The sequence below is a fragment of the Monodon monoceros genome, unplaced genomic scaffold, assembly GCF_005190385.1.
Source record: "Monodon monoceros isolate NGI ecotype Baffin Bay Population unplaced genomic scaffold, NGI_Narwhal_1 Super_Scaffold_18, whole genome shotgun sequence".
Classification (NCBI taxonomy): Eukaryota; Metazoa; Chordata; class Mammalia; order Artiodactyla; family Monodontidae; genus Monodon; species Monodon monoceros.
Genome location: NW_021703774.1, coordinates 127,163,973 through 127,236,061, shown reverse-complemented (window position 1 = coordinate 127,236,061; position 72,089 = coordinate 127,163,973). Strand labels below are relative to the sequence as shown.

The window sequence follows — 72,089 nt, the reverse complement described above, 5'->3', positions numbered from 1 at the left end:
AGTATGAGATGTCTGAGCATTAGAGGTGGACAGGGGTACAAATAAAGAACAGTATAATATATGGCAGAAGCCTATCATTTTACCAGTGCAGAAAATACTAGAAAGGACAACTGCAGAGAAAAGAATTTCTGCAGCACAAACAAATTTCTGATTTTATTTTCAATGTCTCACTTTTAACGTTAGTAAATATTTAATAGCAAAGTAAAACAGAGTGACAACGTTGAGTCTATGTGAAATCCAAGACATTCTTTTTCCAGTGTTTTAGAAGCATGTAGGACACAAAGAAGATAATCCAGCAGTAATGGCAGCTCCTCTCCGAGGTAAGTACTTGTTAGGAACAAAACATAATTCGGTTGCACTCTTCTTTTCTGAAAAGGTTGCTTGTGGAATATCCATCATAAAGTCATTTCTGTTTCTTAAGAGCTATTAGTGCCTGGCCCCTTGGCTTCATTAAGACACTCTTTTTCAATACATTCTTTTATTTTAGACTTCATTCCACTTCTCAGCTACAACAAGGCACGTTGCAATTTCTCAGCTCCCGAGGGAGATGTTAGCCACGCCCCCCCGATGACTGGCATGCAAGGACAAGGTAGCAAAGGAGAGAAAGGCGGATCTGTTGACATGAAGTCAAAAGCATTTCTTAAACCCCAGAGGTTAAAAGGGAGTTTGGCCAAGCCTCTGAGACACAGTACTATATCATTCAGCTGACACTAACATTACCATGATCCCCATTAGGAGGGCATGGGTCTCCCACCCGTTAATCTCACCCAGTGTTCTGGGGGAGCTAAAGAAGCCAGAAGTTTTGAGAGTCCCTGCCACCAGACCCCAATGTTGCCTAAGCAAGCATTAAGAGATTATGGTAATAATAGGTTTGCTTACACCAAATAAAAGATTTCATTAATCAAGCCATATTGAGATAAACCTGTCACTGGACAGAGGCGACCAGAAATCAAATGCTGTGAAAGTCCTGACAGATTGTTAAATAGAAACCCTTTAAAACAGAATTTAATTTACTGTGATATTATAGATATTTATGCATCAATAGGCAAGTGCAGATTGAGTTCAGAGGTCGGCTCTGGTACTTGAAAAATAAAAGCACAGGATGAAACAAAAGGTGACAGTTACCTTTGTCTGAATTAGGGTTCATTAGACTAAATGGAAAGGTTCTAACTGATTCATGTAGGGAACTGAAGCACAGCATGGGATGTGGTGTGCAATATTGGATAACAGGCAAATCCAATTAAGGGATCTTCGTTCTGTTAAAGACTTGTCTACAAAAACAAAAACCAAAAAAAAAACTCCAAGGGCCAGCCAGAGAACAGCCCGGGCGGTTGTCTGTAGTGGCCCTCTTTCACACTGCAGTAGGAGAATATATTTCCTTCATGGCATCATGGTTAGAAATGCTAGATTTGGGAGTCAGATAGTCCGGAGTTCAAATCACAGCTCTGCTGCTTACCAACTGTATGACTTTTGGCAAATGACCTCACGTGTGCCTCAGTACCCTAATCAGTAAAACAGAGGTATTACCAACACTAACTTCATAGAGCTGTTGTAAGGATTGGAAGAAAGTTTGCAAAGCACTTAGCACAGTGGCTAGCAGTGCTCAACAAACCATAGTTATTAATTCTTCCTTTTCCTTCTCTTTTCTTTCTCACCTTCTTCACTTCTTCCAGTCCCTTTCTTTTTGTCTTTTGCCCCTATTCCTTTGCTCTTTTACCCCCGCCTGCTCCACAGCACCAGTTACCAGCACCACCAGGACCTCCAGGCATTGTGCAGCCTCCTGGGATCCAAGGGACTGCTGACCTCTGGTCTGCAGGCAGAGTTCAAAATGAAGTCATGAAAGGTCTGTTCATTCATACTGCTTCATTCATGAAAGACTGTTGGAAGTTCCCTTGGCTCTAGAATGTTTGAAACTTGCTTGTTCAAACTAAAAGAATTAAGTTCCAGATTCTACCAAATTGATCCACAGGTGCAATCTTTCCTTCCAGTCCAATCAGCACTTTGCCACAAATTCCTTACTGACCAGTAGCTAAAATAATTGTGACAAATCACTAAGGAGATTTGTTTAATGAATTTTTTCAGAGTCCCACACCCTAAATGTTTTATTCTTACAGTTTTACATTATGTAGTTCAGTCTCCTAATTCATGTTTCCAACACTTCTATACTTCCTGGGTTTTGTTTTGCATTTTACTGTTTCTTTTTCTTAGTGTCTCTGTTTCATTCTGTTTATCCTGGTTGAAAGAAAAAGGAAGTTCTTTTTTTTTTAAATTAATTAATTATTTTAGTTTTGGCTGTGTTGGGTCTTCGTTTCTGTGCAAGGGCTTTCTCTAGTTGAGGTGAGCAGGGGCCACTCTTCACCGCGGTGCGCGGGCCTCTCACTGTCGCGGCCTCTCTTGTTGCGGAGCACAGGCTCCTGACACGCAGGCTCAGTAGTTGTGGCTCACGGGCCCAGTTGCTCCGCGGCATGTCGGATCTTCCCAGACCAGGGCTCGAACCCGTGTCCCCTGCATTGGCAGGCAGATTCTCAACCACTGCGCCACCAGGGAAGCCCAAAAGGAAGTTCTTTTTATTTATTTTTTTGGAAGTTCTTTTTTAAAAGAGGTTTGAATAATACCTCAGTGAATGAATGTGGTGGAAAGGGTCTCTGTAGAAAAACAGAGACCTTATCAATACATGAAAGTTAATAGGCAGGCAGCATACAGTCTTGTTATTACCCCTTGTGTCTAGAAAACAGCCAAGATGGATTCAAAATGCTACAAAGCAGCTGTGCAACTTTGAGAAAGTCATTTGTCGTCCCACGCTGACTTAGGTTCTCCTCCTCTATACGCTGCATGTTTTCTGTGAATACCTGTATCAGAACTCTTCCCCCACTACTGAAATTACTCGCCCCACCACTAACCTATAAACCATTCATGGGCAGAGATATCTTGTTTATCTATGTATTCTCTGGCTAGCAGTGGTGTTCTTGACAAACATTTGCTGAACTGATCAAAAATATTCATATCTAGGCCTGAGTTAAATGATCCATTGAAACCCTCTCCAAGTTGATTAATTGAAGATGGCATAATTAACCTGTGTGTAAAGATAAAATGACTCAGACCACTTGAAATGATTTAATATTAAAACAATAGCTTTCCAACGTAAATGTCCATTGATAGATGAATGGATAAAGAAGATGTAGAATATATATATATATATATATATATATATACACATATACACAAAATGGAATACTACTCAGCCATAAAAACAATGAAATAATGCCATTGCAGCAACATGGATGAACACAGAGATTATCATACTAAGTGAAGTCAGACAGAGAAAGACAAAAATCATATGATATTACATGTATGTGGAATCTTAAAAATGATACAAATGAGGAACTTCCCTCGTGGTCCAGTGGGTAAGACTACACGCTACCAATGCAGGGGGCCCAGGTTTGAGCTCTGGTTGGGGAACAAGATCCCACATGCATGTCACAACTAAGAAGCCTGCATGCTGCAACTAAGAGTCCACATGCTGCAACTGAGAAGTCCGCATGCCCTAACTAAAGATCCCGTGTGCTGCAACTAAGACCCAGCACACCAAAATAAATAAATAATAAATAAATATATATATTTTTAATGATACAAATGAACTTATTTGCAAAACAGAAATAGGCTCAGACATAGAAAACAAACTTATGGTTACCAAAGGGGAAGGTGGGGGAGGGATAACTTAGGAATTCAGGATTGACAGAAACACACTACTATATATTAAATAGATAAGGGCTTCCCTGGTGGCGCAGTGGTTGAGAGTCCGCCTGCCGATGCAGGGGACACGGGTTCGTGTCCCGGTCCGGGAGGATCCCACATGCCGCGGAGCGGCTAGGCCCGTGAGCCATGGCCGCTGAGCCTGCGCGTCTGGAGCCTGTGCTCCGCAACGGGAGAGGCCACAACAGTGAGAGGCCCGCGTACCGCAAAAAAAAAAAAAAAAGATAAAAAGGACCTACTGTATACCACAGGGAACTTATATTTAATATCTTGTAATAACCTATAATGGAAAAGAATCTGAAGAATATATACATGTGTATAACTGAATCACTTTGCTGTACACCTGAAACATTGTAAATCAACTATACTTCAATTCAAAACAAAACAAAAACAAGGAAACACAATAGTGCTCAGTAAACTTCTCCTTAAATGGAAGTTTCCTCAAACATACCTCTCTCTTTTGAATTTGTTGGTGTCATTTTGGACTTAGTCTTTACTTAGTATTTTAATAGAGCCATATTTTAAAGAGAAGTGAAAAAAGAAAAGTATGTTTCAATTCTTAGCTACCACCACTCCCTCCAATAACTACATCATTTAATTTTTCTGTTCTTCAGTTTCCTGTTTAAAATGAAAATACTGAAGATAGGCCAAGTATTCATATAGTTTTTGTTTCTAAGTCAAATAAAAACATCTCATCTCATAATAAAAATATCTACATCTATTGTTATTATGATTGCCTTTAAATTGAGAATATTCAACTTCTGTCTTGTAAATTATATTAGTTATCTATTGCTGTGTAACAAACTATCCCCCAAATTTAGCAGCTTAAAACAACAAGCATTTATTATCCCACATGGTTTCTGGAATCAGGAATCTGAGTGTGGCTCAGGTGGGTGCTTCTGGTTCAGGGTCTCTTGTTAGGTTGCAGTCAAGCAATCAGCTGGTGCTACAGTCATCTGAAGGGTTGACCAGAGCTGAAACATCCTTCCAAGACGGCTCACTCACATGGGGATTGGCAGAAGACCTCAACCAGTTCCTCACTGGTTTTTGATAGAAAGCCTCGGTTCCATGCCACATGGACCTCTTATAGGGTTGTCCTAGCATCCTCATAACTAGCAGCTGGCTTCCAAGAGGTCCAGGGCAGAAGCCACAATGTCTTCTATGAGGTAGCCTCAAAGGTGATATAACATTATGTCTGCCGTATTCTGATGGTCACACAGACAAACTCTGACGCAACACGGGAGCAGACTATACAAGACCATGACTGCCAGGAGGTAAGGGATCATTGGGGACCATCTTGGAGCCTGGCTACCACAGCAATAAAAATGAATATCCACACCAATGGAGCGGGGAAGAAATGATTCTTAGTTGTTCAGAGGGTGGAAAGCCAGAGTCCAAATGACTTCCTCAGAACTGAGATTAAACTCTACTAAACCACCTCAAATAATAAAGTAAGTAAGTGGATGAACTTGGGGTTCTGACTCCTTATTCAGGTTTAAACTTCTCCATCAAAACAACTCACCAAAAACATATTCATTTCCCCAACTTCACCTACAACTGCAGCACTTGAGGTTGGGGGAAAATCACATTTCTCCTACATAATAAGCAACATCAATAACCAAGACATAAAAATGAACCCCACCCATGGATATAGAAGTTAACAGACACAGACTGGATATTCAGTGGACAGCACTTAATTTTTATACCAGCTCTTTTCCACATCTTAGCTAGTTACACAAGGATCATATGAAACTAGATTCTTTGATTCTCAGCTGAAGAGTACAAAAGTTTGAAACCTGTGGATTTGACAAATCCTCCTCCAACAAACAATAAATCTCCCTCTCCCCCAAAAGATAATTTTCCCTATAGCCTACTTCCTATATCCTACCAGGTAAAAGGAAAACTGGGAATTGAGACCTGAGTTCTCCAGCTCTATTATTAACTTGCTGTGTGATCTCTAGCAAGTCACTTGACATCTCTGCTCTTCAACTTTAAAGAGGCAGAAGTGGATCAAAAAAACTCTTCCAGGGGCTTCCCTGGTGGTGCAGTGGTTGAGAGTCCACCTGCCAATGCAGGGGACACGGGTTCGTGCCCCGGTCTGGGAAGATCCCACATGCCGTGGAGCGGCTAGGCCCGTGAGCCATGGCCGCTGAGCCTGCGCGTCCGGAGCCTGTGCTCCACAACGGGAGAGGCCACAGCAGTGAGAGGCCCGTGTACCGCAAAAAAAAAAAGAAAAGGAAGAAGAAGAAAAAAAAAACCTCTTCCAGGGCTAAAATAAATCCTATAATTCTGATTCATTTGTGCTTTCAGATGAACCCAGCTTGCTTATCCTTATCTACTGTCACTTGTGACTCTAACTGCATTGATTTCTTACTACATTGTGTCAGGAAGCAATAGGACAAAGGCCATATCGGAATTTATATTAGGGCTTTATCCACCCCACCCCTTCACAAAAATACTGCTGGAAAATGCTCTCTGATATTCACTGTGGGAAGCTCAGCAGAAATGAAAATACTCAGCCAGCAAGGTAAAACTATTCTGTGACCAATGGAACCAAATTGGAGGTAAATTTAGGTACGTGGCTATAAAAACCAAGTTTAAAAAAATGGTTTTAACAAAAATTAATGATTGCTTGTAGACAGAGACAGGAAGATGTCTTCCCCCAAAGGATTCACTCTTCACAAAGTTTGGCAGCTTGATGAAAGGCAGAGAAGCATGATTCCATGGCAGTAGAGGAAATGATACCCTCATCAGCTGGCAACCAATTTTCCTCAGAGGAGGGACTGACACAGCTAAGTCAGGCCAAAAGTTATGAATGTCCCTGAATTCCCATGGGAAAAGAGTGCAGTGCAAAGAAAGAAGTCTCATCTATTGATCCTAGACAAGGCTGAAATAGAAAGGGAAGCCCTTTAACAATTTCCAAAGAAAGAATGGGAAAGAAGTAAGAAAATGAGGGAAAGAATAAAAGTAAGAAAAAGAAAGGGTCGAGAAAGAAAAGGACAGGAAAATGCATGAATGAAAGAAAAGAGAGCAAAAAAGGGGAAAACCTGTCCAGGACTAGACACTCACCAAGGGAGCCCTGATTGTCTTGTTCGATAAGGACCCTCTACCACCTACCAAAGTGCCTGGTATAGAACAGGTGCTCAGTAGATGCTGAATAAGTGAAAGAACGAGGATAAAGCAACAAACAAAGAACAGTTTGGAAAAAGGTAGGATATTCATTGGCTTCCAGCTGTGTACTTACTCCAGCCAAAAATCTCACAGCTGAACAATAGATGTGAGCAAATGAGACAAGGTAAATGGATCAGTACAAATCTATTAACCCTCTGGAAAAAAAAGAATGAAAACACACGTCCTACTGCTACACACTTTGTCACTCTTTCAATTTTTCTTCTGTATTTTAATAATCTGTATCAGGTAAGCACCTCTTAAATATTTTAGGATCTCATGTTTTAAAAAAGAAAAAAATAACATTTTTTATTTGTATACCAGTTCAAAAAAGTTTAATGGTTCCAAAAGAAAAGCGTTTTACTTGGACATAGACACCATACAATCCTCTATGTCTTTCTTAGGGCTCTATCAATATTTCAGTATTAAAATAAAATTGTGAAGAAAAAGCAACTGAGTGAAACAAAGAGCATTTAAATGTTTTCTAGGATTTTTATCCTTCTGCAGAGTAAGGTATCTGTTTACAAATTTGGTTCTTTTGGTTAAATACAGACACAAGATCAAATTACATTGCAGTTTGAATCGTCAGTTCATTCCCTTCCACAGATTATTTTAGATCTTGTTCTAACACAACTATCCCTTCAGTACCAGTCAGATTGCCATGGTAATTGCTCAGTGACCACAGTTGTTGCAACTTTGACACAGGAGTGACCACGGTTCTAGGTCAGCTTTCATTTCACTGAGAAATGAAGACACATTAACAAAAGTGGGACCACACACACACACACACACACACACACACACACACAGAATCAGAAACACAATATCTGTTACAGAGAGGAAATAGAAAGAATAGCATCCATTTCAAGATCTCATAAAGACTCAGATTAAAAACATTATTATTTTTTTCTTCCATCATTCCTCTCTTTTAAGAACATGGAAAAGGTCACTTCCACACAGCATTTTAATCAGATATGCCTTTCTTTTCAATGAATTATATTCCTAAGTGGAAATAAACCAGATAGCCTGTTAATAACCTATGCAATGTTTTTCAAAGTGCATATTTTGTGGAAAATAAATAGTTTAGAACAAGACTGAGAGATTATTTTTTCTCCATAAAATGAATTTCAAATTATCTAATTTTATGTCAGCTTAATGTAAATATTTTAATAGAGAAAGTATAAACATGTTTATAATATAAGCCACCTTATGATGAATTGAAATGCATCTGTAAAATGAAAAAAAACACATACCAATTGAATCAGGCAACAAATATCAATAAAGACTGTTCCCTGACCACCCACATGCTAAGTAGAGTAGGATAAAAATGAGGTGAGACACTCAAGGATATATAATACAAAATCATATATATTCAAGCAATAAGTTTTGTATGTTCACATTTTAATGGTGGGAGTATGGTTTATTAAGCTGTGGCTTAGTACAGGCGCTGGGGCTTGCCCATGGCACTCTTAATGTACAAAGTCCCACCATTCTGCCAATTTTTCTTGAGCAATGACACCAGGAAGCTGACAGCTAAGTGGATGTTGTACACAGCTCATCATCTGTCATCTTCACGTGGCCAACAGCCACTGCCAGACACAGCACCTTCTTCATCTGGAACTTGATCGTGGACTTCACTTCATCAACTTTGGCCACCATGTTCTCATTGTGGGTCAGCAAGGAAGGGAACTTGACAGCCTTATTCAGATCTGGGCCCAGATTCATGGGATCTGCTTGATCAGAAATTCTGAAGCCAAAAAGGAATCATACTTCTTGGCCAGGTTCTTGACCAGTTTCTTTTTCTTGTTGAGTTTCTTCAGATCCTCTATGTCCATGTGGTGGATATCCACAGCCTTGGCCTCATCACAATGCTGCTGGTCCCCCAGAACCCATATGGAGAACTTGGGGAGGGGAGTGGACTTAAGCCTGACAGTGCCCGAGAAGTGTTTGTCCTTCTGAGGGTCATAGCTCTTCAGGCTGATCTGAAGCTCTAGCGTCTCCAAAAACATCTGGCGCTTGCGCTGGTTACCGTGCAGGACTTCCCGCACTGCCTCTGTAAGAGGGTGTCTCGGGAGACTTTGCAGTTCATAGTGCCTCGTGCCACAATAACCGGAAAAGAGGGAGGGAGCAAACTTTTAAATGAAGCAACGTTACATCCTAAGAGGAAGCCAAAATATTAATTTTTAAATTCATTTGAGTAATTTTCCTTATGTGGATTTGCATTCTTATCTAGGGCTTCTCAATCAGTATTAATTAAAAATTGTAATAACTAATATTTATTGAGCACTTACATATCAGGCACTAACCTTAGCACTTTATATATATTATCTCATTTATTTCTAAAAATGCTCTTAAGTAAATAAATTACTTTCCCCACATTAATGGTGAGGAAACTGAGACTTCTGGTAATACAATGATCTAAGATATCCAAAATTAACCATCCAGTACAAAGACACAGAAATGCTAGAAAAAATAAAATAAACATTATTTTTAAAGTATGACTGAGAAGGAAGGAGGGGAGGGAGGAAAAACTCCATCCATCCTAGGTGCCCAAAATGAAGAGGTAAGGTAGGGTGGAGCTTTAATTGCCTTGGAGAAAACTTGGTCCCAGTAACCTAAAGGGTTACTGGGACCAATATTCATGCAATTTTTAATTTTAATATTAAAAATATTTAATATTCATGCAGGAAAAAAGAAATGAGGATTTGGGTGTGCATGAGGAGCTAAGAATCCTTAGATAAAGCCAAGACCCTCAAATGGCAGCTCTTTCTGGTAAGAGATGAACTAGAAAGGAAATATGTTTACCAGGACAAGGTGAGAAAGGAGCTTGTCTATCTCTTTTCAGCTTTAAGTTGGAGGAAAAACCCTTCCCCCTAAATTGGAAATTTCAGGCCTGTGCCTCTCATAAACTTGGGGATAAAATGAATATAATATGCATGATTTAGGAAGCCTCAAATTGAGAAGTTAACACAATGACTGAGCTATGATTGGTGATCTCTCTGAAGCAACTGTAGAAGCAAAAGCAAAAAAAGCCTCAGTAAAGGTAATCTCACAACAAAATATGTGAGAAAACAATCCACATTGAGCAAGAGTCCACATCCAAGAACTTGAAATAAAACAACATTATGAAAGAGAATATGGAAAAAGGAATAAAGCCATCAAAAAGAAGGTACTATGAAAAAGAATAAATTGATTAAGGAGGAAAATAAAACTATACAACTTTATTTTTTAAATGTTAGTACTTTCATAAATAAAAAATTAAACTCTTTAAAGTGAAAACTCAAGAAATGGGTTGAATGAAAGATTAAACCAGTTGAATAAAAGAATTAATGAACTGGAAGACAGATCTGAGGAATGAAGCACAAAAAGCTAAAAACTGGGAAAATGTAAAGAGACATGAAATATAAAATAAAAAACTCCAACATATCTCTGATGAGAGTTCCATAAGAAGGGAGAGGGTAGAATAGGAGAAAGGCAATATTCAAGAGATTATGGCTACTGAAATAGTGCAACCACTTTGGAAAACAGTTTGGCAATTCTTCAGAAAGTTAAACATAGTTACCATATGTCTGCACAAAAACTTGTACATGGATATCCATAGCAGTATTATTCACTATAGCCAAAAAGTGGAAACAACTCAAATGCCATCAACTGATGAATGAACAAAATGTGTTATATCCCTACATGGGAATATTATTTTTCCACAAAAAGGAATGAAGTTCTGATACATGTTATAACATGGATGAACATTTAAAACATTATGCAAAGTGAAAGAAGCCAGACACAAAATGCCACATATTATATGATTACAATTATAAGGAATGTCTAGAATAGGCACATAGACAAGTCCACAGGGACAAAAAGTAAATTATCAGATGCCAGGGCTGGAGAGAGAAAGGAATGGAGAGTGATTGCTAATGGACATGGGGTTTCATTTCCAGGCAATAAAAATGTTCTGGAATTAGAAAGTGATGATGGTTGCACAACTTTGTGAACATACTAAAAATCACTGAATTGTATATACATTTTAAAAGGGTGAATTTCATGGTATGTGAATTATATCTCAATTTTTTAATAACTTTAAAAATACAGTAGGGGCTCCCCTGGTGGCACAGTGGTTGAGAGTCCGCCTGCCGATGCAGGGGACACGGGTTCATGCCCCGGTCTGGGAAGATCCCACATACCACGGAGCGGCTGGGCCCGTGAGCCATGGCCACTGAGACTGCGCGTCTGGAGCCTGTTCTCCGCAAAGGGAGAGGCCACAACAGTGAGGGGCCTGCGTACCGCCAAAAAAAAAAAAAAAAAAAAAAATACAGTAGACAATATTTTTTCAGAATTGATGCACTCAAGACACAATGAGTCTCAAACAGGATAAGTGAAATTAAAGACACAATTAGCAGAGTGTAAGAAACCACAGAACACCAAAGATAAACAGAAATATCTTCAGAATAGCCAGAAAGAAACATAAGTTATTCACAAAGGAAAAATAACTAAGTTGAAAACAGACTTCTCAACAGCATAAAGAGAAGCCAGAAGAAATTGAATAATATATTCAAAAGGTCAAGGAAAAGTATCTGTGAATGCAGAATTCTATAATCAGCTAATTTATTATTTTTAAATGAGAACATAGTAGAGATATTATCATTAGACAAAGACTTTGACAATATATTTCAAATAAATCCTCATTTAAAGAATTATTTAATACATATTACAAAAAAGAAGAAAAATCAAACCCAAAACTTTAAGAGAAATTCAAAAAAACAATGAGGGACAAAGAAACTGGTAAATATGTGGGTAACAGTGAAGAGGAATTGATGATACAAAACAAAAATAATACTGCTAATTTACAATGAATGTGGAACAAAAAGTACATGACAATCACATGTGCAATGGAAGAGAATGACTAAAAGTGTTCTATGGTCCCTTTATTATTTGAAAGGGAGTTAGACATATTGATTAATATTGACATTATTAAGCCAAATATGCATGTTTAAAGTTTACATGTGTGTCAAAATGAGGAAAAATCAATCAACCAAAACCAACCCAGAACTAACATAGATGTTAGAATTATTAGATAAGAACATTAAAAGAGTTATTATAACTGCATTTCATATACTCAAAAGGCTAGAGAAAATGTTAAACATGTTAAGTAGAGACATTAAAGGTACTAAAAAAAACAAATCAAACTTCTAGAGATTAAAAACTGCAATATCTGAAATGAAAATTGTATTGGATGAGATTAACATCAGATTAGGCATTGCTGAAGAAATCACCAGTGAACTTGAAGACACAGCAACAGAAATTATCCAACAGTAAACACAGAAAAAATACTTGAAAGAAAGAGAGAGAGTGAGAGAGAGGGAAGGAAGGAAAGAAGGAAGGAAATAATATCAATAAGTTGTGTAACAACTTCAAGTGACCTAGTATATTTGTAACTGGAATTTCTAAAAAAAGGGAGAGATAGAAAAAATATTTGAAGAAATACTGGCTAAAAAATTTCCAGATTTGATGAAAACTATAAACCCACAAATCCAAGAGCTTCAACAAACCCTAAGCATATAAACTACACCGAGGCAGATTATAATAAATTACTCAAAATCAGTGATAAAGAGAAAATCTTAAAAGCAGCTAGAGAAAAAAGTCACATTACTTAGAGGATGAAGATAAAAATAACGGCAGATTTACTCATCAGAGCAAATGTAATCAAGAAGCCGGCAGAAAAACATCTATGAAGTACTGAAAGAAAAAACTATCGAACTACTATTCTATAAACAGGAAAAATATCTTTCAGAAATGAAGGTGAACATTCATAATAGCCAAAAGGTGGAAACAATCCAAATGTCCACCAATGGATGAATAAATAAACAAGATATAGTGTATCCATACAATGGAATATTACTCTGCCATTAAAAGAAATAAGGTACTGATACATGCTGCATTATAGATGAACCCTGAAAATATTATGCTAAGTGAAAAAAGCCAGTTACAAAAGACTACATGCTACATGATCCCATTCATATTAAAGTCTAGAATAAGGAAATCTATAGAGACAGAAAAGTGTTGTGGTTACTTAGGGCTTGGGGAGGGGGGAAACAGAGGGCTGGGGAGTGACAGCTAAGGAATACCAGTTTTGGTGAGTCCCTGGTAGTCTAGTGGTTAGGCTTCTGGGCTTTCACTGCCATGGCCCAGGTTCAGTCCCTGGTCAAGGAACTGAGATTCCACAAGCTGTGCAGTGCAGCCAAAAAAGGAAAAAAAAAAAAGAATATCAGGGCTCTTCAGGTGATGAAAATATTCTAAAATTGACTGTGGTAGTAGTTGCACATAATTGTGAAGATACTAAAAACTGTTGAACCGTACACTTTTTTTTTTTTTAAGATTTAATTTTATTTATTTTTGGCTGCATTGGGTCTTCATTGCTGTGTGCAGGTTTCTCTCTAGTTGCGGTGAGCAGGGGCTATTCTTCATTGTGGCGCATGGGCTTCTCATTGCAGTGGCTTCTCTTGTTGTGGAGCACAGGCTCTAGGTGCATGGGCTTCAGTAGTTGCAGCACGTGGGCTCAGTAGTTGTGGCTCGCAGGCTCTAGAGCACAGGCTCAGTAGTTGTGGCACACAGGCTTAGTTGCTCTGCAGCGTGTGGGATCTTCCCAGACCAAGGATTGAACCCATGTCCCCTGCATTGGCAGGCAGATTCTTAACCACTTTGCTACCAGGGAAGTCCTGAATTTACACTTTAAATGCGTGAATTATGTATGTGAATTATACCTCAAAAAAGCTATTTTTTAAAAATGAAGGTGAAATAAGGACTATTTCAAACATAGAAAATCTGAAAGAATTCATCACAAGCAGACTTGCACCACAAGAAATGTTAAAGAAATGTCCCTTAGAGAAAAGGAAAATCATACTAGATAGGAATATGGACCTACTCAACAGATAAATAAAGAGCATCAGAAATGATAACTATGTGAGTAAATATACTTTTTTTCTTATTTAAATCCCATTAAAATATAAATAAAAATAGTAACAATGTGGTATGGAGTGTATAACATGTAAAAGTGAAATGTATGACATCAGCACAAAGGCTGGGAGGGGAGCAATGGAAATATACTAATATAAGGTGCTTACACTAAATATGAGTGTAACTTGAAATAAACTGTTATAAATTAAAGATGAACACTATACATTCTAAATCAAACACTAAAATAAAGAGGAAATTATAACTAATAAGATAATAACAAAAATTTAATCATAAAAAACACCAATCCAAAAGAAGGCAGCAAAGGGGGAAAAGGAGAACAAAGAAAGATCAAACAAGTAGCAAGCTGGTAGATTTAAACCTAATCATTATAAATAATCACATTAAATGTAAATGGTATAAAAACTCCCAGTTAAAAGGTGTAGGTTAACAAATTGGGTAAAAAAGCAAACCCAACTATATGCTGCCTACAAAAAACCCACTTTGAATATAAAGATATAAACAGGTTAAAAGTACAAGAATAGGAAAAGTTATTCTATCCTAATAGTAGTGAAAAGCTGGGGGGGCTGGGACTTCCCTGGCTGTCCAGTGGCTAAGATTCCACACTTCCACTGCAGGAGGCATGGGTTCAATCTCTGGTTGGGGAACCAAGATCCTGCATGCCATGTGGCATGGCCATTAAAAAAAAAAAGCTGGAGGGCCTATACTAATATCAAAATAGATTTCAGAACAAAACTATTACCAGGGGTAAAGAAAATTATCTCATAAAGATAAAGGGGTCAATTCATTAAGAAGTTAGAAATCCTAAGTTTATGAACCTAATAACTAAGCATCAGAATATGTGAAGAAAAACCTGATTGAACTGCAAGAAGTAAATAAGTCTACAATCTTTATCAGAGATTTCAATATCCTTCTATCAAACTTGATAGAATAACTAGAAAGAAAATCAGCAAACATACAGAAGACTTGAAAAACACTATCAACCTATCTGATCTAATTAACATTTATAGAATGCTCCACCCAACAATAGCAGAATACACATTGTTTTCAAGTGTACATAGAACATTTACTATGATAGAGACCATATTCTCAGCAATAAATGTCTTCATATATTTAAAAATATTCAAGTCATACAAAGTAACCACAATGAGTTAAATTAGAAATCAGTAACGATAGGACATGTAGAAAATCTGCAACCACTGGGAGACTAAACTTCTAAATAACCCATGGGTCAAAGAAGACATCAAAAAAGAAATTAAAAAGTGTTTTCAACTATATAAAATTGAAAATACAGCATATCAAAATCTGTGGGATGCTGCTAAATCATACTCAAAGGAAAATTTATAGCACTAAAACATCTATATTAAAAAAGAAGAAAGATTTCAAACCAATGACTTCAGCTAGGAAAAAAAAAGAGCAAATTAAACCAAAAATAAGCCAAAAAGGAAGTAATAAGGATCTAAACAAATAAAAAACAATACAGAAAATCAATGAAACTAAAAGATGGTTCTTGGAGAAAATCAGTAAAATTGATAAACCTCTAGCCAGACTGATCAGGAAAATTTAAGTGTATAAAAGTGAATGAATTAGAAGGGTGCATACCAACCCAGATAAACCTCACAAATGTAATGCATAATGTACAGGGGAAAAGAGCAACTTGCAAAAGAATACATACAGTATGATTCTGCTTAAGTTCATAAACATGTAAAATGCGTGTGTGTTCGTGGGTGTTGTGTGTGTAATATACACAATAAAAGTATTTTTAAAAGAGCAATGTAAATACAGTTTTAAAAACTCAGGATTGTAATTATCTCTGGCAAAGATCGTAGGAGATGGTTCATTGAATGCTTCAATTGAGTTGTTGACATTTTTTTTTTAAACCTGTGTGTTGGCTATACAGTTGTTCATTTTATTGTCTTTTATGATGTATATGTACATTACATATATTCTTTTGTATATATAAAATATTTCACAATAAAAATTTCAATAAAATGTATAGGTAACCAGTAAAGGAGAACTGAATATATAACTTGCAAAGCAACAGCAAGGAAAGAAAAAGAATACAGAAAACTTAAGCAAAGCAATAGAGAGCAGAAAAAGATTGAGGCAAGGAGAAGGAACAAAGAAAAGCTTAGGTAACTATAAAGCAGGAAATGAGATGATGACAATAAATATCAAAAACTGCAATTAATATAAATCAACTAAATTTGCCAGTAAAAAAACAGAAATTCATATTGAATTAATAAAACAGAACTTTACATGTATATTTATAAGAGAAACACCTAAAACATAAGAAAATATCACAGAAAGGTTTAAAGTAAAGGAGTGGAAAAGTTATTCCACTCCAATTCTTACCAAAAGAAAGCTGATACAGATTATTAATATCAGTTAAGATAGACTTTAAAGCAAATATGCATAGGCACAAAAGAGAATCTCTACATAACAACAAAAAGATAAATTCACCAGGTAGCTCTAACAATTCTGAATTTATACGCACCTAAAAACATGGCCTTAAAATACAGAAAGTAAAAATGCAGAGAAGTACTGCCAACCCTACCATTATGATATTAAATTCTAACTCACTTCTCCCAGCAATGATACAGGTGTGTGTAGCTATAGACATTCTGAACAACACAATTTATATGCTTGAGCTAGTGATACAACTCTGAATTCAATTGTTACAGAAAACACTTTCTTTTCAAGCACATATGGAACATTTAAAAATAAATAAATACCAGATACTGGACTACAAAGCAAATTCTAATAAATACCCAAGAATCTGATGCTACTGAGATGAAGAAACTGAAATTTCACAGAGTTTAAGTAATTTTCTCCAGAACATACACTTAGTTAGGTAGTGCATGGTTGACTCCATGGTCTCTAACCACTATATTATACCATCTCTATTAAATGTTTAACTAAAAATTTTATGCCCCATAATATAGTACATTTATTTTTTCTACATTATCTCTGACACACTTGTCTCTGTATAGGCATTCCTAATAACAGAAGCATTCTATTTTACTAGGAAGCTGTAATTTAAAATATGGGTAATTTTAATGGGTTGTGTAAGCATGCTAGACAGAAAAAACCATATCAACAAACAAGTCAGAGAAGTAGAATTATGGGAAGGTAGATCGGGGCCATATTGATAACAGTTTATTCACTGGTAGAGTATAAAAGGTTATTAGGGAAGTGTCATGTTTTAGAAAATATATATGATTCACATAAGAAATAAAGATCCTTTCAAAATACTACTTGTAAACTACATCATTATATTTAAATTGACTTTCATTTGTTTTTGAGATATTTATCTCAAGAACTAGCATGGCAGTGTAGAGATAAATACATATATATATATGTAAACATTGGTCAAAGTATTTCTTTTTGTTGGCTCTTAGATTTGGCCTCAGAATCTTTCTCAACATAATTCTCCTACCAGCTGTGATCAACTGATGAAACTTTTTGCAGGGCCTGGTACTGTAACAGAGAGCAAGATTAGGAATTAATGTCCAGCACCAGCTCTATCACCTACTTAGCTGTGTGATCATAAACAAGGTACTTGGTACCCCTAAGCCTTGGTTATAAAATGGGACTGATGATATTTGCCTTACAGGATTATATAAAATAATGTAATCAGTACCTAGCCCAAATAGTCATTTAATAAATGTTAGTCTCTCTTTTTTCTATATTGCTATTGAAGCTAGTACACAGTATGGGCCCAGCATATTCATAATATTATCTTCCATAACTATAAATAAACCCCAATTTAAAGAACTCATGGAGGGACTTCCCTGGTGGCACAGTGGTTAAGACTCCACACTCCCAATGCAGGGGCCTGGGTTCGATCCCTGGTCCGGGAACTAGATCCCACATGCATGCCACAACTAAGAGTTCACATGCCACAACTAAGGAGCCTGCCTGCCACAACTAAGACACAATGCAACCAAATAAATAAATTAAATAAATAAATAAAACAAAGAACTCATGGCATGCAGATGTCTTAGGAGCATAGCCTAACAAGCATACATCTTCTTCAAGTCTCCGTTCAAATGTCACTTTAAGGCCTACCATGACAACCCTGTTTAAAGTTGTACCAGTGTCCTACCCCGAGCACTCCTAATTCCTTTACCCTGTTCCTCTTCTCCTTAACACTTATTTCTTTCTAAGGTAATATATCAATGGTGTTATCTTTTATTGTCTTGATAGAAAGTTAAGCTCCACTAGAGCAAGCATCCGTATCTGCTTCACTGATGTACCCTCAGCACATAGAACAGTGCCTGCCCTATGACAAGTGCTCTTTAAAGATTTTTTGAATTATTACTCTCAAAGCATAATACACATTTAGGATGAAGTTTACCATTAACAATAGTGAATATAAATCCATAGTTCAAAAATTCTTTCTTGATAAAAAGTTCTTTGGCCAATTTCTTGTCAGCTCCAATTAGACTACCAATGTATTGCTTTTATTTTGTAATGTGTTGGAGAAGAGCTCTAATTAGATCATAATTATTTTTATCTTGTAATGTGGCTGAGAAAGACCACTACTAGGAGAGGAGAAAAGTCGGTACTACAATTTTATCATTAGTAATATCTTCAAAGTTTCTTTGCAGGAATCTTTTCATGCTTAAATTATATGTACAATTTGTCAGGTTGTTTTTTTTTAAGATGTTGGGGGTAGAAGTTGATTAATTAATGTATTTATTTTGCTGTGTTGGGTCTTCGTTTCTGTGCGAGGGCTTTCTCTAGTTGTGGCAAGCGGGGGCCACTCTTCATTGCAATCCACGGGCCTCTCACTATCACAGCCTCTCTTGTTGCGGAGCACAGGCTCCAGACGCGCAGGCTCAGTAGTTGTGGCTCATGGGCCTAGTTGCTCCACGGCATGCGGGATCTTCCCAGACCAGGGCTCGAACCCGCGTCCCCTGCATTAGCAGGCAGACTCTCAACCACTGCGAAACCAGGGAAGCCCTGTCAGGTTATTTTAATTTAAATACATAATATCATCTATAAATTAACTTAACCCAACAAATGCTAACTGCAATAACGTCACAGTAAACTGGAAGCAAAACAAAGTCCCCAGAAACCCTCTGTATTGTACAATTCCTACTCTCATCTCTCAGAATCCTTCATCTCCCTTGGTTACACCTTCCTCCACTTAGGAGACTACTATTTTAAATAACCAAAGCAAAAGAAAGAATAAATTATATACTGCCCTTAATGTTGAGAAAAATAGCAAATCTGGGTACCTACCCCACTCTACATCACAGAATATTATTAGATTTTTATGACAAAGTAAAGGTTAATTGCATGAATATCCTGTTTAGTCCTGGTGGCAGGCTGGGGGGTGGGTGGTGAGTTGCATTCCTGAGATAGGTGTGCAAACTAAATCGGCCTATATGTAGTTGTTTTAGCATAGCCCCTGTGGAGATGCTTTGTAAGTCAACAATTGTTCTCTTCAAATCCCCTGAAGTCACTACATCCCTTAAGTAACAGGTATCCTCTGCTACCTCTCCTACAACTATCTATCAATCCTGCGAGACCTCAGTGATGTTTATAATGCCCTTCATAACGTCAAAGAGCTCCACCAATCCTTAAAGGCCTCTGGCTGTTCCTTACTCTCTTACCTCCACCCTTCACTTGAAGACAACCTCAAGCTGCCTTAAAAATGCATTTTAATACCCAGTATGATACCCTTCCTTTGAGACTTTGTAACAAAATACTATTCATGTATATCTTTTGTCAGCCAAGACAGATTTGCCCGAACACAGGATAAGCAGCAGAGGGAGACCTCAGCAGAGTACACCCGTTTCAAAACACTCGACTCAGGACAGCAGGATAAAGAGCTCTGAGAACAAGAATCGATGACCAGGGTTCAGATATCCCGAGAGTTCAATAGCCAAGAGTGCATAACAGCTCACAGAATTTGGGGGTGAGGAGTTCTACTTAAATTCCAGTAAGATGCATTATATTCATATGGATAATATTTCAGACACAGAGAAGAGCAGCGTTACGTACAGCTGCTCTCTTTCCAGATGAGTGTTGTCCCTCTGAGAGTTAACATTGGGAGGTTATATGTTTATTTTCAAATGCTCAAAACGTTTTTAGAATCCTGTTTGAAAAGGCCTTTGCAGACTAAAGCACGTTCTTTTGATCGTCCTTAAGGGTAAGAAGCTGTCATTATTTGAAGCTGGCTCTTATTTTAGACAATAGCCTCCAAGAGAAAGTTGTAGAAAAGTGGATAATCAAGCCAATACTAATTAGGGGTCAAAAGTTAGATGTGAATGTAAAATGATGGGACTGATTTTCTTCTGACGGTTAACTATAACATTAACTTTGTAACAATACTTCATAATTATTTTGGAGTACTTTACAGAAGAGAACTTGGAAATGATACATGGTATCACAAAGAAAACGTAGAGGGGGAAGAAAAAAAAACAAAGCATTTAAATTATAATATTCATTATTTACAATAATCAAAAAACATTACCAATAGCTCTTAATTATCAGCTATTGTACCCGTTTTAAGGATTTATTTGGCCCAAAATAATAAGCAAGATTTAAAATATGTATATACACAGACTCATACATACACATATATATAGGATAAGGAAAGTTTTGTTATAACGTAGAGAAATATGTTTAAAAGTGTGAAAACATTTATATAATTGGTATCGTTAATGTTGTATCTTAAAGCTGGCCTTGAGTACTTACGTAAAATTATGCACCATACAAAGCTAACCCTTTTCTTGATATGCCATCTCCAAGAAAGCCTATTTTCTCATTCTCATAACATCAGTCCACTTTCAACCCGGTTTAATATTAAAACTTTGGTATAAAAGACAAAAGAGAGGTATTTTCAATATACATTTTTTTAAACCTTTCTAAATATTTTACATACTAGAACATAACCTCTAGAAACCCTGATTTGGGATTAGGGTTTACTTATAAATTAACATGTAAAAGTTAAGGTTTCATTCAAAATATTTTCTTTGAAAAATATATTATAAATCATTAAATAATATATAAGTCAAATATATAGTTGACGGTATTGCTCTGATTTTGAAAGGTTAAAATGTATTGAGAGTTTTTTTTAATTCTCTAGGAAATAGCTTTATTAATTAACTAAAAGTCTTAGTTTCCTTTTGTCTTCTTAGTATTTAAAATCAGAATTGCTTCAAATTAAGATCAGAAAGAATAATCTCCTTCAAGTAGTAATCATAATTATTTAAATATATTAAGCTGGAGAGAATTGGGAGGTTGATAGATATAATAAATGTTTCACCACAGTGTATTTTACCATTCTTCAATTTTAGATTTTTCTTCAACATATATTATACAGTGACGGCATTCAGAATAAAATATAACAAGGTTGCACCTTAGTTTTCAAGAAACCCCTCTTTTCTAAGAAATCCTTCTGTACAGCATCTTCAGCCTTATTCCAAATATTTTTTATGCTTTGACTGTAATTGATACAAGTGCATCCTGAAGCTACTGTGAATGCCGCTTTTTAAACGGGTGCTGGGTTTAGTGTTTCACTTCCACATTTTATCAAAGGACACCACCCGCACCCTCCCCACCCAGTTAGTCAGGACAGCCCTATAAAATGCCTTCTGAATTGACCACACTTAGCTGCAAATTTAAATATCTCTAGTCTTCTTTTAACTTCCTAACTGAGATATCTTATTCAAAATAAAGAAGAGAGAATTTCAAATTACCCCATGGTTCTATACAAAGCCTTCTGCCTAGAAGTTTAAACAATGTCATTTTGCATCATAGTGCTTTCTTAATTGTTGTTTTCATTGATGTAATTTATGCAGTATCTTTCTTCTGAGCTTCTTCATCACCGTTCATAGTCATCTCTGCCTTCATAGGAAGGGGGTAGAAGGAACAGAATCATCATTTTCCATTTTACAGACAAAGAAACAGATCCCACATCAAGATAGCAATAGAACAAGATTGGATTCTTCATCTCCCCATCCAATGCTCTTTTAAAACTGCCTCTCTAACTCTTTAGGCCTCCATATAATTTGTTAATAAATTTAAGCAGCTGAGAAAGTCAAGACAAACGAGCCCTGGCTGGATCTACAGATAATTTCCTGCAGAGGGCTATGAACTTCAATCCTACTGCATAACACTTTCTAACTATTTTAGTCCTGGATGCCTCCCAAGGGCCTGGTGACAATCATATCAAATTGAGGATCCGCAGTGTACTAAGGATCACGCTAAACACACAGGCACTCATTTACACTTGGAACTTTTAACAGGATTTTTTGCCCTTAACTTCCTAATGTTTAAATCTCACTTATCCTTTCAAAACAGGGAGCAAATGCTACCTCCTTCAGGAAGTCTCTCTCTTAATCCCCCTCACTCCTCCCCCTGAATCCCCCAGAGCTAAAAGAAATCTCTTTTCTGAACTCCCAGGAGTACTTTACTGGTATCTTTTCGCCCACTTAACACATTCTCCTTTATAATATTTTATGTATCTTAACTCTGCTGCTACTCTGCAAGTTCGTTAGGTTAGGATCCATATCTGAGTCACTTAGTACAACTTCAACACACGCTTTCTAAAAGCCAATCAGTGTATTATGGGATAGAGAGTAGAGAAATTAAAATAAAATGCTGGGCATTTCCAAAAGGAAAATTACCAAAGAAAACACATGCACTCTTGAAAAGGGTGTTAGAAGGCTGGATAATAGTAAAGGGATACACAGTAGTTAAGGTAATACATGCTAATTAATTAGATCTTGAAATTTCATTTGATGCAATCCAAGTATTCCAACTAAGAACCTCTCATTATGTTACTGTTAACAGGACTGATCTGAGAATGGCTATCCCTTTTTGTATGTGTAACAAAATCCAAACTCCTTTCCATGGCCTATAAGACCCTGTATGATCTGGCCCTGGCCAACTTCTCCAGCTGCATTTCCTGTCCCTCTTCCACAAAAAGCTCCTGTCTAAATAGCCAAACTTTTTTTTGCCTCAGGGCTTTTGCCATTTGGGTCATTCTGCCACCTGGAACACAGTGCTCACCCCCCCTTCCCTCCTCATCACCCACCAGCTACCCCAAAACTCTTACATAGACTGGTTCCTCATCCTTCGGATCTTAGCTTAAAAGACCAACCAGGCAACTCTATCTTAAAATGTCACCACAGGGTTTCCCAGCTACTATTTTCTATCATAACACTTTGTTTCCTCCTTCATCACAATTTATACATTTTTGTTTCTGAACTTGTCTATATTATCTGTCTGCTCTATCAGATCCTATGGTCATGAGAGCAGGAACCAACTGTAGCTAGTATGGTTACCACTATATACATAATACCTGTTATAAAGTAGGTTCTCAACTCATTTGCTTGAATGAATGAATGAATGAACGAACAAATAAAATGCCAAATACATGCCAAATATACAGTTTCGAACTGAATTGTATAAGGTGACTTCAGTGTCTAAATAACCTTCAAGCTCAAATACTATAATGATTAAAACACTAGACCTGGGTTCAAATTCCATTTTTAACTGCTTACTAGCTGTGTCACCTTGAGTAATTTCCTTAGGCCCTCTAAACCTCAATTTCTTCAAAAAAGGGACTAAAAATAGTATTTACTTCTCTGAATTGTGAGAACTGAATGACAAAATTCCTCCCTCCCTACTTAGCTATTAAGTATTCAATAAAAGGTTGATATTATTTATATTAGAATTTCTTGTCTCCCATTGGTTGGTTGTTTCTCATTTGTTTCACTTAAAGCAACAATTTTACATTAATGAGGTTATATTTAAAATGTGATCTTGGCTCAAGGGTTTCTAGAAACAATTTTACACCAAAGAGGTTATTTTTTGAGTTTTTGAGTTTTTTATCTTGTTTTGTAAACAGCTTTATTAATGTACAATTGGCATGCCATAAACTGCACTGAAGTTATTTTTTAAATGTGATCTTGGCACAAAGTGTCTTCTAGAAAACACATGATAAGGAACGCTAACAAACAACGTTGTGTATAACTTTCCACGCTATATGAAGACAGGTATGTCAAGGCCGGAGAAACCTTTAGGAAACACCATGTTGAGATTCATTAAACAAATATTTACTGGGCACCAGCTGTGCCAGGCAGTGTGCTAGGAGTCAGGGATATATCCATGAATAAAATGGACAAAACTCCCTGCCTTCCTGAAGTTGACATTCTAATATTATTTGCTGTAATGCAAAAGGATATTAGAAAATTTGTAAATTTTTTCAAAGGAATTCTTTTAAATAGCCATACACTATGCTTAAAAAAGCAAGTCTGTAGATCCATCTGTCACATGAATTGAGTACATCTAAAATAAAAGACCAACTCTACAACAGGCTTAAAGTGTACCCAGCAAGGATCCAATAGTCATAACCCAAGTTACAGCTGTTTCATTCTGTTAACAGGTTATTCTATGAGATAGTTCCTAGCTACAACTTCTTCCACTCCTGAAGCTAGCAATGATAAAAACTGTCTTTCCATCTTTCAACCTGTAAGATCCCAGGTCTGAATACAATGTAAGGAAGAAATAAATGCTATAATATGAAGGAAAACATGAGAGGGAGAGGACTCAAATAAAATTAGAAATGAAAAAGGAGAAGTTTTACCAGGCACTGCAGAAATACAAAGCATCATGAGAGACTGCTACAAGCAACTCTATGCCCATAAAATGGACAACCTGGAAGAAATGGACAAATTCTTAGAAAGGTATAAACTTCCAAGACTGAACCAGGAAGAAATAGAAAATAAGAACAGACCAATCACAAGTAATGAAATTGAAACTGTGATTAAAAATCTTCCAACAAACAAAAGTCCAGGACCAGATGGCTTCACAGGTGAAATCTATTAAACATTTAGAGAAGAGCTAACACCCATCCTTCTCAAACTCTTCCAAAAATTTGAAGAGGAAGGAACACTCTGAAACTCATTCTATGAGGCCACCATTACCCTGATTCCAAAACCAGACAAAGGTACTACAAAAAGAGAAAATTACAGAGCAATATCACTGATGAACATAGATGCAAAAATCCTCAACAAAATACGAGCAAACAGAATCCAACAACACATTAAAAGGATCATACACCATGATCAAGTGGGATTTATCCATGGGATGCAAGGATTCTTCAATGTATGCAAATCAATCAACGTGATACACCATATTAACAAATTGAAGGAGAAAAACCATATGGTCATCTCAACAGATGCAGAAAAAGCTTTTGACAGAATTCAACGCCCATTTATAATAAAAACTCTCCAGAAAGTGGGCGTAGAGGGAACCTACCTCAACATAATAAAGGCCATATATGACAAACCCACAGCAAACATTATTCTCAATGGTGAAAAACTGAAAGCATTTCCTCTAAGATCAGGAACAAGACAAGGATGTCCACTCTCGCCACTATTATTCAACATAGTTTTGGAAGTCCTAGCCATGGCAACCAGAGAAGAAAAAGAAATAAAAGGAATACAAATTGGAAAAGAAGAAGTAAAACTGTCACTGTTTGCATATGACAGTATACTATACATAGATTATCCTAAAGATGCCACCAGAAAATTATTAGAGCTAATCAATGAATTTGGTAAAGTTGCAGGATACAAAATTAATGCACAGAAATCTCTTGCATTCCTATACACTAACAACAAAAGATCAGAAAGAGAAATTAAGGAAACAATCCCATTCACCACTGCAACAAAAAGAATAAAATACCTAGGAATAAACCTACCTAAGGAGGTAAAAGACCTGTACTCAGAAATCTATAAGACACTGATGAAAGAAATCAAAGATCACACAAACAGATGGAGAGCTATACCACATTCTTGGATTGGAAGAATCAATACTGTGAAAATGACTATACTACCCAAAGCAATCTACAGATTCTGTGCAATCCCTATCAAATTACCAATGGCATTTTTTACAGAACTAGAACAAAATATCTTATAATTTGTATGGAAACACAAAAGACCCCGAACAGCCAAAGAAATCTTGAGGGAAAAAAATGGAGCTGGAGGAATCAGGCTCCTGGACTTCAGACTATACTGCAAAGCTACAGTAATCAAGACAATATGGTACTGGCACAAAAACAGAAATACAGGTCAATGGAACAGGATAGAAAGTCCAGAAGTAAACCCAGGCACCTATGGTCAACTAGTCTATGACAAAGGAGGCAAGGATATACAATGGAGAAAATTCAATAAGTGGTGCGGGGAAAAGTGGACAGCTACATGTAAAAGAATGAAATTAAAACACTCCCTAACACCATACACAAAAATAAACTCAAAATAGATTAAAGACCTAAATGTAAGACCAGAAACTCTTAGAGGAAAACACAGGAAGAACACTCTTTGACATAAATCACAGCAAGATATTTTTTTGATCCACCTCCTAGAGTAATGGAAATAAAAACAAAAATAAACAAATGGGACCTAATGAAACTTAAAAGCTTTTGCACAGCAAAGGAAACCATAAGCAAGACAAGACAACCCTCAGAATGGGAAAAAATATTTGCAAATGAATAATTGGACAAAGGATTAATCTCCAAAATATATAAACAACTCATGCAGCTCAATATTAAAAAAAAAAACCCAATCCAAAAATGGGCAGAAGACCTAAATAGACATTTCTCTAAAGAAGACATACAGATGTCCAAGAGGCACATGAAAAGCTGCTCAACATCACTAATTATTAGAGAAATGCAAATCAAAACTACACCAATCAGAATGGTCATCATGAGAAAATCTACAAACAACAAATGCTGGAGAGGGTGTGGAGGAAAGGGAACCCTCTTGCACTGTTGGTGGGAATGTAAGTTGATACAGCCACTATGGAGAACAGTATGGAGGTTCCTTAAAAAACTAAAAATAGAATTACCATATGACCCAGCAATCGCACTACTGGGCATATACCCAGAGAAAACCATAATTCAAAAAGAGTTATGTACCACAATGTTCATTGCAGCACTATATACAATAGCCAGGTCATGGAAGCAACCTAAATGCCCACTGACAGACAAATGGATAAAGAAGATGTGGTACATATATACACAATGGAATATTACTCAGCCATAAAAAGGAACGAAACTGGGTCATTTGTAGAGATGTGGATGGACCTAGAGACTGTCAGAGAGTGAAGTAAGTCAGAAAGAGAAAAACAAATATCGTCTATTAACGCATATATATGGAATCTAGAAAAATGGTATAAATGAACCTGTTTGTAAGGCAGAAATAGAGACACAGATGTAGAGAACAAATGTATGGACACCAAGAAAAGTAAAAAAAACAAAATAAAACAAAGAATGTGCTTCTTCAATTCAATTACTTCTCTAGAGTCTAGATAGTGTTTTATCAAACTCCTGGTTGCAACTCATTAGTGGGCCATGAAATCAATTTTGTGGGTTATATCAACATCTTTTTTCCCAGAATAGGAAAAAAAAAATCGTAGTACAATACACATAGTGTTAATTTCATTCTATGAAACGTGTGTTTCATGTATGTATATGAATCTAGTTACATGTATTTATATATGAGGTATGTATTTCTTACCATGAGTCAAAGATAAAAATACCAAGGAATCTTCATATGTTGGGGAGGAGTAAGGGGAGGGGTCACTTGTAGGTGCAAAAGTGAGAGAAGAAGCTGAATTTTATAAAACAAAGAAAGTTCAATACTAAAACTTCTCCAAAATGGTAATCAGCTTATAGATTTTTGTTTTAATCATTTAAGGGGAGAGTGAGGAGCATTATGATGAGAATGCACTCACTTCTAATTCAGAAAATTGGTGCTTATTTAAAACAAACCTTAACTTCTCTCTCTTAGACCTAAAATGTTCTGTTCAGAAATAAAACTAAAGGCATGCTGAGTTTATCTTCATGTTCAATTCCTAGCTTTAAAATACTGTAATTACCATGAAAATTTAACAATCCAAGATCCTTTGTCCCCTCCCAGGGAGAGTTGATCCTTCCTTCCTTTATAAAATAACAATTGAATACCTAAGGCAAGGATTAACCTCATTGTAAAACAAAACAAAACAAAACAAACAAATGTTCCTACCTTAACAGTTGGTAAATTCAGGTTTCCCAACCTCAGGCTTCTTAATTCTGGACTGAAAAATTATTTGTGGTGCCTTATAAATATTATTTGAAATAGGAGCCCTATATCAGGAAAGTCATTTCTTAGGATATTAATTCACATCCTTTGAATGTTATTTATTTACATAGCTTTAAAAGCAATTAAGACATTTAGGGAACACATTAAACCACAGATTAATGTACATTTTTCTCTTGGACAATGTATCATTAAAAGGCTTACCCCTACCCTTTTCCACCCAGGGAGATAAATGTTTCAGAACCACAGAGACATATTTCCTTTCTGTCTGGTTTCTTAGAATTCATTTAAACATGCTTATTGAAATTTTCTGTCATGCAATATTTTAGCAAGATTCCCCCAATATATACAGCAATGCAGACTGTAAATATTGCATGACAAAATTGCTACCAAGTTTTCTTCCTTAGGCAAACAATACCACAGTTAAAATCCCCTACATAAACAATTCCAGTCAGTATGTAAATTAGATTAACATAATAAAAGAGTAAGTATAGCTGTTTTTCTCTAAGTCTTTTAAATACATAGGAGTGAATATTCAAAAACTGTAAATGCCCTGGGAGCATCAGGGCTCTTGGTGAGTTATCACTACAGATCTATAGGAGGACAAGAGGACCGCCCATCTCCAAACTAAAGATCACTTTCTCTATACAACACCCAAATCACAGCTCAAAGAAAACTGTTTTCTCTTTAAGGTACTGTGTTCAAAAATTTTTGAATTCCTAAGAAGTCCCAAGGAGTTACAGACTGATAAGACTACCAGAGACAAATTTCAGGGCTTTTTTGAGACCAATTTCCTATTCCTGAAAAAGAAAGAGACATGTCAAAACTAAATATGACTCCCTTTAAACAACTGTAAAATCAAGACACTAAAAGTAAAGTTATCTAGGGACTTCCCTAGTGGTGCGGTGGTTACGAATCCGCCTGCCAATGCAGGGGACATGGGTTCGATCCCTGGTCGGGGAAGATCCCACATGTCACGGAACAACTAAGCCTGTGTGCCACAACTACTGAAGCCCACGCGTCTGTAGCCCGTGCTTCGCAACAAGAGAAACCCCCGCTAGACGCAACTAGAGAAAGCCTGTGCGCAGCAACAAATACCAAACGCTGCCATTAATTAATTAATTTTAAAAAGCAATTGCCCTCAATCAAAAAAAAAAGAAAAAAGAATGTGAATTCTTAAAAATAAAAACGTAAAGTTATCTAAGCTAATACACAAAGATTCATTTCCTTAGGCCTCATAGAATGATCTCTTGGCCATGGTTTGGTATAAAATAGTCTGGAAAAAAAGATAAATATCAGAAGTCGTTGCCACCCTTTTAGCAGCTCATTATAGGTAAGGGTGGGTGAGAGGCTCTGGACTGACATTTTCCTCCTGTCTAGCTACCTAAAAGCGGCAAAGTAATCAGGTGTCTGGGGAACCAGCTCATTTCGTAGGCTGGAACTAGTTAGAGAAATTAGAATCTTGATCTTGTTTTAAACTTTGAGGTTTAACCTCCTTTGTTTTAAAGGACAATAAACACTGAAATTTTGATTAAACGTACAATATTGGCTCCCACAAGAATTAGAGGGCTTGACCACAGTTTTCTGTTTATCTTATCCACTGGGTAGATATATGAACTCGACTAGTTTAACACTGAGAGCTAGTGAATGGTCTTTCTTTAGAAGAGTTCCTTTTACTCCTGCATACTGGTTAAAACACAGACTTTGGAATCATATAGGCTTGAGCTGGACGCCAGCTATATGCCCATGAACAAGTTGCTTAATCTAATGCCTCGATTAGGAAATGGGAATATTAATCAGTACCTGCTAGACAGGGTTGTTATGAGGATTGAGTAAGACAATTCATACATGTAAATGGTAGCTCACAGAAGACTGAGAATCAGGAAGCTACCTATGCAGGAGGAAGAGGAGGAGAAAGGAGGAGGGAAAATAGGAAGAGGAAAAGGAAAAAGATAGGAGAGTATGGGGGCTGGTAAAAGGGTAAAGGGAGAGTAAAAGGGAAAGAGAGAGAGCCATAATTATACAGTCACTCCCTTGAAGAGTACACACACTGTACTTAGCAAACACATAATCACCAAAACCTTTTCTCCAGCCTTCACCTGAACAATTGGTCCAAAGAACAAAACCAACAAATAAACAAACAACCACACAGCCATGCTGATTGGGTTTCACTGTAAATTCATGACCACAACTAGCAACTGGTTTAAAAATAAAGAAAATTCATTCTTCTGTCCTTGATTAATTCAGTTGCTCAATTATATAATGAAGAATCTAAGTGCTTCCCATTGTTTTCTTCTGCCAAACTCAAGAGTAAAAGATGACAACTGCAAGTATCATGCAGACATACGCCTAGTAGAAGAAGAGGAACATTTCCTTCCTTAGAGATCGTTTTGTCAGCAAGGAAAACCTTTCCTGGAAGCCCCTAGACAATCTTCCCCTTGTTTCTCATTGGACAGAATGGTATCACTTTACCATGTCTTCATCCATCTTTGGCAAGGTGGATGAAACCATCATAGCTGGATTAAGTCAATCAAGTTTCACCCCCCTGGAATGGGGTTCATGTTTATCAATATACATGGCCGGGAGGATGATAGAGATACCTGGAGAATTATATTAGCAGAAGAGTCTACGCCCACACCACCCTGAACGTGCCCAATCTCATCAGAAGAGAAATATATTGTCAGAAACATCACTGGATTGGACTACACAAACAGTACAAAACGAAAAGAGGTCTTTGTATCCCCCCAAATTCTACAAGCAGCAAGCAGGTTAAGAAAACTACTTCAGCTGCAAACGTGTGCTATCCTCCATGAGAAAGGAAAGATAACTTGGAGGGTAGAAATAAGAACCCAGAAGGTGGAGCCAAGAGCCATAAAGGATTATTTTCAGACATTGAGCCCTAATCTAGGAAACGTCAACCTGTGCATAACTGAATAGCAGAATTGCTCTAGACCAGTGACTCTTGTGTGACTCCCTATTTCCCCCTTTTGAAGAAGAATGTCTGTATAGCAGTTATCCTATGCCTATCCTACATTGAGTGTATGTGGAGGAAGATAATTTGTCTTTTGGGTTCACAAGCATTCTGAGAAAGAGGAACTGTAGTCAAGGAGCTTGTGGAACTACATCTGAGAAGTCATCTACACCTGACTTCTATGATGAGATTCTGAATTCTGTGGTGATGCTCTAATGGAATGAGACTTTTAGGAACTTTGGGAAGAAGAAAGTACATTTTGCATATGGGAGCAACATGAATCAGGGAGCAGAGAGTGAATTGTGGTAGCAGACCTCCAAGATGGTCCCCAATGATCCCCACATTCTGGTATTCACATCCTTATAATAGTGCACTCCTACACTGAATCAGCGTTGTTCTGTGTGACCAACAGACTCAGCAGAAGTGATAGCATGTGATGAGGCTAGATCATAAAACACCTTGTGGCTTCTGCCTTTCTTTTTCTCTTATATCACTTGCTCTGGGGACCCACGTGCCATGACATAAGCAGTCCTATGAAGAGGTTTCCATGGCAAGGAACTGAGGCCTCCTGCAAACAGCCATGTGAGTAAGCCCCAGTCAAGTCTTCGTATGAATGCAGCCCAGGCAACAGCTTATCTGCAGCCTCACGGCAGATACAGAACACGAATCACCAAGCTATGCCCCTTCTGAATTCCTGACCCACAGAAACTATGAGAAAATAAGTATTTACTATTTTAAACTTCTAAATTTGGGGAGAATGTACTGATAGATAATAATTCATGGCGTTGTTATGAAAAGTTCTATAATATTTTTTTCCCTAAAGACTGCCTGTTCTGAGACATTCTCAAAACCAGTTACCAAGAAAGTATTAGGGTCTCTTTTAAAAGAAAATAGCACAAAATGGTTGATACATATCTTCATCCCAGAAAAGAGCAAAATATCAAACTCTGCAGTGACGACTAGACAATAAAGACCTCTGTTCTTTGTGCATCGTCTTCCATAATTCAAATGATTAATAATAAGATTATAGAGGCATTTAATCAATATGCCCCCATTGAAAGGTTTAATTCAGTTGTGGGTGACAGTAAGAAGGCCATTGGGGATGAGGAAGGGAAAGAAGGGGCAGATGAACAGAAAGATGATATTAGAGGGCAGTGCAGTGTAGTGGTTAAGAGCCAAACTGCCTTCAAATCCTGGCTGAGTGACCTTCCTCATTTGTAAAATGGGAATAATTACTGTTCGTCCTCACAAGATTGTTATAAGGATTAAATAAATACTTGTAAAGTACATAAGAGAGCACCTAGCACATAGCAAGTACTTAATAAAATCACTTACATCATCCTGGAGGTGTGGATGGGATGGGAATGTATAGATTTATTTTGGTTCACAAAGAAAATTCAGTCACAGTCTTACTTGGCAGGTTATGCTGCTTTAGTTTCCCTTCAGAAAACCTCAGGAGAGTGCAAAGAGAAGCCCTGATCCAACTGGGAGGCAATGAAAACTATAGTTAGTGGCACCTATATTTGTTTTAAGCACCTCTCTATCCATCAGTAGAAAACCTCCTGGACAGCTTGAGTATACTCTAAGTGTTGAAAGTTACATCTACCATGTATGGGGTGACCAAATACTTTATTATCCAAACTGGGACACTTCTGAGAATAAAATAGGCCCTAGATATAATTATACGTGAAAAGTAGGCTTAAACTGGAACCGTTCCAGGCAAGGAGGAACGAACATTTTGGTCATTGTGACTGTGGCACAAGTTCATAGAAAGAGGCGATATGCATGTTTTAATGAAATCAAACAATAACATTTTGCAACTGTGCACAGAATGAAGAAACGGTATCTACTTCCAATAACTGCCTTGCCGGAATTTGAATAATTCCTATCAGAGAAGGCCAAACACTTATAATAATATCCATATAACAACTACACATAATAAAAATACATCTCAGAAACACTTGACCTTGTTGACAACGTTTATCTTCTCAAAAGTCCCTCTTCCTTGCTTCCCATGATCATACTTGCTCCCAATTTAAGCTCTATTTATTTTCTCACTTCCTTTTATGGGCTCTTCTTCCTTCTCCCCTCTCTGATATTCCCTTGGCCTTTTTCTCATTGCACACACTCCCATTTGCTGAGCTTACACACTCTCATTGCCTGAACTATCACACGAAAGCTGATGACTCCCAAGTCTTTATTTGTAGTCCCAACTTCTCTCTTAAGCTCTAGACCTGAGCTATCCAATATGATAGCCATTAACCACTTGTGGCCATGAAGCAGTTGAAACGTGGCTAGTTCAAACTGAGATGGCTGTAAGGATAAACTATACATCATACTTGAAAGACTTAGAAAAAAATGAATAGAAAATATCTCAATAACTTTTATATACATTGTGTATGCTTAAATGACAATATTTTCAGGTATATTGGGTTAAATAAAATGTATCATTAAAAAAATCAACTTACCTGTTTCTGTTTACTTTTCTAAATTTAGCTGTTAGACATACCTAACTAACATATATAAAAGTACATACATAACTCACATTTGTAGCTCACATTATATTTCCATTAGACAGCACTGCTCTAGATTCCTATCTCCTACTAATTATGTCAACTCTGAAATTCCACCAGCACCTCAAATTCAGTATGTGCAAAACTGAACTCATCAACTTCTGTGTTCAGTCCATTCTCCCCATCAATGATAGAGTGATATTGCTAAAACACATATCCAGTCACATCATTTCCTTGCTCAAAATTCTACAATAGTCACTTTCAAGATCAAAAAATAATAATAATCTAAGCCGCTCAATCTCTACCTTCAAGGGCTTACAGTGTCTCCTCTCTTACTCTTCACAACTAAACTGAAAGCTCCAAGAAGCCTGAGACTATGTCTCTCAATCAGAAAACAGGAAAAGGCAGACTTCTCTCGAGGCACAGTGGTTAAGAACCCGCCTGCCAATGCAGGGAACACGGGTTCAGTCCCTACCGGGAAGACCCCACATCCTGTGGAGCAACTAAGCCTGTGCACCACAACTACTGAGTCTATGCTCTAGAGCCTGCGAGCCACAACTACTGAGCCTGTGTGCCACAACTACTGAAACCCGTGTGCCTAGAGCCCGTGCTCCTCAATGAGAAGCCTGCACACCGCAAAGAAGACCCAACGAGGCCAAAAATAATTAAGAAAAAAAAAGAAAACAGGAAAATGCATCGCAAAGACACAATTCATTAAAAAAAAATGTTTTTTGGAGTGATTCTTAAAACTATGTGTCAAACCCAGTTCTAAGTGTTTTGGGTATACTTAATCCTTACAACAATCCCATAAAGAAGGTACTATTATCTCCATTTTACAGATGAGGAAATAAGGCACAAAGAAGTCTAAGGGATGTGCTCAAGGTCACACAACTGGTATATAATGGAGTTCATAGTATGTCCTGGGAATGGAATACAGTCCCATGGGGCTACAGCATGGGGTGCAAATGAAACTAGAAGCTAAGTTGGAGCCAGATCATGGCACGCCTGAAATGCTTTCCAAAAGAGTTTGAATTTTCTTCTATAAACAATGAGGTTTTTGATCTGGGAAGTGATTGGCATGCTCTGACTGATATTTAAGGAGATAACTTGGGTAATCACGTGGATGGCTGAGGAGCAAGCGACTAGAGAGTTCCTCCATCTCCATACCAACATTTCCTCCAGACGCCCAAATTTCCTGTGTGAGAGTTACTGTGAACTCCTTCTCCCTTGTTAATCAGACACTTAGTACTATCAAGTTTACTTTCTAAATCTTTCTCCAATTCATCCCCTCTTCTCTAGTCCCACTGCCTTTAAGTCATGTCTTTACCACCTCTTACTGAGATAACTGAAATAGCCTCTTTACTACCTCCAGTCTTACTCTCTCTAGTTTATCCTTCACATGGCCCCAAAAGATTGTTGCAAAATTTCACTCTGATCATGCCAATCATAACGTTAAAACCCTTCAGTGGCTCCTTATCAACTTCAGGCTCTTTAGCACAATATTCAGGAATCTTCATGATTTCACTCTTGTCTGCCTCTACAGCATCAACTCCAGCTACCCACCCTCTCCAATTATTAAACGATTAGCTCCTCCTCTTGTACTGCATACCTCTGTGTCTCGGCTCGCTGGGTTCTCTGCCAAGAACTCGGTTCCTCCCTTCATCCACCTAACAGCAGTTAACTCATCATTCAAGACGGCTCAGGCTTTATTTCCTTTGGGAAACTTTCACACACCCCTCTTTTCCAGGCAGAGTTAGGTGTGTCTACTCTGAACTCCTGTAACATTCTATGATAAATATTTATACAATTAATTATACCACATTTTAACTACAAACTTTCTTTAATAAGTCACTCATCAGAGTGAGGCTGTGTCTTACTGATTTCAGTTACTGAACCAATATTTATTGAATGCTGCCAGCACGCCTCCCCCCCAGACGGAGAGTGCTTGGCTAGAGCATCCTCTCCCACTAAATTCAGCTGTATGACTTCCATCCTTCTCCCGTATATTGTACGGAGATCTACAAAAAGAGGCAGCCAGAAATATCTGCTTTGGACCCAACGTTAAGAAAGTCCTTTCTTTAAAAGTGTTAGAAGGAGAAGAATTTAAATTTTAAAAGTGCATTTAATATCCCAGGTTTTCTCACATCTGTATGTATACATTTAGTATGTGACTTCTACTTTTTTTTTTTTCTTGTAAATTCACTTTGCCCTTCTGAGAGAAAAAGTACGTATTATGATGGTGTTTCTATGTTATCCAAATGGGTCCCTTCCCTGGGATGTGACTGGGCCAGTGGCATAGTCTTCTTGAGATTTTGCCGAGGGAAGACTAGGCTGAAACTGAGGAGCCAGTTTAAATTTAAGTATACTGTTGACCTTGTTCAGGAGGAGAGAGGAGAGAGGATTCCTGCATGAATACAAAAATCATAACCTTTCTGAAGGGCAGAGTTGTAAGACGTCTTCCAGGTCACCTGGGTGCTCTGGCTCATGCATAAGTAGGAAATGGACCCAATACTCCCCGCAGAGAATCCTTCCCTTGGGACCCAATCCTCCTCCACACTCCCCTCCCCCACCCAAGACTGACCCTCTTCGCAGTGTGTGTGCAGGCGCGGTGGCGACTGCTTCTAGAACCAGCCCTCACAACCTCCCTCTCCTAGCCAAGCTCCGGAGATGTCAAAGATTCTTAAGCAGGGGTTTTCCAACCTGCCACTGAGGCTAGGCAGGCGGGCCCAAGCTGCGATGTAGAGAATTCGATGTCCTAGCGACCTCCTCGGAGGAGTGGATCGAGTTAAATATAACCGCGCGAATGGAATGGCTCTAAAAATAAGGCAACAGCTGGCCAGTCCACAGCCCAGTCCCGGGAAGGGCGGGGGCCTGAGTGGTCTTGCACAGGAAGGCCGCTCCGGGGCCGGGGCGAGGAGGCAGCAGCGTCCGCGGGCCCGGGCCGGAAGGCCAGCGGGGTGGGCGCGAGCTGCCCAGGGCCTGAGAACCTCCACCCGGCGCGGGGCCCGGGGACTAGACTCAGGGCCGCTCGGTGGCCTGAGGGGGAACTTTTGAAGGACTTAGAACCCCGGCGAACTTGCCTGGACGTCACGAGGTGTAAAGGCTGGGCGCTGAACTCCGGCTCGCCCCGCCGCCAGGGGGAGCTGAGCGCCGAGAGGAGGAAGCCGAACCCTCGAGGGGGCCGGGGCGTCGCCGGAGATCCAAGTGTGGGGGACGTGCGGCGGCGGCTTCCGCGGCGAGTGGCGCTCGGGCCTTCGCGCCCCCCACGTTCCCAGAAGGACCTTCCCGCGCGAGCCCCTCGGCCCTGCGCTCCCTCCCGCGTCAGCGCCCCAACCATCAAGGCAACAATTGAAACGTTTTCAAAACGGGCTATTTATTTGCTCCCAATAAATCGATCCGCAGTGATTGAGAAATCGATGTGGCCTGGGTGGGCAAGTCGCTCTCGGGGAGGGAAAGGCACTTCCGCCGGGCGCCCGCGGGGAGGCCGAGGGCGGGTGCCGGCTCGGGAGAGGTCCCGCCCGGGCCACACCTGAGGACCCGCCACCTGGGCGCGGGGGCCTTGCCAAGCCGCGTTCCCTCGGGCGGCGAGGGGCGCGCGCCCGCTGCCCGCTCTCCTCGGCCCCTCTCGCCTTTCTCTCCAGCGCGCCTGGGAGGCTGTGGTCGCCAGCGGCCGCCGCGCCGCTCCGAGGCTTTTGTTGCTCCTCGTTGGGCTGAATGGGAGTTTTGTAAAGCGGGACAGATAAAAATGAGCGGCATCATATTGTTTGACAGAATGATCCCATATGATGAAGTGTCGGCTCCGAAGGGGGTGAAAATGGTGAATTCCTAAAAACCCAGCCCTCGGCTCCTCCGCGAGCTGCCGGTAGCCTGGAGGGACCCAGCGGACAGCCGGGCCTGGCCGCATCGCACCAAACCGGGTCGAGAAGACTCGAGCTTTCAATGCCAAGTCATTTTTAAACCCCAATCCTGCCCAGGACCTTTCTCCTCGCGGATGAAAAGAACAATTTTCGAGAGAAAGGCTCGTTTTGATTAAATCTGACATGCTGCTGATAACTCCAAGCTAATGTGAAATAATTAACATAATAGCCATAATTAAAAGCACGCTAACAATGCCATAAATTTATCACACAATTTTACTAGCTTTCTGCCCCTAACTGCTCTCTCATCGTTAATTAAACGTGTTGCCTTTTACAGAATGGATGTTTATACATTTCCAATATAAATAAATTCGAAGCCATCCTCTCTCTCTCCCTCTCTCTTCCTTTCCCTTTGGTCTCTCGCCATTACAAGGCACTTCTTGGCATGGGCCTTGAGTGGCGGACAACTTGTAAATAAATGAAGTTTTGAGATGCATGTACATTAAATTAATCTTTTTTCCCGCAACCCAAAGAGATCTGGAAAGGTATACAAGGGTGGAAATAGAAATAACTTGGATGCGTTGGGGACCCGGATATCATCTCAGCCCCTCCCACCTCCCTTGGTGGCGGCCATCCAGGCCGAGGCTGATAATAGTTTAACACATCTGTGAAGATTGTCAAGAAAGAGCCGACTTTGGTTTTTGCGGGGTGAAGAGAGGGGTATATTCCAGATGGGCTCCACCCACGTTTTGTTTCCCCTGCTGCAGAGGGAGGGTGGCTGCTCTCTGTGGGAGTCGCGCCCCTCACTGCGCTGAACGTGGTCCTTTCTCCCCGTATTGCAAGAAAAGCGCACACGCGCCCGGGCGTAAAGATTTATCTCACCTCGGGCCAACGATTTATTCAAACCATTGGCATAGTCTCTGACTTAAAGGAGTCGGAAGAGGGCACCTGGGTTCGCTTGGGCCTGGCGAGGGGTAGGTGGGCCATTGCAGCCTTCCGCAGACTCTGACCGTGCCCCTTGTCCTGTGTTGACCACTTAAGAACCCAAATTGAGTTGGAATTAATTTCCCCTTCTCCGTCATAAACTGTTCCATCCACTATGTCTCCCCCACCCCCATCTCACCCCCCAGGACACACATTCTAAATCTCCCCTCCCCCAGACGTCTCAATTTCCTTCCAATCGATCCGGACTCCACTTTTCCTGTTTCCTGTTGCTAGAACCTCGGTCCGCTCCACCACCACTACCAACCCCCGCCCCCAACGGCCCCGGTCTTGGCGGCTTCCGCAGCTGGGTACCACGGACTCTGCCCGCCCCAGGAGAAACGGAGGGAGCCTCATTACATTCTCTTTGGCTGAAACTTTTCAAACATTTGAACAGGTGAGACAGCTGGCTGCCATCTTCTTTAAATCCCTCCGGGGAAGTTTGCTTGTTGTGACCCAAGTAGTCACTCTCACTCATAGTAATTGTTTGTGCTTGTGTGTTTTCATTCTACCTCCCCAGTAACCCTCTGAGACTCAGAAAATGTTTATCCACATTTCTCTTTCCTTCACCCCCCCACTAATATTTCCGTTCCCTCTATCACATCTTTCTTCCCCCCACAAATGTGTCCCTGTCTTTTTGTATCCGTCTCACTTCTCCCATCTCTGTCTGTTCTAAAGTTTGGCGATAACTGACGACCTGTGGGCTTTTAGCTGCAAGCTGAGATTACGCGGCAAACAGGATTTACTCAGCCCGGAATCTAGTCGGCCTAGGACAGGACCCTGCACCTCGTCGGGCTCGGGCCCTTCCGCCCTGGCGGCGTCCCGCGGCGATGGCAGCGGGAACCTTCCTGCCTCCCACCTGGGCTGCCGCTTAGCCTCCTTCCAACAACGGGAGGTTGCGCGGCGCTACTGTCCGCCGGAAGGAGGAAAGGGCGGCCGGCTCCCTAGCCTAGAGAGGTCGCGGGAAAATCCGCCGCCTCCGCTGGAAATCGATATTCAGCCGTTGGGCCCGCACGGGTGCAGGACGTGGGGGCCGCAGCCAGTAGGTCCCGCACGTCTCATCATTTAGCTAATCGAGTCGAAAAGTTTCTGTAAGGGCCAGACCCGGCATCAGATGGTAACACTGATTGAACAAGAGATTAGCACAATAGATCGCTAACCGAGGGGAAGCGTTGCTTTTCACGCTACGCCCCGTAATTAATGGTATGAATCAATTAATTTGACTTTTATTGTGTCGAAGGATAAAAGCGCAACAAATGGAACTGGCGGCTGGGAGCTGTTCACCTCCCACCCCTTCCCCCAGGGAGGTTCCAGAGACACCGGGGAATGGACGGATTGGGCCAGGTCTTGGCCGAGGGAGGCTGAGAGGCAGAAACAGCGGCGCCGAGGGAGTCCTGAGAGCCAGCCCTGGCGGGCAAAGAAATCGAAATTAGGCTCATTTGGAGGATACTTCAAGAACACTGCGGAGGGCAGCCCCTGGAGCCGTCACCCTCCCGCACGCACACACACACACACACGCGCGCGCACGCGTCCACGCGGGCCCAGCCTCCTAGGCTGCGGTAGGGCTCCTGCTGCGGCCCGCGCCTGCCTCTGGGGCTCTACAACCGAAGCTGAGCAAAAGGAATTTGTGAATTTGCGAATTTCGCTTTCTTTTTCGTGTACTTCCGACCTTCCTTTTGTAATTATTGGTTTACTGGGACAGTTGCAGCCGGGACCTCCGCTGCCGGGGGGATCGGTGGGCAGCCAGCTCGCCGCTCCGGTCGGTTTCGCTGGAAGCTGTCTAGGTGGTATTGTAAACGGTTCGGAGCCTGCGGGCCACAAAGCGGTGCAGCTGCGGAAATGAACCCAGATGCATTTTAGGGTCAGGTGCAATCGGGGTTTCATTTAGATACAGAAAAACCTTGGAGTTTCGTGGGCGTCTCAAGTTGGAGTACCTGCCCCAGCTTCAACCAGAAACATCCTGAGAAGTGGGGATCCAACGTGCTAGTGTTTTAACCGGGAAATTATCTAATGAAAATTAAAGTCAATCTGTGTGTCGCACTGCCTATAATGAAGAAAGTTTACGTGTGTGTCTAGGCTAAGGAAAGAGGGGGGTCGTAGGTGAGAGAGAGACAGGGAATCAGAAGTACTACTGTCCGCCAGGAAATGTATCAGTTTTAGTGTCTTCTGTAAATATTTCACTATTTTCTCTCGGACCATCTGCCCTTGTGCTCCTTCTGGTGAGGCCTGCATTCCCCTCGCAGGCCTCAGCGGCCAGACTGGGCTTGGGTTCCAAGAGCCCGCCACACCCGGTAGGCACTCGCGGCTCGCAAGGAGGCTGCCTAAAAATGCGGGAGGGGAAGAGGCGGCCCATCGCGGATTCACCCGGTCAGGAGCACTATTCTGAAGTGCGAGGTCCACGCACCCCAGCAATGCAACGCACCCGGGTAGGTTTGTGCCCCCGCCACATCCCAGTTAAATGCCCACAGTCTTTCCTACCATAACTGACTTTCCTTGCCAAAGAAACTCGGTGCTCACTGGCCGCATCCTCTTCCACCTCCTCTGTTGCCGGTTTCTGAGGAAGTTAAATCTTGGAGGGTTTGTCTATGCCCTGAGGAAAAAGAATCCACGTTAGTTAGCAGCAGTGAGAGCCTAGCCCGCTGGCAAGCTCGGGGCCGGCCCCGCTCCCAGGAGGCTGGGCCTGGGCGCCTGCGAAGTCACACCACCCGCTCCCCGCGTTGTCTGCCCTCGCAGCCTGGGCGCGGCGTCTAACCTAGAGGCCCGAAGCCTCTTCCCGGCCCCAGTCGACTTACCCAGGCCGCTGACAATCCCGGCTCCTTCCCCAGCGCCTCATTTCCGACTTTTTCACATGCTAAGTCGTTTAACAACTCCGAGCAGCTAGTTAGGGCTTCTTTATTTATAGGTTCCCTGTTATTTTACGTCTTTTTTATTTCCCTCGGCAACTATTCTGACCTTCGGGAACCCCAACTGATGCTGCTGTGGCCGAGCGGGAAAAAAATATATATATATACATATAAACACGCCCACACCGAGCCTGGAAAGCGAAGGCAGGACCGGGTGGTTTGACTTTAGGGGGAGGAGGAGCGCCTCCCCTCAGTAGGTGTCTCCGCCGACTAAGCACTGAGGCAGGAGGGGCTCTTAAGTCTAATTAGCAAGACAGAGCCGGGGCGCAGCCCTTACTCTTTAGAGCTAAAAAGAATCAAACAAAAACCAAAACAGAGACTACTAAGTTTTTCTTTACAAAAATAATAATAACAACGGGATGGGAATCTTGTCCTATGTTCTACGCCCAGTCCTTGCCTAGGGAGCGTTGGCAAATGGGGGAGAAGGGAGAGGGGGCGGGTAGGGCAGGGCAGCGGAGCCTCGGGGTTCGGCGGACGCTCACAGGCCCACACCCTCACTCGTTCACACGCACCCATCCGCACTCACACCCACAGGCTCCCTCGACCCCCGCGCCGGGCTCCAGCCCAAGGTGGGGTCTCGGGGCGGACCAGGGCGCCCTCGGGACCCGCGGGATGCTGGCGCACGGTGCGGCGCAGAGTTGCGCGTCCCTCGTCCCTTTGTTGACAATTCTCTCAACCAACTTGAGTTTGGCCGGCTCGGCGGCGGCCCTGACGTCACGCACGGTCACGTGGCCCCGCCTCCCGCTGGATCTTTAAGTAGAAAGTAATCTATCAGGCCAGTCCTTAAAACGCGACTTTCGACTACGGGGGCTTCAGCGTCCCTGACACCCCCTCCCCCCGTTGCCCCTGCCCGCGCCCTCCCGAGCTGCTCGGCGCCCGGCGTCCCGCGCCCGCCAGCACTGCTCCTGCTCCCCACGCCCGGGCCAGGGGCAGAGGAAGGCGGGCGAAGTGAGGGGGCGCGGCGTGGAGAAGCCGCCGGGGCTGGCAGCGGCAGCGAGCGCCTAGTACCGAGCGCCAGGGACAGCTGGAGTTTGCGGAGCGCTGCCACTGGGGGCGGACGGCAGAGCCCGCTCCGCGCGATGCCGGGCCGCCGAGTGTGAGCCAAGCCCGGAGGGCCCCGAACCACCTACGCCCCCCTCCCCTCTCCCAATCCCCCATCTTTCGGGGGCGCCCAAAACCCCTTTTCTGAGGTTGGCGACACCCCTGAAGACGCCCATCGCGCACCGCTCCTTCCCCGCCGCCGCCACCAACCCCGAGGAGGGATGACCCTCTCCGGCGGCGGCAGCGCCAGCGACATGTCCGGCCAGACGGTGCTGACGGCCGAGGACGTGGACATCGATGTGGTGGGCGAGGGCGATGACGGGCTGGAGGAGAAGGACAGCGACGCGGGCTGCGATAGCCCCGCGGGGCCGCCCGAGCTGCGCCTGGACGAGGCGGACGAGGTGACGCTGGCGGCCCCCCACCATGGGCAGCCTCAGCCGCCGCACCAGCAGCCCCTGGCACTGCCCAAGGAGGCCGCTGGAGCCGGGGCCGGGCCAGGGGGCGAGGCGGGCGCGTCCGAGGCCGACGGCTGCAAGGGCGGCGTTGGCGGCGAGGAGAGCGGCGGGAGCGGTGGCGGGCCTGGCTCGGGCAGCGGTGCGGCGGGAGGCCTGGCTCCGAACAAGCCCAAGAACAGCCTGGTGAAGCCGCCTTACTCGTACATCGCGCTCATCACTATGGCTATCCTGCAGAGCCCGCAGAAGAAGCTGACCCTGAGTGGCATCTGCGAGTTCATCAGCAACCGCTTCCCCTACTACCGGGAGAAGTTCCCCGCCTGGCAGAACAGCATCCGCCACAATCTCTCGCTCAACGACTGCTTCGTCAAGATCCCCCGTGAACCGGGCAACCCGGGGAAGGGCAACTACTGGACCCTGGACCCGCAGTCCGAGGACATGTTCGACAACGGCAGCTTCCTGCGGCGCCGGAAACGCTTCAAGCGCCACCAGCAGGAGCACCTGCGTGAGCAGACGGCGCTCATGATGCAGAGCTTCGGCGCCTACAGCCTGGCGGCGGCGGCCGGCGCCGCGGGGCCCTACGGCCGCCCCTACGGCCTGCACCCTGCGGCCGCGGCCGGCGCCTACTCGCACCCTGCTGCTGCGGCAGCCGCGGCGGCGGCCGCGGCGCTCCAGTACCCGTACGCTCTGCCGCCGGTGGCACCCGTGCTGCCGCCCGCCGTGCCACTGCTGCCCTCGGGCGAGTTGGGCCGCAAAGCGGCCGCGTTCGGCTCGCAGCTCGGCCCGGGCCTGCAGCTGCAGCTCAACAGTTTGGGCGCCGCCGCGGCCGCCGCGGGCACGGCGGGCGCCGCTGGCACCACGGCGTCGCTCATTAAGTCCGAGCCGAGTGCGCGACCGTCGTTCAGCATCGAGAACATCATCGGTGGGGGCCCCGCGGCGCCCGGGGGCTCGGCGGCGGGCGCTGGGGGCGCCGGGGTAACTGGGGGCACCGGGGGTAGCGGGGGCGGCGGGGCGGCGCAGTCCTTTCTGCGGCCGCCCGGGACCGTGCAGTCAGCAGCGCTCATAGCCACGCACCAGCCTCTCTCGCTGAGTCGGACGACGGCGACCATCGCGCCCATCCTGAGCGTGCCGCTCTCTGGACAGTTTCTGCAGCCTGCAGCCTCGGCCGCCGCCGCTGCCGCCGCCGCAGCGCAGGCCAAGTGGCCCGCTCAATAGGGACGTGCCGGTGGCCAGGATGCTGGGCCCGGCGGCGGCCTCGAGCGTCGGCTGCGTTTGCAAGCTGCGCGCCCCGCCCCGCTCCTGGCCCCCCTGCCCAATCCTGGACTTTGCCTCTCTTCCATTTCCTCCCTCCAACCCGTCGACACCGACCTTCGGCGGCCTCCACCCGGTCCTGCATACCTAGGCTGGCGGAGCAAACTCTCACCGCGCACCCGCGGGGAATAGCTTTCCGTACAGGTAAAACCGAAAACCGAATTTCCGAAAATGTACCCCGACGGCGCCTGCTCTCAGTACCTTGGGGATGGGAGGGAAATTCTTTGTATATATTTGTATAAAAATTATTGACTTTCCTTTTGGGGTTTTTATTTTTTTAAGAAAAAAACAAATTCAGTAGATTTAGAGCTCTGAACTTTCATTTTTTCTGAAGGTTCACTCTCCGCAGTTTTATGTGAGAAAAAAATGTATAGAGATGTTGGGAGATTTTAAATATTAAAAAATTTTCACAAGGCGAAAAGTGTCATTCTATTATAAAAGTCTGTTTATATATGAATGAATATATATGGTATTCTAAATGTTATTCCATCGTGTTGTACACAACTTTGTAAATAAAATTTTTAAAGGCTCAGCCTAGTGTTTTATTTAGGTGTCTGAGATAAATGACAAGATTTTAAAATAGTATTTGCATTTTATTTTTCCGAGATATTAGAGGAGTTTCAAGGAATGACCTTTTCAAACTTTGCTAATTCATAATTTGGGTGTAAGAAATTTTAATTGGAGAAAGAATATACCTAATTTAAATTGTATTAATATTTTCTTTTAGTTTTCATATAAAGTCGGGATGTTGGTGGTGATCTCCTTCCTATCAATTCATTAAATCAAAATGACTAGATATTTCTGAAGATAAAGTAAGCTGCCATTTAAAAAACCAACCTAATTCTAAACATCAGCACAATTTAAATATTTTTTAAATACAAGACTTTATCTTTCACAATGAAAACTTCTCAAATGAGAGTTCTTAGTCGTTTCAATTATCCTTTCAAAAGAATGTTAATTCCAAACATCTCCCTCATTTTAGCATTTAAAGCCTTGATTTTTCAAACTGTTTATTTTCATCCCCTAAGTGGAAATGGTAATAAACCCAATTAACTTTTTAAATATATGTATGGCATTTTAAATTTTGCAGTGGAGTTGTATTACCTATATTAACCTGATAGATGATACATAGTTGTTTTATTCCTTCATAATATTTTCAAATAAGGTACCTCTTTTCTATGATAGTAGTCCACACATAATTTGGATTTCTGAAGGATTCCTGTAGATGCCTCCTCCAACCCGCAGCTTTTCCGAAGGCCAAGAAATAGTGGCCTTAATATCCTTTGAAAAACAGATGCACATCACCCCGTTTTTTAACCTTCTTAAAAATACCTTAGGCTAGTTTAGTGTGAAATGCGAGATCACAGAGCAGGAATGGGGAGATGTCCTTGCGGATTATTTTTAATGTGCATTTCAGCTGTTGCAACCTTAAGTATTAAGGTAGAAATGAAACATCTAGACGCGGGAAGCCGGTTCCCATCACCAATAACATATCCTCAAATGGCATCAATTCTAATTATTTCTTAATTAATTTAGCTGTTACAATTACGTATGCGAAATCGCTTTTTTAAACTGGAGCGGGTAGCAGTATTGTCAGCTCGGCCCTATGCGCGTGCTGTTTGCAAAACACCGCCAGTCTCTGGCGCTGGCGTCCACCTCGCCTCCCTGGTCGCGGAGATGCCTCCCGGCTGCTGATCCGAGCCTTATTTCCCTGCTGTCGGCGTGGGCTAGGGAGTCGCTTTAAAAGATCCTTCTTCGCAAAAACCGAATCGGTCTTCCTGGTAAACAGTAAACATTATTGTGTCCTGAGTAAACATTCCTTCTGGATCAGAGTCCTAAAATAAAACAAGCTGCCGGGGGTGAGATCGTTTAACTTAATAAACAAGAACTTGATAATCAACCGCCACCGAGAGGAGCAACAGTTACCTTCACGGAGAAGAGATTATGGACCACACAGTCTCCGGGTGGGTCCCTTCTAATCTCTTTTTACAAGGAAAAATAAACGGATCTAAATTTGTTTGTGTGTTGCAGCTATAAAAGTAACAAGTTGTTTCACAGTTGTGTCTCGCTAATCGGTTTTTACACAAACAGCAAATGGTGCATGATTTGTGCAAACACACAGAGGTTATTTCTAAATTTAGCTGACACCCCTGGGAAAAGGGAAAGGCAGGGCTTCTTGAATTCACTTTTAGCCTCAAGAAGCTGCTGATCCAAGGCTTCTAAATGACATTGGATAACAGGGGCCTCATTCCATCCCTGATCCTTTGTTACTTATAAAATTACTCGCTCATATTTCCGCGCATAGCAGCAATACCGGCCGAGCCTGCGCCCGCAGCGTGACACTCGGCCACAAGCTGCCGCTTGAGATTCGCAGAGCTTCCCACTCCCCTCCCCCGATGCATTAGGCGGTGGAGTGTAGAGGAGAGATCCCCCGGCAACTTTCCTTCCAAACACTTATCAACCTTGAACTAGAGCCTGAAGATGGTCCCCCTCCTTTATTTCTTGGAGGGTAGGAGACTCTTAGACGCAGACCCCAAACCGACCAGCGGCTGTTTAAAGTCCCGGCAGATGTCAGGGAGATAGGCCTGGCCATAGCTCAGCTGAAAAGCTCTTTTTGGTTTAAGCTTGCTAAACCACGAAAGCTTAGAACAGAAGGAAAAAATGCAAATATTGTATATAATGAACGCAAGCACTTGGGGAAGGGAGGGCTTGAAACCCACATTTGATATGAGCGGACGCGGGCAGCAGCGAGGAAAGGCACTGAAATCTCCTTTTACACTGAGATTTAAAGACAACACGACTGATATCGGCTTTTTATTTCACTTAGGCAGATTTATTTGTAATAAAAAGAAGAAACGGGTTATTTTTTATGGGGAGGATTTTAGCTTTCGGCTACACACGAATTTAAACTGGTTTCCACTTCTTCCGGCATTCATTTCTAGAAAGTCCATCCAGTTCCAAGGCCTGTGGCCCTTAGAGTATCCCCGGTACTCAGTCCCTCCGGGGATGGAGGGTGGATTCGGTGGTCCAGGGAAAGGCGAACGAAGGCTAGAATACACGCACGGGCTCTGCAGGGCTCTTGCTGCGATGCCGGACGTGGCCTGTAGGGGGCGACGAGCAGATGGAAAACTTCCGCGTTTTGTCTCCGAGGGTCCACTCCCAACCCTGAGAGACCTCTGCTTCCCTCCCAGGCTCTGAGCACACTGACACCCTTCCCGTGCTCATCCTCCCGTCCTGGGACACCCAGGTCGAATCTCGGAAAAACTGTTTTTCTCGGCCTCTCTCCTGGAAGGGAGAAAGTCCCGAGGGAAGTTTGCCCTAAAGATTGGGTAGCAATAAAGTTTAGTGATGAGGAAACATGGACTTGGAAGCAATTAAGAGTTATGTTTGAGGTTATTTATTTTATATGGTTTATAGGAAGAGTCTTGGCAGTGAGGGGACTATGAAAGGCTGGTGTGTGTGTGTGTGTGTGTGTGTGTGCGCGCGCGCGCACGTTTTAACGTGGGTTCCTTGAAGAACTGTACTGAAGAGACTATAATGTGAAGGAAAGCCAGTTCCAGAGCCATGTGTCTGTTAGACACATGCTGCAAACTGCAGCATAATTAGTAAATGAACGCCTCTCTGGGAGGTGGATGGGGAGGCTGGAAGGTGTTCTCAGAGTGCCCAGGTCGCGTGGCGGTTGGGTGTGTGTCTATTTCATGGGAGGGAATGACAGGAAGCAGTGGAATGAGACATGCCTTCCAGAGGCGGGGAGGCGTCCCAATCAGGGAATGGGTACTTCCTGACTGTGACCTTGGACAAACTGCCTGGTTTCTTTCTCTCCATTCCCTTGCCTCTACAATGAGAACGAGGAGTCTATTTGTCACTTGGGCTTGCAGGATTAGGTGAGTTGGTGTCAGTGAAAAATGTTTTATAAACTGTAGAGACCTAAGGGGATGTAAGGAGTTTATTTGTTTGTTAATGGCTTCTAGAAAGACAAACAACTCTGTTACAAACACTTGCAGTGTTTGGCTTGGTTTTGAACAACTAGATTTTAGGTGTAAAAAAATGGGTTTTTCTATGAGGGGTTGCATAACCTATTCCAGTCCCTTGCTATCTGAAAGGATGGAGCAAAAGAGAGTCTAGTCAGAAGGGGCTTTTCAAAGGTGGGGTCTCCTTCTGGTCTTGAGTCCTTCAGCCCAGCCCTGGGCCTGAGGAGAAGCCCGTGGTGCCCGCTCACTCTCAGTCCGCACCCCCTGCTCCAGAGGCCTGGCATATTGCTTTCTGGTTGAGCGGTCTACTTTGCTTTTTGCCCCTTTGCTTCCACTGCCCGAGGCAAAAGGGGAAACCTGAGCCCTCCGCTGACAGATGCCCATTAACGCAACACGCAGTCTCAGGGCGAATTAAAGGCAACCAGATCTCAGACCCGCGTAAAAGACCACCCTCCCTTTGCCTCCCTCCAACAGTTGGCACAGTTACACCCAGAGCCAACTTCTCTCTTAACCATCACTACACCCTCCCCTTGCCCTCTCAGGAATGTACCAGCCATTCTTTGCTCCCCGAGGGCAGCACCAGCCAAAGGGGGCGAGTATGCAGGACAAAATTTGAAAAGAAATGTTGCAAAATCAGCGGAAGGAGTCGTAGAAAGCATCACCTTATTTTTATCTCCCAATAGGGTGTCTTACATCCGAATTTTTCAAAATTAGAATTAAGTTAAAAAAAAAAAGAATTAAGTTAGTCACCTCCCTTATTTTAATATAAAACTCGTACCAAAAGCCCTCCTTTTTCAGATGATTTTGTGCTTATGCACACAGCTCCGTCCAATCGGTGAGATGGGGAGGGAGAGGGAACACCTTCATTCCCTTGAGTCCTCTGGGGCTAAATTTCGGAGGCATCTTCAGAAAAACAGCCCTAGAGAGCACCCTTCCCTCTTCACACAGTTCCTGAAAGTTCAGTGACTTCCCCAAGGTCACTCAGCGGCCCAAGGGTAAGCCATGGAAATACTCAGCAGAGGAAAAATTGTTCTCTACCCAGGAAGGATGCCCCCCTTGAGGAAAGAAAAAAAAAGCGAACAGTGGGGCAAAGAAGGTTGGGAAGAGTGGAGAGAAAAAAAAAAAAAGACAAACGCAGAGAAATACTGGGCCCAGCGGGACTCAGCTCGCGGAAGACCAAGACCTAGACCGTGGGTGGCCCCGCGGCCCTGGGCGCCCGATCCGCCCCAACCCGCCCGGGCCTCGCCGCTCTGCTCGCCCAGGGCTGAGCGGTTCTCCGGGGACCGACGGCTAGATATCCTTCTTGCCTCGGGATTTGGGAGGGGAAGAACGAAGAAGGGAAATCCAGGCCCGAAGCTCCGCTCACCCCGAGGGTCAGAGGTCCAGCCTCATCGCCCGGGTGTCGGGAGTAGGCCTCCATGGGCGTCTCCACCCCCTCCCATTCCGGGTCCACCTTTGCGCCAGCCACTAGGGCTCGGCCTGCGGGACTCCAGCTCCCTCTGCCTGGGGGTGAGGCAGGGGGCCGGGGTTGGGGGGGGGAAGAGAATTCGAATTGCTTAGGGAGGAAACCCATCCGTAAAACGACACCCGCTCCCGCGGCGCCCGGGGGCCCGCGCTGGGTAAGCTCGCGACGGGAACAAATCTCCGCGGTGTGAACCAGGGCGGCCGAGACGCCCCAACCCAGGATCTCTGGGGAACCGGGGACAGCGCTACTAGGTTCTAGTTAAGCCACAGCCTTAAGGAGGGTCGTGAGAACTCGGGCGACAAGGCCAGGGTCTTGGGACGGGAGTGCCCCTCGACTTGGGCCTGTTCGCCTGGCCGCCAACGCGTGGCAAGAAGTCTCCTCTCCGCCATCACCGCCCAGCTGCTCCCGCTTCAGCGGAGTGGGCATTTGGAACGCTCCTTCCCGGGATCCGGCAACAGGAGCTGCAGTGCACGTCTTATCGAAGAAGGGAGCTTTGGTTCTTTTCCTCCCTCCATTCCTTCCACTCTCTCCTCTCGACAGATGGTAAGCGAGACTCAGTTTTCTCCAAAAGACCAACAACACATTTTCGCTGTTACCCTAGCAAGAGGCGCATGCCGGGGATCACAGCAACCTAGCAACCCCAAACCTTAAATTTTCTCTTTCCTTTCAAGCTCCATCTGGGAGGCACCGCCTCCTCCGGGAAGCCTTCCTGAGCCTCCCAGCTCAGGTCGCTTGCGCCTTCTTGGAGCCCACGGTGCCAACTAGTGAACCGTTGTCTACGATGCTCTGCGAGCTCCTTACCGTCTAACATTGCTGAGCACAAAGGGGACGATCAAAATTATTTGTCTAGTAAAAGACAGACTAGGACCATGGGAGTGGGGATGAGGAATCTTGAAGGTGCTTATTGATTGAATGAGGTTCTTCTCGAGTTTGGGGGACTGTTTTCTTCCCATTCCTTCAGTCCCCTCTTTTTATAATAAATGCTTTTATAAACACCGTGTTAATTTTTTTAATGAAGGAATTTAAAAAGCATTTATTAGAGATTTAAAAAGTATAACACATTTCAACGTTCATAATATAATTGGCTTTTCTGCGATATTTTTTCTGCCACTGTGAAATTAGTTGAAAACTCCTTGGCCTAGCCTAAAGTACCAGCAGACAGTTCCACCTCCAGCCTAATGAAGAAAACTCCTCTAGAGTACCTCGGGGTTTTCAGCCAGCCTCTGCTTCAGTTCTCCCAGTAGAAAAGGAATCACTACCTCACAAAACATCCATTGCACACAGGGGCAGCTTTATTTGTTAGAGTGTCTTTCTTTTATAGAACTTTTATTTCCTTAGTAAAGTATAGAGAATTTGAGAGTCATTTGCTTAGATTTCAATACTAAAGATGTTATATTGTCATGTGTTGGGTTTCTTTATCTTGACACACAAAGAATTCAACGTGGTTTGGCCTCTATGTTAAGACTACTGTTTGTGGAGAAAACTGAGCAAAAGCTATAGCTTTGAGAAAGTATCAGGATTCTGTATTCAGTATACATCTTCCAGGGCTGTCTATGGGGCCTGCTCTGAGATCTATTTGGAGATCCCTAGTTATTTACCACCTCTCCCAGGGTTGGGTTCAGACTATACTGGTGGTAAAATTTTTGTGGGATAGTTGTCAGAATCTCATTCTTTTTTTTAACGAGAAAAAAAAAAGCATTTTTAAAAGCTTAAACAGTTATTTAATTTATCCTTCATTGCTGTGAACATTGGCATAAACGTTAATCTCTCACCTGTCAGTTATCCAAACCATTCACCATACGAAACTAGGACCTTTGATGGCTTCCCTGAAAGATATTCATACAGATTCTAGTATTTAATATAGAGAAGAAGAAAGTAAATCCCAGATTATTTTGTCATTGCTCTCCAATTGGGATCAAGATAATATGCTCTTTAGTGTTATACACTTAATGCATTTTTTTTTTTTGCAAATTTATATCTAGTTTGTGTGGTCCCTATTGATTTAGGTGTTTTTTTTTTTATTATTACTGAAGTATAGTTGATTTACTGATTTAGTCTTTATATAGCTCAGTTAGCTTCTTTCTTTGCCATTGTTACAGATTATATCAGTAAACCATCTCTCAAATTCTACCATTTTACAAATGTAAATGTTGGTTACAAGAGCAAGGTGGTATCAAGATCAGCACAAATTAATCACAACCACTGTGAAACATCTGCTTTATTGATGGTACTTCAACAGCATCACCTTTCCACATACATCAGGAATTATGATTTTATGATAAAAGTTGCTCTTGCTGCTGGAGGGAATCGAGCATAAGAGTTAACAGATTGGATTAAAGGACAAGGCTAATTCTTAGTCCTAGGCCTGACATTGAACTTGGAAGTATCTGATGGAGTCTGCCCACATAAAGACCACTATTTTTTTTTATTATAGAATATTGGCTATATTTCCTGTGTTATACAATATATCCTTGTAGCTTTTTTTTTTTCTTTTCTTTTTTTTTAATTTGGCTGAGCTGGGTCTTAGTTGTGGCCTGCGGGATCTTTTAGTTGCGGCATGTGGAATCTAGTTCCCTGACTAGGGATGGAACCCAGGCCCCCTGTATTGGGAGCAAGGAGTCTTAGCCACTGGACCACCAGGGAATTCCCCTTGTTTTTGTTTTTTTTTAAGATTTTTTTGATGTGGATCATTTTTAAAGTCTTTATTGAATTTGTTACAATTTTGCTTCTGTCTTATGTGTTTTGGTTTTTTGGCCTCGAGGCATGTGGGATCTTAGCTCCCCAACCAGGGTTCAAACCCACACCCCCTGCATTGGAAGGGGAAGTCTTAACCACTGGACGATCAGGGAAGTCCCTTCTTGTAGATTATTTTATACATAATAGTGTGTACTTAATCCTGTACTCCTGTATTGCCCCCCCTTCCCTCTCCCCACTGGTAACCACTAACTTTGTTCTCTTTATCTGTGAGTCTGTTTCTTTTTTGTTATATTCACTAGTTTGTTGTATTTTTTAGATTCCACATATAAGTGATATCATACAGTATTTGTCTTTCTCTGTAAAGACTACTATTGAAAATTTAGCTGAGAGAAAGAAAGGAAACAGAGGAATTATACTATTATAACTATCATTTCAACATTTCCGGTAACAGATATTTTTCAGGAACTATTTAAACATTTAGAGATTTTTTTTAAACCTTAATTTCACTTTTGTCTTGATTTAAGGTATCTGATATTCCAAGGTATCTGTCGTTCAAGCCTCCGGCAGTTTGATGACTCCTGCCCTCTGATATTGATAGTGCATATTGTAGTTCAGGGGAGGAGACTGAATCACCCTCCTCTACCATCACCACCCATGGGGCCCCATGAATAAAGTGAAGAAGCCCCACAGGAGACTGAGCGAATCTGCTCTCTACTTTGGGAACCATATTCTAGTACAGAATATTCAATATATATACTTAATGGGTTACTTTTTTTTTTTTTTTTTTTTTTTTGGCCGCACAGTGTGTCACTTGGGATCTTAGTTTCCCGACCAGGGATCGAACCTGTGCCCCCTGCAGTGGAAGTGCAGAGTCTTAAGTACTGGACCACCAAGGAAGTCTTAATGGGTTACATTTATTTATCTATTGCTTTTAAATATTCTTACATAAATGAGATGAAGTGTGAGAAAAAAATTATTAAATTATAAGAGCTAAAAACTTACTGTGTAAGAGATAGCTATACTGTATTTTCAAAATTCTAGGGAGGGTTTGAGACGCAGAATGATTATCTGGAAAGAGCATGGGCTTTGGATCTGATAGTCCTACAGTCAATCAAATCCTGGCTCTGTCACTTCTGAAATGATTTTGATCAAAGGTATTTGGCCTCTCTGAATCTCAATTTTCTTATCTATGAAATGGGAAACATAATATGAAGATTTACTATGATAATGCATTTGGAGTGCTCAATAATGGTGGCTATTATTACTTTACAGTTTTGCTGACTTAATAGCAGTCATATTTTCATGAGGCTAGCTTTTTTTTTTCCCTGATATTATATACCCATGGTTGTCACATTTCATATTTTAAAATGACATTGCTGATACCACTGTCCCTTCCATCTGTGTGAGCTAGGTATCATTTTTGTGTTCTCACAACTTAACAAATGTGAAACAATTTACTCTGTAGTGCCACTTGGTAAATCACTTTTTCACTTTCAGGGTATTTTTCAGTCTTGTGGATGAGAGGTCTTGACAATAGTCATCGAAGATATGATAGCACTTTCACAAGAGCAAGGACATGTGCCTTATGTCTTTGCTGAGCTCTGGTCTAGGTAGACTAATTTTAACATTTTTCTAGATCTACACTAAGATTATACTAAAAGAAGTTACTATCTGCCTAGATTGTATCTGATCAGGCAAATACCTAATTTTCAGCTTGTAAAGACTACCTCAGTTATACTATCTGGTTAATGGGAGGATGTGATGTTGCATAGTTAAAAGAAGATGGGGTAGAAGTCAGCTGATTGACTTTTGCTGCCTGATGATTTTGGCTAAGTTACTTGAAACTGTAAACCTCAGATTATGATAGTCTAGTGGGGACATTCTATGTCTATTTAGCTTAAGTTAAACCAAACATCACTTTAAAAGTATGAGAAAGAAACAGAGACAGAGAGAAAAAAGGCAAAAGAGAGAATGAAAAATCATTTAAATGTGAAGTTGCCATGAATTCCATTCAGTGGGCATGGACAGAGGGAAATGAAGAAAGGGTGGCATGAAGTTGCTAGATGCAGTTAGTCTCCATTCCCTTATGCATTTTACAATGTAAGCATCTTGCTACAGAAAATGGGATGACATCTCTATGGTTAAATATACTGCCCTTATATTTTTGTACAACATGGACTCTAAAGACAAGCAAGCTTTTACATCTAGAGTTCAACCAAAGAGGTATCAACCTGCTCCAACAGTGGAAAAGCTGACATTTAGATTAAGGGAGCGATGGTATGCTTCTATACTGTAAGGGCAAATTTAAGAGAGTTTGTGACTAATTTTTATTATATTTGATTTTTTTTCACCTTACATGTTACTTTAGCTCCTGGACAAAATGCAATTTCCATTGTAATATCTGCCTTACCAGGGTTGTTCAGGGAATCAAATGAGATAATATATGTTAAAGTGCTTTGCAAAATTCACAGTGCTATAAAATGTAAAATGTTTCTTTTCTCTGGACAAAACTTGGCCAGGAATCCACTTAAATGGTTTTATTCTGTGTTGCATACAGAAAGTGAATTGTGGTTGAGTACAGAACAATAAGCACAATAATAATAATAATAAGGATAGGAGCTAAGAAGATGAGTTGACCACTTACCACCTGCCAGGAAATGTGTTTCCTTCTTCAAGTAGATTATCTCAATTACTGCTTTGGGAGGAGTTTTTCCTCTTAGATTTCTATCCTTCTAGGCTCTCCTAAGGCTCTGCAATTTCAAATATTTTGTACACTTTCTGGGATGCCTCCACATTACTTGTGTGTGTGTGTGTGTGTGTGTGTAACCAATTTTTTTTCCCTTCTCATATTGCTGAATTTAATAACTAAGAAGTGCTAGGTGAGAAAATACTTATTTCCTATTCAATATGTTTCCATGGGAAGGACTTTTTACTAGAGGACATGTGAGCCTTTCTCTCTAACTCCCTCCTCTCCTGAGGGAGGGAGGATGACTTCTCTCATTCCTGAGTTTAGAAGAATGAACCAGGCATTTGTGAATCAGCCACTCCTGCGCAGTTTGGACTTGCTTGCTCACAGAGAGGATGCCTTCTGGCTTTCAGCCTCTGCCATGCCATGACCTTAGCAGAACATGGAACATGCTCTGTGCTTGTGGTTGAGGTCTGCAACTGTTTAGTACTTCCTATGACTGGGTAGGAAAGTCTGACTAGTTCAGCAACTATAAGCAAGTCCATTTGGTTGCACATCATTTAATTTAGATTTCATTAGAAATAAAGCTAGTACTTCTTATCTCTGATTCCTGTGTCTACTTCTCAGTTGGTTTTAAATTTAGGTAGGAAAGAGAAGGGTTATGAATTAACCGCTTAAAACCCTAACAAGAGACAGTATAAGGGAGTGAGTGGTTAAGGCCACAAGTGTGGAAATGAGATTGCCTAATTTCAAATTCTGGCTGCATTACTTTTCAGCTGTGCTACCTTGTGCAGGTTACTTAAACTCTCTGTGGCTTAGTTACCTTATCTGTAAAGCAGGGACAATAATAGTACCTACCCTTCTAGAGTTGGTGAGAGGATTAAATAAGTTAATACATGTAAAATGTTTAGAATAGTCCTTGGTATACAATAAGCATTCAACAAATTTTAGCTTTTCTTATTATTATATTAATACTAGTAACCCAAAGATACAATCTAAAATTTGCAAATAATTTGCATTCAGCTTCTAACTTCCATTCTTAAAGATGTTGATTTACTGATTGTCTTCACAGGGGCTTTCTACTGGTTAATTCTCTAGGCTAAACATAATAATTTAGTCTTTTATCTCTACTTGTCACAATCTATAGCAATGTGACTCACAGCGACATTCCTTAGGGACACTTTTAGACTTCTTCCTTGAGGTCTTCAGGCTAGCCTGCTGTGCTTGCTCTTATTTCAGAGTCACTTTGCCTATCCTATACAATTTAGCAATAAAATATGTGCTGTCATATGTAATGGGGGTGCTGGATAGAGTAGAATTTTAAAAAAAGACAGAAGCACCTGAGCTGCCCTTCTTAGGGTACAAATGTGCTGCAGTTATTTGGGGGAGATGTTCAACATTTTGCCATGGAAAATTTCAAGCATACAGAAAAGTTGAAAGACTTTTGCAATAAACACCTGTATACTCATCATTTTACCATTAACATTTTAATACACTTGCTCCGTCATGTAGTTGATCCAGCCATTCATTCTTGATCCATCCATCATTCCATTTTACTTTTCTGATGCATTTCAAGGAGAGTGTTGCAGCAATATTCTGAAATGCTAACCACTGATTCTTTCCTTGACATTTCCTGCAACTCCTCTGTTTCCTCTCAGAGGCAGAAGCAGTGTGGCATAGAGAATGGATCTGAATCCTGACTGCTTGAAATACATCCCTGCCACTTACTAGTCATGTGACTGTGTAACCTTACTGTTACTTAGTGTCTTCATCTGGAATAAGAGGATAATAATAGTACCTACCTCATGAAGTTGCTGTGAGAATCCATGTGAAGTGCTTACAACAGTGCTTGGCCAGCAAACACTTGTAGAGTACTAACTCCTGTTAGACAATGTCAGCATTTAATTCTCTTCCATTGGGCTTCCCTGGTGGCGCAGTGGTTGAGAGTCAGCCTGCTGATACAGAGGACACGGGTTCGTGCCCCCGTCCGCGAAGATCCCCCATGCCGTGGAGCGGCTAGGCCTCTGAGCCACGGCCGCTGGGCCTGCGCGTCTGGAGCCTGTGCTCCACAACGGGAGAGGCCACAACAGTAAGAGGCCCACTTACCGCAAAAAAAAATAATAATTCTCTTCCATTTTGGTACCACCTAAAGTCCATGGGGTAGTACCATTATTATTAAATATATGGTATATTAGCTGTTATTATTTGTTATAGCAGAAAAAAATTCAGAGGGGAAAAATGTCTGCTTAGTTTTGAGTTTTAAAACAGACATTTTGAAGTTGATGGCAAAAAGGAAAGAAGGCTTTTGGAAAGAAACTGGACTCCTTGCCTGTCAAAAATCAAAGTACTGGGTGGGGGTGGGGGAAATTTACATCATTAACAGTTGATTTTGGAACAATAGGTAAAGACTCACAGCTGGCCAAATTGTATAAACTTTCTTAGCCTTGGAGAGGAGAGAGGAGAAGCAACCAGGGAGAAGCTGATGGGGGTAAATGGGACCTTCCCCAAGCCAGGCTGATTCCAGAGTTGGGATAAATGTCCCTGTGGATGAGAATTTTGTTTCCTGTTAATATTTTTTGGACTCCTGAGATGTAATCTTTTATTTTTAAATCCCATCCCTCTCTCCAGTTCAAACTAGGATATCATCCACTGCCACAGGAAAAGGAAACCATAAGAAACAAAATGTTAAATATTTAGCTTTTGAGCACCAAAACCCAAAGATGTGGCAAAACAAAAAAAAACGAAAAACATGTTTGGATGAGTACAGTTGTTTCTGGTTCCAGAGGAGATGCAAATTTTCTGGACTAGAAGAGAACTCAAGGACAGCCCCAGGCAAACTGGGACAGTTGGTCATTCTAGTTGGGGAGGGGAGTGAATCTTCTGTTTTCAACTATACTTGATATTTACAAAATGAATTACAAATTTCCTGGACTAGAAGAGAGGAACAGTCCCAGGCAAACTGGGACAGTTGGTCATCCTAGTGGGGGGTGGTCTTCTGTTTCCAATTATACTTGATATTTACAAAAAAAATTAAGTGTTGTTAGGGTACACTGAGGACTCTAATTTAGTATTCTACTAATAAAGGCAAGACTCGGCAATATTTCAGTGTTTCCATTATATATGACATAAGTAGATAGCTGGAACTCCCCAAATTTTTAGGAGGGATGCTTTATTCGTGCATTACTGACTTGAGTTGGCTATAATTTTCAATTCTATTTTTCCTTTTTAATTGAGAATTAGTTCTAAGCACTTTACGTGAATAAGCTATACAATATAATTCATACATATTATTTTCCACTTGTTTTTGTATAACCATGTTTATTTACAACATAAATAAATTGGAAATGACTATAATAAGTATAAGCTATGTTGAGTTAGAATTAAGAGCACAGGCTTAGAGCCAGACTATTTGAGTTTGAATCGTAGCCTTGCCTCTTACTAGCTGTGTGATATTAGGCAGGTTCCATTTCTTCATCTGCAAAACAGGAATTGAAATAGTATCTACCTAATAAGGTGGTGTGAGGATGAATTTAGTTAATATATGTAAGGTGTTTGTAACAGTGCCTGGCACATACTAGGCACTCAAGGATTGTTAGGTGATTTGCAAGGTCTTTTGCCCTATTAATGAAAACTTAAGAGTTTATTTATCGCTAATTATTTTCATAATTAAGACTTCATTAAGAGTTGAGAAGGCAGGTGAAATTGTTTTTCTGAGATGACAGAGTTTTTTTTGAATTTTATTTTATTTATTTTTTATGCAGCAGGTTCTTATTAGTTATCTATTTAATATATATTAGTGTATACATGTCAATCCCAATCTCCCAATTCATCCCACCACCCCCACCCCTCCCCGCCGCCACTTTCCCCCCTTGGTGTCTATACGTTTGTTCTCTACATCTGTGTCTCTATTTCTGCCCTGCAAACTGGTTCATCTGTACCATTTTTCTAGGTTCCACATACATGTGTTAATATGCGATATTTGTTTTTCTGACTTCACTCTGTATGACAGTCTCTAGATCCATCCACGTCTCTACAGATGACCCAATTTCGTTCCTTTTTATGGCTGACACATTGTTTTTTTCCTAACTTTTAATGAGGTCATGCTGTGGACTGCACTGTATCCCATTCAACATTCATGTGTTAAGTTGTAACCTCAAAATGACTGTATTTGGAGACAGGGTCTCTGGGAGATAAAGTTACATGAGGTCATAAGGGTGAGGCAACAGTCACCCAAGTTTTCTTTTCCCATTCTGCCCTACACAAAGGTGCCTGGTGGAGCAGAATGATGAAGTAGAAAGAAGGCCTGACATCTTGGCCCAGGCCTGCCCCTCATCAACTGAACGATTTGGTGTAAGTCTTTTAACCTCTTCATGTCTCAGTTTTTTCATTAGTGTAAAATGAGGTGCAGGAGATTAGTGTATTAATTGGGTTGAATTACACATCTGAATTGATCACAAGGCTGCAATGAAGGAGAAGCAACAATATAGAGACCAACAACTTGGAAGACAAAGTAGTTAGAGCCAGAAGCAGCTTCCATGAGGATGAGTACCTAGGTTTTTTCAGTGATGTTGGGAAGGGCATTCGATATTCCATAGCAGGTGGAGTGGAAGTTTGAGTCAATTTTGCTTGGTCTTAAGAGACAGGGAGACTTTGGCTGCCGTCTGGGTTATGAAGAGCTTTTGACTAGAAGCTCTATAACTCGTCTTCCAACTCTTGGGTTCTATTAGTTAATGACTATAGGGGGTGAAAATGGAGCAAAGAGCGAGGATGAGGTCTCATTTATGTAAAAAATGAAATGAAATATATAATTGGTCCCCAAGTTCCCTTTCACTCCTGCAGGCTACAGGGATCTGTCTTCCTTCTTTCACATATGTTTTTCTCTACCAGCCCTTGATATCCATTTTAACTTGACTGAAGTATCTTGTCTGGGTCCTCAGCATTCCCTGGAACAGCCCTGGTCCGGTAGGTCACTAGGGGCAGTGCTATCCCCTTTCAGCTTACTTCTCATCTATACTTGCAGCGTGTATATTAGATTAGGGCTAGGCTTCCGAGATAAACCTTGAATTCCAGCTCTGCCACTCACTACCATGAGCAAGTCACTTAAGCACTCTATGCTATATGGCATTTTATGTTTTAATTTATTAGGTAGGGATAAATAAAATACCTATGTCATATTGTGGTTGAAAGGATTAAATGAGATAATACTTGTAAACTCTTCAAATATTAACTGCCTTGGGAACAGGAACCATATCTTTCTTTTTCTCCTGCCTAGCATGTAGTAGGTGCTCAGTAACTGTTCTTTAAATGAATAAAAATGGCTTAGCCTGGTGTCTGGAATATAGTAAGTGCTCAAGAAAAGAACGCTTTATGTATCACCTTCTCTAGTAATCTTCAGTTGCTTTTGCTGCCCAGCATCTATTTGCTGATTTTCTAGTAGCAAAGCCCCAGTTCTCCTTTGTGAAAGTTCCCCTTCTTTATTCTCAGTTCTTGAGGTTCTGGTGGGGCTGACCCCATATCTCTGCTCCATGAGTTGGTATGTGGCCCAGGCCTGGCTCAATTTAGGACAGTGAGAGTCAGGCCAGATCTTTTTCTGGACCTAATGTGAGAGAGATTCTCTCTTTCCATGTAGGCTGTGAAGTTGGTAAAAGGTAATCTTGAAGCTACTGGTGGCCATCTTGTTCTATGTGGAAGAATCTGCCCAGGAATCAAGTTAAATCTTGCACAATGAAAACAATGTACCAGTTAGAATGTGTTCAGTTGCAAGAAAATGAAAACCCAATTAATGGTGACTTAAGCAATGAAGACATTTTACTACGTAGAGGTATACAGCCCAGGACTGGTACTGTGATTCTGTAACGTCATCAAGCATGTGGGCTCTTCTATCTTTTTGTTTTATCATCCTCAGCTTTTGGTCATTATGCATATTACTTTTGGTAGAGAGAATAAAAACTCCCCAAAGATGTCCACACCCATATACTCAAAACCTATGAATATATAACTTTTGATGGCCAAAGGGACTTTGTAGATGTGATTTAGTTAAGAATCTTGAGATGGGAAGAGTAATCTGGTTTATCCAGGTAGGTCTAATGTAAACAATGGTCCTTATAAGAGGGAGGCAAGAGAGTCAGAGTCAGAGAAGGAAATGTGTTGAAAGAAGCAGAGGTCAGAGAAACAGAGATTTGAAGCTATTATGCTGCTGATTTTGAAGATGGAGGAAGGGGCCATGAGCCAAGGAATGCAGGCAGCTTTTTAAAGGTGGCAAAGATCTAACTTCTAGAACTGTAATATAATAAATTTGTCTTTTTTTTAAGCTACTAAGTTTGTGGTAATTTGGCAATAGAAAATTAATATATCACCCATGGTTGCAAAATGGCTGTCAGAGCTCCAGGTATTTTTGTATTTAATGCAGGAAGAAGAGATAGGAGCTAGAAGGGCAGAGCACACTGCATTTATCCCTTTTGTTAGAAAAGGAAAAAATGTTCACAGATGCCCTACCAGCTGACTTCCCCATACACATCACTGACCAGAACTTGGACACAACGGCTACTTCTACCTGCAAGGGAGGGTAGGAAAGTATCTCACTTTCCAGCTTCATTTGTTTTGTAGATGGGTTCAGTTCATTATTTTATTTTATTTTTTTGCGGTACGCGGGCCTCTCACTGCCGTGGCCTCTCCCACTGTGGAGCACAGGCTCTGGATGCGCAGGCTCAGCGGCCATGGCTCACGGGCCCAGCCGCTCCGTGGCACGTGGGAGCCTCCCGGACCGGGGCACGAACCTGCGTCCCCTGCATCGGCAGGCGGACTCTCAACCACTTCCCTGTGCCACCAGGGAAGCCCGGTTCAGTTCATTATTAATGAAAGCATAAGAGGTTATGTTGGGGTGTAGAACCTGGGAGTATATGATTGAAGGTACCTTTCATCTGGGAGCAAGGGCCATGGGAAAATCTTGGTCCTATGTGCTGTGTGTCATTCACCCATAGCAGCTTGAGGCACAGTGATGGAGTGTCTCAGGAACTGGTCTTCTCATAATCCGGGGTTCAAGTATTTTTGGAAAATGATAATGGAGAGCATTTGAGAGCCTTTGGCTGGAGAGTACTGGTGTGTGCCTGGAACCAGAGCACGGTAAGCCTGTGTTCTTCATAAGTGGATTCTTCCCATCAGGCATTTGTGGAGAGGGTCAAGCCTGCTCCAAAACTGTAAGAACGAGTGAAAGCTGAAAACTTAGTCAGAAGAAGGGCCCTAGAAAGCACAAAAGAAGGTGAGAGCTGGAGTGGAGAGGGGAAAGAGAGGTAAAATCAAGTATCCTATGAGGGATATAATGCAGAGAAATCTAGGTATGATTTTTATCAGTGTTTACCTGCTTGATAATTCTCTTGTGGGGACAGGCTTTCCTCAGTGAGAGGCAGTGATGAGATTGGTGATTATAGCCAGAAGCTTAGATAGACTCCCTGGCATACAATGGATGTCTGGGCAAAGTATATGGCAACTGCAGCTTTTGACAAAAGTTCAGAAGCCTGCTGTGGTATACCAGAAGAAACACACAGCACTGAGAACAACAGAGTGACTCTGACAGAGCGATAAAAGCTAAAAAAAAAAATTAAGTTGGCTTTAGTAGGGATCACCCTCATTGGCATTGACTGGACAGTAGGATTGCCTTACTAGTCCTCCCTGTTGGATAGAAGTTTGTTTGTTGGTGTGGACTTTCCACATATCTGAGTGAGGGAGTACCATCCTCGATCCCCATCCCCACCTCCTAAAGAAATATAGGTATACATGTATGCATAGATGTATATGTACAAAGATGATCATTGGATCAGTGTTTGTAAATAACAGAAAAGCAGAAACTGCCTAAATGCCCATCTGAAGGGGACTGGTTAAGTGAATTACGGTATATTATCCATATAATGGAATGCTCCAATGCTATTTACATGGCTGATATAAATTCCATACTGTAGCAAGATGCAGAGCAGTGTGCAGAATATGCTCCCATTGTGGGGACTTTGTCTCTGGGGATGGGAACTCAGGCTTTTGGGAGGAAGGAAGACATATTTTTGCTTGTTCTGATTTTTTTTTTTTTTTTGGCGTTACGCGGGCCTCTCTCTGCTGTGGCCTCTGCCGTCGTGGAGCACAGGCTCTGGACACACAGGCTCAGCGGCCATGGCTCACGGGCCCAGCCGCTCCGCGGCACGTGGGATCCTCCCAGACCGGGGCACAAACCTGCGTCCCCTGCATCGGCAGGCGGACTTCCAACCACTGCGCCACCAGGGAAGCCCTCTGATTTTTTTTTTTTTAACTGGTGGTATTATACTAGTTATCTATTGCTATATATAACAAATCACTTCAAAACTTAGTGACTAAATACCCATTTTCTTTTGTAACAATTCTAAGGGTGAGCAAGTTAGGGCTGGGCTCACCAGGTAGTTCTCCTGGTCTTCTCTTGGTCATGTGGCTGCAGGAGTCTGGTGATTGGACAAGAGCAGGATGATTTAACGTGGACTCATTTAGGTGTCTGGCTGTGGATGCTGGCTGTCATGTGTGCCATCTGCCTCTAGCAGGTCAGCCTCAGCTTCTTGACATGATGCCTGTGTTCAAGGAGAGCAAGAGCTGAAGTTGCAAAGCCTCTTGAGGCCTAGACTCACAGGAACTCACACAACACTTCTGCCATATTCTGTTAGTCAAAGAAAGTCACATGGCCAGCCCAGCTTCAAGGACTGAGGAAATAGACTCTATCTCTTACAGGGAGAAGCATCGAAGAATTTGTGGCCAATTTTAATCTACCACACACACATATTACTCTTTCCAATAAAAGGCTACTTAATTAAAAAAATAAGTATGTAAACAAGTGGGACCTAATCAAATGTATGAGCTTTTGCACAGCAGAGGAAACCATAAACTAAATGAAAAGACAACCTACAGACTGGAAGAAAATAATTGCAAACGATGTGACTGACAAGGGATTCATTTCCAAAATATACAAACAGCTCATGCAACTCAATATCAAAAAAACAAACAGCCCAATCAAAAAAATGGGCAGAAGACCTAAATAGACATTTCTCCAAAGAAGACACACAGATGGCTAACAAATACATGAAAAGATGCTCAACATCACAAATTGTTAGAGAAATGCAAATCAAAACTACAATGAGATATCACCTCACACCACTCAGAATGGCCACCATCAAAAAGTCTACAAATAGTAAATGCTGGAGAGCATGTGGAGAAAAGGGAGCCCTCCTACACTGTTGGTGGGAATGTAAATTGGTGCAGCCACTATGGAAAACAGTTTGGAGGTTCCTTAAAAACTAAAAATAGAGTTACCATATGATCTAGCAATCCCACTCCTGGGCATATATCCAGAGAAAACTCTAATTCAGAAAGATACATGGACCCCAATGTTCATAGCAGCACTATTTACAATAGCCAAGACATGGAAGAAACCTAAGTGTCCATCAACATATGAATGGATAAAGAAGATGTGGTACATATATATAATGGAATATTACTCAGCCATAAAAAGAATGAAATAATGCCATTTGTAGCAATATGGATGAACCTAGAGGTTATCATACTAAGTGAAGTAAGTCAGAAAAGAGAAATATCATATGATATCACTTATATATAGAATCTAAAAAACAGTACGAATGAACTTTTCTGCAAAACAGAAAGAGACTGACAGACATAGAAAACAAACTTATGGTTACCACAGGGGAAGCGGGGGAAGGGATAAATTGGGAGTATAGGCTTAACAGATACACACTACTGTATATGAAATAGACAACAAGGATTTACTGTATAGCACAGGAGACTATATATATATAGTCACTTTGCTGTACAACCTGAAACTAACACAATATTGTAAATCAACTATACTTCAATAAAAAAATAAGTATCAATGCTATTTGTAATAAATTTAGAGTATTTTAATAATTTGGTGGAACTTTGGAGATTAGTATAAAAACCGTCTAATTGTATAAAAAAGGAAACTGTGGTCAGAAAGGTAAAGTATTTTGGATAAGATAACATAGTAACAGCACGAGGAGTAGAACCAGTTCTCTGACTTCCAGGCGTGTACTCTTAATTCCACAATAGGATTTCTTTTTGCAAACAAAGCTTATTAGTGATCTTTGTTCTAGAGAACCTGACAACATAGCTCTACTGCTTTTATACTTAAGAACTTTAAAGTTTATAGCTCAACCAAGCAAAGGAAAAGACTAAAGAAAGAATCCAAGAAACAATTCTGAGAAAAGTAAAATGGGAATTTGAATTATCTAGGTTATCTAGTCTCATTGCTCCATTTTTTTTTAAAGAAACATAACCTTAATGTATCTGTAGAATAAATAATTCACCAAGTCATAAATAACTTGGTTAAAATTGCTTTATGAAATGTTCAAATGGGTCTAGATGATTTTTCCTCTTGGGATATTTTTAAAAACAAATGTACTGGGACTTCCCTGGTGGCAGAGTGGTTAAGAATCCACCTGCCAATGCAGGGGACACGGTTTCGAGCCCTGGGTCAGGAAGATCCCCCATGCCACGGAGCTACTAAGCCCCAGTGCCACCACTACTGAGCCTGCGAGCCACAACTACTGAGCTCGCATGCCACAACTACTGAAGCCCACGTGCCTAGAGCCCATGCTCTGCATCAAAGAGAAGTTACCGGAATGAGAAGCCCATGCACCGTAAGAAAGAGTAGCCCCCGCTCGCCACAACTAGAGAAAGCCCACGTGCAGCAACGAAGACCCAATGCAGCCAAAAATAAATAAATAAATAATTAAAAAACAAAAAACCAAATGTACTGTCAAGTATATTCAAGTTATTCTTGTTGATTCCACTGGGAATTTAAGTGTTCTCTAACAGCTCTGCTTAGTCTTTAATTAATGTAATCTTTATTATTAATTGGTTAATGAATTTTTAATTAATTTAGCAAAATGTTTATTGTGAACCCACTAATTCAAAATATTGTGCTGACAATTGTAAAGAATATAAAATAGAATAAGGTATTTAATCTCCTCTTAAGAAGCTTAACTTCTTGTTGGGGGCAAACATGTATATAGCTAACTATAACACAAAGAGGAATGAATTAGATGCTGTAAGGGAGATATTAGCAAAGTGGAATAAGAATATAGCAGAACAATTGAAGTAATGCCAGCTGGACAGAGTGGTAAAGGCTATATCATTTGTGGCAGAAAGGAAGAAGAACCAAAAGAAACTTTTTCTATATATAGAGTGGTTCATAGAATTTCTTCACAGGAAGTGGAAGTTGGGGAATTTAAAAGATTTAAATGCTTAAGATGCATGCCTGGGTTATTGGGAACCCTCAGAACAGATAGTCATTTTTTCCCTATAAGGGGATTTTTGGGGTACATAAATTTCTGAATTGAAGAATCCCTGTAATCATTATTACGTATGGATATCTGGATTAGATGGAGTCTACCGAACAATTAAAATCAAAGTTCTGGCATGCCACAGAAGCAAAAGCAGGTAAGTAGCCTTTCTAACAGAATTCTCCATTAACAGACTTACTTCTTTTTGGGTTTGCTAACACAGTACAATAGATTGTAAACTTTGATGAAAGAGGGGGAGACACAGGAAGATAACTTCTTAATTTATGTAAGTTTTTTTTTTTTTTTTTGCGGTACGCGGGCCTCTCACTGTTGTGGCCTCTCCCGCTGCGGAGCATAGGCTCCGGACGCGCAGGCTCAGCGGCCATGGCTCACGGGCCCAGCCGCTCCGCGGCATGTGGGATCCTCCTGGACCGGGGCACGAACCTGCGTCCCCTGCATCGGCAGGCGGACTCTCAACTACTGCGTCACCAGGGAAGCCCTATGTAAGTATTTTTAATTTTTATATTAAAGGTTTATCCTATGTTCATTCATTGACATTTTCTTTTGTGTTCAAAGATCACCTAAATAAAAAGGCAAACAGCCAGGCAGAAGTTCCTTAAAAGACAACAACAAGAGAAAAATGCTCAAGGTGGCCCAAGTTGCAGTAAGAATGAGTGGTAAAATATTTCTGTTCATTAGAAGCCCATAAACTACTCCTTTCAGAGCCTTGAAATCCTGAGAACAAGTTGAGTTGATGTGAGGATGCAGTTTTAACCAGTTATTGTTGCTTTTTTGGTTTAAATAAGACTTGGAGTCTCATTTTATGAGTGCCTATGTTATTTTTTCAACATCTGGTCACCTTATGATATGCAGCAGCTAATGGAGCACAGGATGTATATCATTGGATAAATAAGAACACTGTATTTTTCTTGAGGGACAACACATATTCTTGGGACTTTTATTGAGTTATGTTTTACTAGTCCTAAAATATTAAGAGTTATATACTTAAAAGATAAAGAGCATAGGTATTACATCCACAGAAAGTATTTTAGTCAGTGAATGTTCAATGTAGCAGGTAGAGATGAACTTAGCACGTCTTGTAGACTGAACTGGGAACAGACTCTTCAGCCATAAAATGCACTTAACAGTCTATTTAATAGTGGTGAGGTCCTTGAAAATGCAATATCCATGCTAATCTCACCTTTTTCTAAATCACAGATGAAAAATAGGTCAGTTAGGCAGAGCCTTCTCTTTCTATTTAAAGTGTGACATTTAATCTATTTAAACAACTACCAAAACTTTATTAATTCAATGTAAGATAAGCGTGCTGAGAAAGTAGAGAAGTTTATTAAGAACACAAAGTTTTCCAAAATTTGATCTGGATGTCTTAGGTTTTAGGACTCAATAAAAATCTGTGCTTGGTGGTTGATCAAATCGGTAACACCAAGGAGAGCCCAGGAAAAAAGCAAACCAGAATTTAATTAGATCTTACACTGTGAAATGGCTTAAAGGAACTGAATATTTTACAAAAGGTAAGAGGCAAAAATTAAAAAAGGAGGCTCCAGAGAAAGACTTTCCACTTCCCTGATGCCTCTAGGGAAAATTCATTTGGGAAGAAAAGTATACACAGACAGAAAAGCTTCCCGCAGAGAACAAACCAAGGAGTCAAATTAGGGCTTAATGTAACTAGATACCAGCCTTGGTGCATTTCATTTAAACCACAGTGTTCTGTAGAAGTCTATGGAGAGGAAAATGCAGGGTGTCTGATAAATCGTAATTGTACTTCACTGGGGTCTATTTTGGAGAATCACTGTTCACACTTTTCTTCTCCAGCCCCCTCATTTATTTGAATAGGATTTAGTACTCTGGCCCCAACCTCGCAATCAGCCCAAATGCATACCTAGGGTAATGCAATAGTTCCAATCTTTCCCAAGAACAATTATAAAGAACAAGAGCTCCATTATTTGGATAGTAAACACAATGATACTCTACTACAGCTTTGTATAGGGGTTTTGGGAAAAACTTGCGGCTGTTTTTTGTTTGTTTGTTTTTAATTTTTCTTATCATATGTTCTTGGGTTGCAGGTGTCAACTGAAGGGAGAGAATGTTTTCCTTTTCCTAGCCCTCTTCTCCAGATCCTGAAAGAAATCCTAGAGGAGAAAGGGCACCCAGAGGTTATGAACTGACTACTGTGGATTCAATAATAGTTTAGTTCTGTTCAGTTCAGCTCTTATTCCAGAAAACTAACTCCATCAATTATAGAAAATAACTTTTTATAGATAGTTTTTTCCAAACCTGCCTTCACTGCATATCCAGAAAGGATTATTTTCCTTCATACAATCAAAGCACCTAGGTTCTTCCCTTCATTTTATGAGAATCATTCAGGTGATATGTAGTAGCTACTATTATTGGGCGCATGTAGTATCTCATTTAGATTTTTAAATCCAAGTTCCTAGAGGCAGAGTGCTACTACTGACAATATCTGCCATCTCCTTTCTCATTAAAACCAAACCCAAAACCCACTGTAAAACAAAATGGTGATAAAAAAAAAAAATCACACCCTATGTATTTTGTGTCCTGCCCCTCTCCTCAGAGCTCTTTTTTAGTTTGGTAATCTTTTTAAAAAAATTGGTGAGCAAAAGCTAGGAAGCAAAGGCTTTATTTTGTGACTTACCTGTTTTTCTGGTATGGACTTTCATTCTTTACTACAAATAAAAATTTACTTAAAAATCTGACTTTAAATCTTGATGTATTTACCGTAAAATTTACAAGTTGGAACCTCCTACCATCTTGATTTATATGATTTTAAAACGGAGTTCTTATCATTTCCCTTGGGGAGACTTTTTGGTTTGAATAGTTCTTACTGGCAGGTTGCCTCCTTTATATTTAGCCCAAATTTTCATTTTCAAAGACTATTTTAGACAAGTACCATGATAGCTCTAGCCAGTGGATCTGTGGGCCACATAATAGAGTGTGACAATCCACTCAGTTGTGAAAGACACTGAAGATAAAGTAATAAAATTGCATTTGTGTTATCACATTGGCTTTACAAATCTACTTAAACATTGGCCCATCAGTGTTTCTCATTATTGGAAATTATAGATGTTTATAATTCTCCAAAATATGTTGGGCTAAGTTATATCATATATTTAAATTTAAATTCAAAGTCCTGGACTGAGAGAGATGTAGATTTATGACACTCCTTGGAGGTTTGGGGGTCCATGAACCAATGAATATATTGCATTGCCACATTAAAGATCTCTTTTTATCTGTAAAGATATAAGCACCATCCTATATTTTAATAACTTTTAAAAACAGAATTTTAAAATCTTATGAGTTTATAAAGCTTCGACTTCCATACCAAATTATATCTGTGGACCTTTATACATTTATATTTCTTCTGTCTTATTTAAATAACATCTGGATAAAAATAAAGATATAAAAATGATGTTCTTAGAATTGTTCCTAGATTCTGTGACAATAACACCATTCCAACTATATGGCAGGAACATGTAGTATTTATTTTATGGTCCAAATTGACAAAATTATATGTATGATTATATACATATATACAGTTGAAAAATCTGTATTTGTATGAGAGTAATTCCAAGTGGCATCTGAAATTGACAGCAAATATAACAATAATTTATATTCTCCTGGGCTGTATACAATACTGGTCTAAAAACACCTTAAGGGCAGGTTATTTATTCAAAAACTATTTGTTGAATAAATGAATATATCCATAAGTAATTATAGATGAACTTGATTAGCTTCATTTAAGCAGTAAAGGCATTTAAATAATTATACTTTCACAGCAGATAATGCAGTTTTATGTTGATTCCACTTTGGTCTCTTTCAAATAGGGGCTTAGTTTCTGAAGTTCCCAAAACAGTTCATCTCATCTATAAGGCTATTTGGTGGTTTGAAACAAGGGTGATTCTGTGTGTGTGCGTGTGCGTGTGCGTGTGTGTGTGTGTGTGTAAAAAGGGAGAGGGAAGGGAAGGGAGAGGAAGGAAGGGGAGAGGGAAGAGAAAGGTAAGTTGAATACTCTATAAAGAGAATCTTTCCCGTATCAACTATTTGGCTACCCACCGGAATAATTTATATAACAAAGACAGAATAGCTACTTGATTCTTTTTCTTTATTTACTAGTTTTCAAAATAATGAGTGGTTTGCTAGCTTCCTCCATTGGTGACCTTTTCTTTTTTTAAAGTATCTTTACGAGCGCATGGACAATGTGACAGACAATTCACGTTTGATGTGTTTCAATCCATTGCAGTTATTATGCTTACTGATGGCTCAGTGTGTCCCATCCGTGGCCCTCGGGAGTCTCTTCAAGGTGGCTCTGGAGTCTTTCTGACATTGACCCTAGTAGTCTTTGATAGTTTCCTTGATACCTGGTGAACAAAAGTTTCCAGATTTATTTTTATGTATTTCTTTTCCAAATCTGTAATTAGCTACTTCTCCTGTGATCTCCCTTTCCTTTTTAGTAGAAATGGTGTTTCAAGACTACAGTCTGTATGCTAAGGATGCTCATTGTTATTGAATTGGTCTTTGTTTTTAGTCTTTTCAGTAAAAAGAGCTAGGAAATATTTCCTCCCTCCCTCCCTCCCTTTCCCTCCCTCCTTCCCTCCCTTTTTTCTCTTCAGTAATTAGGTAAAATAAATCATAAGTTCATATTGATACTTAACTTCTATCTTACACCTTTTACTCCTTTCCCACACCAAGAATCCTGGTATCAAAATACCGGGATGGTAGAGTCTGAATACCACATAAATCTTCATTTTCTTTACCCCACTTTACACATACAGTAGTCTTAGAATAATCACACTACTCCTAATGCCAACAACATGAGTTACTAACAACAATCATTTAATTTTTTTTAACAGATCTTTTTTTTCTTAGGGTATATTGCACTTGGGATACATCATTAAATTACAGTGTTTTAAAGTCATTTGGGGGAATTCCCTAGTGGTCCAGTGGTTAGGACTCCACACTTCCACTGCTGGGGGCCCGTGTTCGATCTCTGGTTGGGGAACTAAGATCCCTCAAGCCACGCAGCACGGCCAAAAAGGAAGAAATGATAAAGTCACTTGGAACATTTATTCTCTGTGTAGTTGAGCCACCAACTGGATACACATTGTATCCAAATTTCTTTTGTTTCATTCTATTTCTGGTTTTGGGGGATTTATTTTTTTCCACTTAATTTTGTTTTATAATTAATTTTCAAAGTTCATAATCATACTAAGGACAGTCTTCATCAATATTTTGTCTTTTTTTAGGGGTGCAAAAAATGAAAATGACTTGAAAATGAATGAAAGTAACTAAGATTCATGTTTAATTATAGCCCTAACATCTATTTGCTGTATTTCTTAGGGAAATTACATAATGTCTCAAACCAGCATTTCCAAAAAGTGTGTTTCATGAACCACTCTGTAGGGTGGGATGTCAGAGTGGGGTTGGGGTGTGGGGATAGGATTTCATGGTTAATGTCTGAAAATTCTGTATTCTCTTAGAGAGTCATGGCTTACAATAACACACAAAAGCCTCTGAGAAAACCTGGAGTAAAGAATCCTTTTTTAGATTTGTGTAACCCATTGTTTTCAAACTTCTCTCTGTATCAAAAGATGGTCCCCATACTTTTCTTTGACCTTTTTTTTTCTTTGACAATAGGTATCACACTGAATGACAGTTCTGTGGAACATACTTTGGGAAAGGTTGATGTCAAGTTTTCTTGTATGTCCAAAAAGGATAATAATACCTGTTCTACCATTCTCAGGGTTATTGTGAGGAGCAAGTGAATTGGATATGAACAACTTTTAGCATATAAAAGAGAACACTATTTTGCCAATGGCTACATGGAAATTTGGAGGTTCGCTCTAACTCTATGCTGCTTAGGTGGACTTATTCCCCGGAGTAGGC

General features: G+C 41.1%; 1 protein-coding gene and 1 pseudogene across 1 annotated transcript; one reads left to right on the top strand and one right to left on the bottom strand.

The window, feature by feature from the left end:
- Positions 1–8,356: 8,356 nt before the first annotated feature.
- LOC114899993 lies at positions 8,357–9,010 on the bottom strand (annotated as a pseudogene).
- Positions 9,011–42,482: 33,472 nt separating this feature from the next.
- Positions 42,483–44,553, top strand: FOXD3 (forkhead box D3). The gene has a single exon (XM_029230501.1). The coding sequence runs from the start codon at positions 42,483–42,485 to the stop codon at positions 43,926–43,928; it is 1,446 nt and encodes a 481-aa protein (XP_029086334.1). The 3' UTR covers positions 43,929–44,553.
- Positions 44,554–72,089: the final 27,536 nt, after the last annotated feature.

What these genes read in the sequence shown, in the direction of transcription:
- FOXD3 (XM_029230501.1), top strand. Translation starts at nt 42,483, where the DNA reads ATGACCCTCTCCGGCGGCGGCAGCGCCAGCGACATGTCCGGCCAGACG.